General features: G+C 46.2%; 2 protein-coding genes across 3 annotated transcripts in view; one reads left to right on the forward strand and one right to left on the reverse strand.

The window, feature by feature from the left end:
* The first annotated feature begins 30,991 nt into the window (after positions 1 to 30,991).
* On the forward strand, positions 30,992 to 35,859 carry LOC136581947 (borealin-2-like). 2 transcript variants are annotated; one of them, XM_066582648.1, is made up of 9 exons: positions 30,992 to 31,418; positions 31,575 to 31,618; positions 31,697 to 31,754; positions 32,137 to 32,222; positions 33,190 to 33,257; positions 33,815 to 33,898; positions 33,985 to 34,099; positions 35,053 to 35,139; positions 35,751 to 35,859. In XM_066582648.1, exons 1-9 carry the CDS (start codon positions 31,301 to 31,303, stop codon positions 35,820 to 35,822), a joined length of 732 nt encoding a protein of 243 aa, XP_066438745.1. In that variant the 5' UTR covers positions 30,992 to 31,300; the 3' UTR covers positions 35,823 to 35,859. The 2 variants fall into 2 exon arrangements, with proteins under 2 accessions (XP_066438745.1, XP_066438744.1); XM_066582647.1 differs by having other exon boundaries at positions 31,575 to 31,754.
* A 25,083-nt stretch (positions 35,860 to 60,942) lies between these two features.
* DNAJA2 (DnaJ heat shock protein family (Hsp40) member A2) overlaps positions 60,943 to 72,089 on the reverse strand; it is a 20,846-nt gene continuing 9,699 nt past the window's right edge. The window contains exons 2-9 of the mRNA XM_066583992.1: positions 67,511 to 67,570; positions 65,530 to 65,750; positions 65,369 to 65,449; positions 64,210 to 64,343; positions 63,148 to 63,344; positions 62,852 to 62,996; positions 62,634 to 62,761; positions 60,943 to 61,406 (exon numbers count right to left, since the gene is read on the reverse strand). Of these exons, the coding sequence (XP_066440089.1) occupies positions 61,218 to 61,406; positions 62,634 to 62,761; positions 62,852 to 62,996; positions 63,148 to 63,344; positions 64,210 to 64,343; positions 65,369 to 65,449; positions 65,530 to 65,750; positions 67,511 to 67,570 (1,155 nt within the window). The 3' untranslated portion in view covers positions 60,943 to 61,217. The remainder of the gene's footprint in view (positions 61,407 to 62,633; positions 62,762 to 62,851; positions 62,997 to 63,147; positions 63,345 to 64,209; positions 64,344 to 65,368; positions 65,450 to 65,529; positions 65,751 to 67,510; positions 67,571 to 72,089) is intronic.

A 72,089-nucleotide genomic window follows, 5' to 3' on the forward strand; every position in this document is an offset into this window, starting at 1 on the left:
TTAGGCAATGTATGGTTATACACCAGATAGAATGCGCATTATTACTCAAGCTTTTAACCCTTTCCAATCCACTGTCTGATGTCTTCAGACATTCTGATTGAAGGCTGTACAGCTCAGATGGCAGAAGACATCCGGCAGGGTATTCTTACTGTAGATTACTGGCTGCTCTTTTGTCGGGGGCCTCTCCAGCATGTCACATACCGCAGTACTGGCTCTAGCCAGCAGATGGCGCCGTTGTATAATGGCAGAAATAGAAAACCCCCTAGGAAACCCTGAATTAAAATTGGATTGCAAAGGGTTAAATGATTTTGGTAGCTTTAAGTGTATTTTATATTAAGATATTTATATAGAAGGAAAAGCAATGTTGTTGTAATTACTGTATGTCATGAAGCCTAAAGGAGACAATGTCGTACATTATATGGCCTCTGAGAGAGAGAGAGCCTTATTATATTATACCAATAATTTTTAATAAATGTGAGATATATATATATATATATATATATATATATATATATCTATGTGATTTTGTGACGGTGTGGTAAAGCATTCTAAGAATATGGAGACCGTTTGTAATATGACACTTGAGATAACGTCGCCATATAACATCATGCGACTTTAAAGACCGCACCAATATCAGTACGCTATGGGATTCTCCTGTAGGCGTGGGGAGCGGACATTATTAACTCCGCCCCCACAATGACACGGTGCGCTGGGAAGACGTGCCTACGTCACCAGCCATACCTCTAGGATGAATCTGTCACTGACTCCCTCTCCATGGGGACATGGTGCGCTCACGTCACTATCCACACTCCTAAGATGACGCGGCGCGTTGAAACGACGCACCGACGTCATGAACTCCGCCTCTAAGATGACGCAATGTCATCGGTCCCGAATCCAAGATGGTGTTACCCACAATGTAATGTGATGTATTAACTTCCTTGTGAAGTATTTGTATGTGTGATTTCATGTTGGCTTGATAAACGTTGCCTGGACTGTTACGTACTTATTAAAGTTCTGGACTGTACCTCAGTAGACTAGAGCAGGGGTCCCCAACTCCAGTCCTCAGGGACCACCAACAGGCCATGTTTTCAGGATATCCTATGGTAAGAACACCTGTGGCAATGTCTGAGGCACCGACAATAATTACATCACCTGTGCAACACTGAAGAAATCCTGAAAACATGACCTGTTGGCGGTCCTGAAGACTGGAGTTGGGGAACACTGGACTAGAGTATACTTATCTTTGATGCTGGAATCTACACTTCAAGGAGGGGGGTTTTGAACATCATACTCCCCTCCTACCCAGTAAGTGTCTTTTCTTTGCAAATCTTTTATTGGGACAAATATTTCCCTCATACCACATTATCACGAAGCGCAGAGACTCTTTTCCAATAGAATATTATTTGTGTTTCTAGCAAGACATGACTGGCACTGTATTGGGCAGCCCTAGGACATCCTCCCGGTCTTCTCCGGTGGGGCGACATTTGAAGGAGCCTACATGGGGTTTCGGAAGGCCATGAACATTAGCCTGTAGCATTCTATTTACTTAACATATATTGACATTAGTTCGCTGTGGTTCGTGCGAGTTCAGAACGTACTGCGGTGCACATACCACCCCCACTAACCCCAGTTAGGTCCAAGCTATTCATGTCTGAAATAGATTTCAACCTACAACAGGCTATTTTAAAAGAACCAGCGCCTTGTTGGCTTCCTTGACTACCGTAACTATTAAAACTACATGTTGGCAGTTGCCTTTTTGGTATATAAGCTCCCCCCCCCCCCTCCCTCCCTACTAGTCATCACTCTTCTAGGCCTATCTGGAAACAAACTACTTTGCAGTCCACATTTTCCGGATTATTATGGCCAACTTTAATGCACATCCCTCAATACGAGAGGGATGAACCCTCCCCAAAAAGGCACAAAATTTTTAATATCATTTAAAACAATTATTTCTCCAGGAAACTCACTTTAGACACAACCACATCCCCAAGTTACCATTATACAATTATAACATATGGCTTCATAGCACATATACCTCGGTCTAAAAAGGCACTTCATGTGCCATAGGAGAAAATATACCCTTCCTACCCTCCCTTTTGATCTCAGACTCCGAGCGCCACTACCTATTAGTGAGAGGAACTCTCTAAAGCCTCATTTACACGCAAACATGATCGCATGTGTAATATGTTCGTATGAGCCTTTCCTAAAGGGCTACAAACTAATTTTCATGTAAAATTTTGGGGAGGGGGCCCAAGCTAAACTTTTGCACCCAGGCCCCTGAGCCTTTAGATACACCTCCAACCAAACATCTTGTACTGTATGGAGGAAAAATGAAGATAAATTCTGTATAGATGAATATATATTTATTATTAATGTATGAAAGATGTTAAAGATGTTCCCATCATGCAGTAAGTGGAAAGGAGCAGATGATGATCATTCCGCTCTTCAGGCCTCGGCTTACTTTTGCGTTGTTTTTCGAAATGCAGGTGAAGATCACACATAGGTGACACTTTCCTGGATTCCTACAACATCGGCTTACTTTTGTGTTATTTTTCGAAATGCAGGTGAAGATCACACATAGGTGACACTTTCCTGGATTCCTACAACATCGGCTTACTTGTGTGTTATTTTTCGAAATGCAGGTGAAGATCACACATAGGTGACGCTTTCCTGGATTCCTACAACATGCCATGTTCAGCCTTTGGGCCCTCTATTTGTCAAGTCCGGGGGGTGAAGGAGCTGTTTGCAATCTTAGCTGCTTCCTTCTGTCAAGTCCGATGGGTGGTGAAGCTGCTTTCTTCATTAGCAGCTTCCTTCTATGATCGTCACCACATTGTAGATGAGACGTCCAGATGGTTACATAGTAAGTTAGGTTGAAAGAAGTTCTTCAATTTCAACCTGTACCTGTATGTTGTCCCAGAGGGAGGCGAAAAACCCCTGAGGATTGTTGGTTTGTCCTCATAGTAGGGGAGAAAATTCCTCCCTGACCCCAAATATGGCGATCGGAATAAGTCCCTGGGTTGTTGAAACTCAAATCTACCTGGATATTTAGTGGTGGCTTTTCAATGGTGTTGTGAAGTCCGGTATATAGGAAAATCCTATATACCACTAAGTTGACCACTTAGTTTGCTTGTTTCTTGGATGGCCTCCTGGCAAACAGGTTGGCCATCCAAGATTTGGTTTCGATGGTGTCAATGGTGTCAATCGAATGATACTGATGAGACCACTCCGGACATATAAAGCTGAATTCTTTGAATATCCGCTGGTGTTTAGATCTTATTTTGTTCTGTTGTTCTTCATAGTGCAGGATTTGATCCATATTCATGTCAACAAAAGCTGCTGTCATGATTGCCGGTGGTACGACTCTCTTGGCTTCTACATCTTCCCAATTGATGTTGGAAAAATATGGATGTGTCCTCACGTCTCCTTGTACTCCTAGCCGCTGGTGCTGATCTTTATGCAGCAGCCCTTGTAAGAGGTTCCACGTGTCAGGAGCAAGGCACCCTGGATATTTTAGAGTTTTGCGAAGGACGGCACGCCTAACTGCCTGGTCACTATATCCTTCGAAAGGCTGCTCAGATGTGTACATCATATACATTATCACACCTATGGCAAAATAATCTACCCCTTCTCCATATTGCTGGTGCCTCAGCATTTCTGGGGCCATATACATAACTGTGCCTACACAGCTTCTTCTGTTCCTTTTATTTGCATCCATTGCAGCAAGGCCAAAGTCTGCTATTTTGACATGGCCGTCTGCGCACAGAAGGATGTTTCCTGGCTTCAGGTCCCGGTGTATGATGCCTTTCTTGTGCATGAACTGTGTACCACAGATCACTTCTGATGTGATAAATTGTATTGTGGAGTGATCAAGATGAGGGTTCTCATTCATAAAATCGAACAGGTCCCCTCTGGTGGCCAATTCCATCACATAATAGACACATTCTTCAGTGTGGAAGGCTGCCAGACCGTGAATCAGGTAAGGGCTCTCGTGCGACAGTTTTAAGATATTGCGCTCTACGAAATTGTCCGCACGCCCAATGAAATACCGTTTGTTCACCACTTTAACAGCTACGCATTCATTGCGGATGGTATCTCTTGCCAAGTAGATCTCTCCATAGCCTCCTATTCCCAATGTGTCATGGAATATAAAAGACTGTAATGTTAGGGGTACTGTGGCAGGTGTTACCTCGCCTGATTGTTCGGGTTTCTCCATACAAATGTTGCTTGGTATGGGTTCTTCATAATGGCTACTGCCACTCTGGGAGGTGTTAGTAGATTTGTAGAGCTTTTCTGATACCTCCTCTCCTAGAGAGCAGGAAATATATCTGTAGTCACTACCTCTGCTCTGAGAGGTGTTGGTAGATTTGGGGAGCTCTTCTGATGCCTCCTCTTCTAGCGAACAGAAATAATATCTGTAGTCACTACTACCGCTCTGAGAGGTGTTGGTAGATTTGTGGAGCTCCTCTTCTAGAGAAGTGCCATTGCTGCTTGACTCCACAGATCTACACTCTTCTCTCTCTGTGTTGATACTAATGACTGAATTTTCCCCTTTATCATCATCCTTTTCTTTCCCTATAGATGATTCATTGTCTGTTTATAGGAAACAAAGGAACACATGTTAATATGTATAAGAATTATTACAGTCTTCATTGCTATCCCACAGCAACACATATTCATATATAGTCAGATCACGGAACATAAAACTGACATTATATTCACTAAAGTGCAAAACCCTAAACAAAGACCTAAATATTGTTTTGTGTCTGCAGCTCTTGTGCGGATCTATGTGTTTCTATGGTTAAAGATTATAACATTTGAAAGGATTATAAACAATTCCCATGAACATTCCCAGCTACTTCCGGATATCCTACCTCTACTATTGATGTTACTGGGCCCTGGCATTTCACAGGAAGCTCTTTGGCTATCTCTTATGCTCTCTCCATCAACTTCCTTGATCTTTACTTCTTCATTATCTCCTACTTTACTTTCCAGTTCTTCTCCACTCTGTTCATCCTCTGCATTATAGTGCTGGATGTGCAAATCTACGAGGCTGTGGATTTGGTCGTTAATGCGATCATACTGTGCCAGTATTTCCAACTGAGTAGCATTGTACCCACATCTGGCACATAGATCTTCCAGGCTGTGGATCAGGTCATTAAGATGTTGGTATTGTGCTTGTATTTCCTGTTCCACAAAGCTGTCTTTCACCAAATCTGCCTCTTCATTGTAGGTCTCGATGTTTTGGTTTTCCTCTACATCGTTCTCTCTTTTCTGCTCTTCAGATGACACGTTGGCTGTAAAGAAAAAATGTATAGTTATATGATAAGGAGTCAAATCAGGAAACCTGAAGCCTGCTTTATACAGAATAAAGGAGACATAACTTAAAGGGGTTGTCCCGCGCCGAAACGTTTTTTTTTTTTTTAACCCCCCCCCCCGTTCAGCGCGAGACAACCCCGATGCAGGGGTTAAAAAAACAAACCAGGTAGTACTTACCCGAATCCCGGCGGTCCGGCGTCTTCATACTCACCTGCTGAAGATGGCCGCCGGGATCCTCTCTCTCTGTGGACCGCAGGGCTTCTGTGCGGTCCATTGCCGATTCCAGCCTCCTGATTGTCTGGAATCGGCACGTGACGGGGCGGAGCTACACGGATCCGGCATTCTGCACGAGCGGCCCCATAGAAGACAGCAGAAGACCCGGACTGCGCAAGCGCGGCTAATTTGGCCATTAGAGGCCGAAAATTAGTCGGCACCATGGAGACGAGGACGCTAGCAACGGAGCAGGTAAGTATAAAACTTTTGATAACTTCTGTATGGCTCATAATTAATGCACAATGTACATTACAAAGTGCATTAATATGGCCATACAGAAGTGTATAGACCCACTTGCTGCATCTTGGGTTGGTTATATTGTACCAAAGCACCTTAGCTTATAACTGTATCCCGGGATTGCTATGCAGCATTCCATATAGTCTATGATGTCATAATTGCTGTTTACTAACAGTGGAAACTCTTCAAAGGAAGAATGGAAGAGTTGCCCATAGCAACCAATCAGATCACATTTTTACTGTTGAGATTAGAACTAAAATCTGATGGATTGTTTTGGGCGGCTCGTCCAATTTTCCTTTGCATATTATACATTACGTTATAAAGGTTAGTGAGTAAAAGTTTCATCATAACTCCCAGAGAATCGTGAGCACTTTCCTTACTACACTTTCCCTTTGCACCCCCTGCCCCCATTATCTCTATCAGCTACTTCCTATACTATTGGCATCCTTTTGGCAGTAGTTATAACCATAACTTTTTATTATGAGAAGTTAAATGATATCCTACCTTTGGTGTCCTCCATATCAGTACCACTGGGCTCAGGGAGTTCCTCCTTATCAGTAGCACTGGTCTTTGGGAGTTCCTCCATATCTGTGCCACTGGGCTCTGGGAGTTCCTCCTCCGTGTTGGTGTTGCTCGGCCCTTTGAATTCCTCCATTACGGTACCACTGGGCTCTGAAAGTTTCACTTCCATATTGATGCAGCTGGTACCTAGTAATTCCTTCGTAGTAGTACAACTGGGCTCTGGGAGTTCCTCCTTCATGTTTATCCCACTGGATTTTGGGAGTTCCTCCTCCATGAATATCCCGCTGGATTTTGGGAGTTCCTCCTCCATGAATATCCCACTGGATTTTGGGAGTTCCTCCTCCATGAATATCCCGCTGGGACATGGGAGTCCCTCCTCCATGTTTATCTCGCTGGGGGTTGGGAGTTCTTCAGCACTTCCCTCTTTTTGGATGGAAGTGCAGCACCTCATACACCCAGTAATTCTTGCCCAGGTTTTTCGCAAGCATGCTAAGAACCGGTTTTTTCTTGGCTTCTTAGCTTTATTTGGCTTGTCCTGGCCATCACGGCCATTGTTCTTCTCTTCAGGAATGTGCTCGATCTTATCGGCTTCTTCCTGTAAATGGTTGGTCTTCTTTTTTGCCTTCATTTTATCACAAAGGCGAAAATATAGAAAATCTAGAAATCCGTTCGGATTGACGCTCTCACTTATTCTCTGCTAGCTGCAGCAAGTGAATGCAAGGATTCTAAGCCGTGCACCTGTATAAGAAGGCTTGTGCCATTGTGATGTCATAACTGCCATTGTGATGTCATCTCACCATTGTGATGTCATAACCGCTATTGTAATATCACATTCTCACCACTGTGATGTCATCTCACCATTGTGATGTCATTAACTGCCTTCAGGAACATTCTAGAACATGTATAGACATGTTTATATGTATAAGATTGATTTTACATTGGTAGATAAGATGGCAGAACCAAGAACACAAATACAGTACCAGAACTGATCTTACTACATACAGTACCAGAACTAACTTGTTTGCCTTTGTCAAAAATGTCCATTATATACTAATGTAATAAAAACAAAACCAGCAGATAGCAGACACACAATTATGTTCACGCTTTTATGAGCCCCTACCTGCAGATTTTGCTGGAGATCAACAGTTTGAATTTGTTGTGGGTTTTTTAAATTCCCATTGAACTCAATTGGGAAAATACGCAACAAATCTGCAACTAATCTGCAGTATAAGGCTGGGTTCACACAGGGCGGATTTGCTGCGGTTTTTCCGTTGCGGTTTTGCCGCAGAAGAACTGCTTCTGCGGCAAAACCGCTTCAAAGGTTAGTTTTGGCTTGCGGATTTTCGTGCGGAAAAATCCGCAAGCGTTTTTTTCCGCAGTGCATTTTTACATTTTGCAGCATATTTGGTGCGGATTTTGCTGCGTCCATAGAGGTCTATCGACAAAAAAGCGCTGCGGAAAAGACAGAAGAATGGACATGCTGCTTCTTTTAAATCTGCGCCGCAGTTGCATTTCGTCCTGTAATAACAGCTTTTTATCGAAACTCATTTGTGCTGCATTGCACTGCAAACGCAGCAGTTTTGCCGCAGTGCGGATATGCAACGACAATCCGCGGCAAAACCGCAGCAAATCTGCCCTGTGTGAACCCAGGCTAAGCGCTCCTATGCACAGGTGTATGCATATTTGCACGTGCTTCAGCTTAACGGATTTTCTCCATGAACAAGCCATTTTTGCATACGTCTGCTTATTTTCTATACTTTAAGCACCCAGAAAGCATGTTCATTTGCACGCAGCAAACAAAGACGCACCGATTGAATGACTAATTAGGATCCCTTAGTCTGAGTTCCAGATGTGTACTTTTTTCACACATCTTAGCATATTGCACGTGAATTTGCGCATCCCCATTGACTTCTATAGGGACTTTGGGTGCGCAAATATATAAGAAAATAGTGTGCTGTATTTTTTTTGATTTACCAAAGTGCGCAACTAAAATACACACATGTGAATTAACCCATTGAAATCAATGAGTTCTTTTCCCTCTCTACTGCACGTGGAAATACGCCCTTGTGAAGGGGGGCTCAGTGTATGTCCAATCGCAGTGCATACGCTGAACATTTTTCTATGTAGATTTGCGTCTGGTAAATAAGTAGCATATATCAGTTCCATCAATGTGGACGGCCCTTCAATTGTCTCGCGGAGCAGATTTTAACCCCTAAATACTCCAACACATGCATTTATGTCATGGAGGTTTGAAGTTTGTATTGAGGGGAACAGGAGCATGCTGTTTCTTACAGCGAACACCCAGCTGCAACGGCTGGCATCAGCACTCCTGCTGATCGCGGCTGTTAACCCTTCAAATGCTCCAATTAGAATTCAGTGGTCACTAGTGTACCCCCATGTCCCCCGCGCATGCGATGAGCTCGAGGGGTGTCATTCCGTTGTCATGGTCGCCGGGGACTTCTGAAAACCCCTAAGGCTGCCATTGCAGATTGTCTATCAAGCCATGTCTCAGATCGTGGTATGGTGCAATACCATGGTTTTACATCATGCTGCATGAGCGATCAAATAATCTCAAGTTTATGTCCCCTTTAGGGACTAAAAAATGTAAAAATTGGTTTAAAAATGTTTTATTATTTAAAAAAAAAAAGTAATAAAAGTAAAGAAAATAAAATGCCATATTTATAATAAAAAATCAAACTAAGATTTTTAGTATTGCTCACATGAGTCGGAAGCAATCCGGAAAATTCTACCGCATTTCCACATAAAAAATCCACGTCAAAATCTGCACTATAGGAATCGGCAAATGATTTTAGTAGCGATATTGCTCCCCCTCAACTTAGAGAACATGGCGCTGTCAGCACACCCTGGCACAGGCCGAACTGCTAGTCAGGTAATTCCACTTCCATATCGCCTAATCTGCGGCCTTGCACTCACTAGAGGCTGTCGGGCTGCATTGGCAGTGCCATGTATTCTCAGGCGAGGGGGAGCGATGCAGCTACTAAACTCAGCTGTGGATACCTACGGTGTGGACTTTGATGCAGGTTTGTATGCAGAAATGCTGCAGAATTTGCCGCGGATTTTTTATGCTTATGCTACGGGTAGTAAATCTATCAGTCGTGCAGATTTGAGAGTGGATTTCACCATTTGCAATGCAAGGGTGACATCTGCACCGATGGATGTGGATTTTGTAACTGCAGATTTGCGGTGGATTTTCCAATGCCTAAAATCTGCAGCAGATACATCCTGTGTGCACATACTCTTGTACATACATATACACACTATAGGAGTGCAGTGCCGAAAGTGGCCAGTAGGGCACTTGAGAGCAGGCTTTTTGGAAAAGTGTTCCCTGTCTATTCTGATTAGTCAGGGAACACCTGTGTTGGTATGTGTGGAGGAAAGACAACCCCCAGACCAACAAACTCAGTGTCCCTGGAAGCTGTCTGTTATAAACCTAGCTGCTGCTTGCTGAATACTACAAGTCTGACAGGGAAGGACGCCCCCTAGACTGACACTCTGGAGGGGTATGAGATATGGACATTGTGATGTTGTATGGAGGCACTAGGCCTATATGATAAAGAGGAAAAACTATGTTATGTAGTGGCCAGCCGGCCAGGGAATTGTGTGTTTTGTGTACACTGTGACGAATGCTAACAATGTGAAGATTGTGTTATGAGTTCTGTTGATTTATTACAATAAAGGATGGATTTATTAAGTTTGTACTAAACTTCTGGCCTGGATGTGGTTCACTGCTGTGCAACCATCCATCTGGTGGAGGAAAGATGGCGATCCGATGATCTAACAGCCCCCAAGTTATCACAACACATGCAAGCACAGTTTTTACACTGATAATTCACTTACATATACCAGGGGAAAAAACAGACATATTACATGTATACACATAGATCCATACTTCCACCACCGCCTGTGGAGAGATCATCCAACCTCAGTGTGGGGGAGTTGCAGCGGGAGGAAAGCAGAGGCATATTGATTGGTAAGGAGCCATTGCTGCTGGGCACACACAGCCCTCTATTCCCAGCTGGTATTGCAGCCTGCTACATGGCAGTGAGTGTCTGTAGCTGCTGCAGTTGGAATCTGGGTGTGCCTGCCTTGAGAGAGTCCTGGGTGGCTGTCCTAAAAAAATATGGTGCCACAGCACTCATGCTTCAAGTTGTGGTCCCAGCGTCTTCTTCGCCTGCCTCCTATTGTGCTTTCCAGCTGCTGTGATGCCCAACCGCTCTCCTCCAGGTATAACGGGGTTTGGGTATGGCCGATAAAATTGTTTCAGTAACTCGTTCATGTGAAATAGTGTACAGCACCCGATTGGCTGGTCTGGTTGCAGGTCTGTAGAGGGAAAGTGATGTTTTAGGTGGGCTGCGCAGGCCGAAGTGAGTCGGAGAAATAAGACACAAGTGTCTCTCTCGTACGTGTGGATTTCTGAACCAGGCCACCGGATGGGGGAAGTGCTTTTGGTCACTGGGAATCATTTGGGCCAGAGATGGTAGAATTTCCTGGCTCACAGCTGGCAATTGGAGAGAAATTTCTAACAGTTTCAACCCTACTTTTGGCCCGCGAAATACCACTGTCCTGCGGACTACTAAGACCAGGATAGCTACGGGGATGTAAGGGATTGAAGTTTATAAATTCGTTCTTGCTGCAGCGACTTAGTTCCTGCTACTTTCGAGAACTAAGTTTAAGGACTGTGCCCCTCGCTGCGAGATTGTTTATAAATGTATGGGTACAGGTGCAGATGCCTGTAGGCTGTATGGTTTACATATGGGTACAGGTGCAGATGCCTGCAGGCTGTGTGGTTTAGGTACGAGTACATGTGCAGATTACTGCAGACTTTGTGGTTTAGGTATGAGGACAGGTACAGATGCCTACAGGCTGTATGGTTTAGGTATGGGTACAGTTGCAGATGACTGCAGGCTGTATTGTTCAGATATGGGTACAGGTACAGATGCCTACTCATTTTACCTTGTGCTCATTGCACTTTTTTCTGGGTAATGCATTTTGTATGAGCTGAAAGGGAGAGTCTTGGAACTGAAGTGACAACTGCTCTCAGCAAACTTCTTACTTGGGTTAATGAGTGTCATTTTTTTAAACTGATTTAGCTCTTGGTAATACAGGCCTCCTTTGTACAAGAATATAACTACTATAATACTGCCCTATGTACAAGAATATAACTACTATAATACTGCCTCCTATGTATAGTAATATAACTACTATAATACTGCCCCCTGTGTACAAGAATATAACTACTATAATACAGCCCCCTATGTACAAGATTATAACTACTATAATACTGCCTCCTATGTACAAGAATATAACTACTATAATACTGCCCCCGATGTACAAGAATATAACTACTATGATACTCCCCCTATGTACAAGAATATAACTACTATAATACTGCCCCTATGTACAAGAATATAACTACTATAATACGGCCCCCTATGTACAAAAATATATAACTACTATAATACTGCCTCCTATGTACAACAATATAACCACTATAATACTGCCCCCTATGTACAAGAATATAACTACTATAATACTGCCTCCCATGTACAAGAATAGAACTACTATAATACTGCCTCCCATGTACAAGAATAGAACTACTATAATACTGCCTCCCATGTACAAGAATAGAACTACTACTATACTGCCCCCTATGTACAAGAATACAACTACTATAATACTGCTCCCTATGTACAACAATACAACTACTATAATACTCCGTGTACAAGAATACAACTACTATAATACTCCCTATGTACAAGAATATAACTACTATAATACTGCTCCCTATGTACAAGAATACAGCTACTATAATACTGCTCCCTATGTACTAGAATATAACCACTATAATACTGCCCCCTATGTACAAGAATATAACTACTATAATACTGCCCCCCTATGTACAAGAATATAACTACTATAATACTGCCCCCTATGTACAAGAATATAACTACTATAATACTGCCTCCTATGTACAAGAATATAACTACTATAATACTGCCTCCTATGTACAAGAATATAACTACTATAATACTGCCCCCTGTGTACAAGAATAGAACTACTATAATACTGCCTTCTATGTACAACAGTATAATTACTATAATACTGCCCCTTATGTATGGGACTATAAATATACTGCTCCTATAAACTAGAACTAGCTGACTGGCTTCGTTCGAGTTAATTCGTACAGAAGTTTACCTGTTTGTGTGGAAAATGTTATGAAGTCATGGTTATTTCAAAGGAACCGAGGAATAAAAATCTGTATACACATAGAGGAGCGTTAGATTCTCCTCAGACTGCATGTACCGATGTCCCTCTGCAGAATGTGCCACCCCTCCCCCTCTCCTCACTTTTTACCCTTAATGGTAACGCCCCTTTTAACTCAAATTTACCCTCAGACTGGAGGTTGCAGCCCCTTCATATCCTTAAAGGGGTTGTCCCGCGAAAGCAAGTGGGGGTATACACTTCTGTATGGCCATATTAATGCACTTTGTAATATACATCGTGCATTAAATATGAGCCATACAGAAGTTATTCACTTACCTGCTCCGTTGCTAGCGTCCTCGTCTCCATGGTGCCGTCTAATTTTCAGCGTCTAATCTCCCGATTAGACGCGCTTGCGCAGTCCGGTCTTCTGCTGTGTTGAATGGGGCGCTCGTGCCGGAGAGCGGCTCCTCGTAGCTCCGCCCCCTCACGTGTGCTGATTCCAGCCAATCAGGAGGCTGGAATCGGCAATGGACCGCACAGAAGACCTGCGGTCCACTGAGGGTGAAGATCCCGGCGGCCATCTTCACAAGGTAAGTAAGAAGTCACCGGATCGCGGGGATTCGGGTAAGTACTATCCGGTTTTTTTTTTTCTATCCCTGCATCGGGTTTGTCTCGCGCCGAACGGGGGGGCTATTGAAAAAAAACAAAACCCTGTTTCGGCGCGGGACAACCCCTTTAAAGACATGCTCCATCCCTGCAGTCCATGGCCGCTTACTTACGTAATTTACAGCTTTTCAGTATATACACATGGAGGGGAGGTAGATTCTCCTCAGTATATACACATGGAGGTGAGGTAGATTCTCCTCAGTATATACGCATGGAGGTGAGGTAGATTCTCCACAGTATATGCGCATGGAGGTGAGGTCGATTCTCCTCAGTATATACGCATGGAGGTGAGGTCGATTCCTCCCCAGTATATGCGCATGGAGGTGAGGTCGATTCTTCCCGGTATATGCGCATGGAGGTGAGGTCGATTCTTCCCAGTATATGCGCATGGAGGTGAGGTTGATTTCCCCCAGTATATGCGCATAGAGGTGAGGTTGATTCTCCTCAGTATATGCGCATAGAGGTGAGGTCGATTCTCCTCAGTATATGCGCATAGAGGTGAGGTCGATTCTCCTCAGTATATGCGCATAGAGGTGAGGTCGATTCTCCTCAGTATATGCGCATGGAGGTGAGGTCGATTCTCCTCCAGTATATACACACGGAGCTGAGGTCGATTCTCCTCGGTATACAAATCATTTCTCTAGGCTTTATGGTTTCTGAAAAAAGAGCTTTCTCATGTTTCATGGATTCTTGCAGTTTTACACACAAGAATTTGAATTGAAGTTGTGACTGCTTTATTTTTCCTATTTGCAACCTAAAGATTGGTCGTGCCAAATGTCACGTTTGTATAACACCGGGAAGTAAGAGAATTAAGACACTCATGGGCAGACAGACTCCCTCACTACTTACTCACTACTTGCTCACAGACTCACTCAGTCAGTCCTCTACTAATGTTGGTAATCTGTCCGAAAGCAATCGACTTCACCTGAAACTATTGCTACTCGAGGTAATTATTTCCATAGGAATCAATGTAAATTCAATTAATTTCTTCTAGACATTCCAAAAAAACCCACACCAAACTATCCTATTTAATGGAGAATAAATATGGTCTTTAATACCAAAAACAATAATAGAGTATAAAAGACTGTAAAGAATAAATGAACACTTACCATGTTACTGTATGTTATCGGTGGTGTTACATCGGACTGCAGGTCACATCTACTATGTCATCTGTCTTCAGCGTTATCACTGTGTTCTCTGTGCTGTTACATTGGAGTACTGTACTAGTGTATTACCCGTCGCCCATGATTGAGCAGGGTGGGTTACATTAGGAGAAGGAGATCACGGGGGTTCAGCTGCAAGGTCACGTGGGCGGCACACGCCTGTGTTGCTAGAGGCAACCAATGTTACTAGAGACAAAATTTTGGCTAAAAAATTACTTTCTCGAAATGGGCTTTAGTTGATGTCAATGCTAATGGAGGTTTAACTGTATGAATATATATAGATATTTGTACTATGACCTAGTAATACAGTTTAGGGTGGCTTCACACCTGTGTTTGGGCTCAGTTCAGGGTTTCCACCGATCTGGTCAGTTTTTGGAGGATGTAAAACTGAAATGAACTGATCAGTTTTTTCAGCCCATTGATTTCAATGGGTTTTCAAGAAAGCGGATGGCTTTCACTTTGCTTTCATTCCACTTTTGCTTCAGTTTTTTTTCGACCGCAACAAAAACGCAGTCTGCTGGGATCCTTAGGTCCCCAATGTATTGCTACGGCAAGCGGAGGCTCAAATATCCAATTCACATGTTCCACGTCCGATGTTGTGTACCTGATCAGGTGCAGTAAATGTCTTGTTGGGGGCCTTTATGTTGGAGAAACAGGACAAATACTGAAAGTAAAGATGAGGTTTTAGCGCCACACGACTAGAGACAAAAAAAAAGACCGACTTACCTGCGGCCGAGCATTGTGCTAGTCAAGGACACAACATAGAACATATAAAGGTACTATATTAAAAGGTAACTTCAAATCTCAACATCATAGAAGAGTATGGGAGCTCAAGTTTATAACCATCGTTGACACTCAAGAGAGGCACCAACATCTCAAAATGAATTGCGTATTCCGCAAGCAGAAGAAAAATGCAGCATGCTCTATTTTGCCGCGGACTCCATGCGGGCGTCCTCTATTGAAGTCAAGGGAGGCCGTCCGACCTGCAACCCATACGCCATTAACATCGGCAGTGCGGGAAATATTGGAACAAAAACTAACAGTTCTGCACATGATGGATGGTGAGCCGCCGCAGTCATCCGCATTACAGGAAATTCTGGGACGCAGGGTCGCTAGCAGGGCTCACAGCCGGAATTCCTTGTGGGCCTCCCACATGCAGAATCCGGTCTGCCCGTGTGAGCCCGGCCTTACTGAGAACAATCACATTACTGAATAACAGTCCAAAGCCTCTACAGACAGGCTGTTTCCATGTATTCGCCCCTCATCAGCATGCAGTAGCTTTGCTGGTGGGCTAGTGAGAGGCCACCACCTTCCTGACCCATGTCAAAGGCTTCTCACCAATAAGGGAAAAATAGCCCAAAACGAGGTATTTTACCACGATTTCAGGCTGCGTTTTTGAACGCGTGTCACAGTGTTTGACAGCACTTTTTAACGCATGTATAGCAGTCGTAGCGCTCATTAAAATCAATGGGAGCAGTGCCTGCAGTTACCAGCGCTGGGCACTACACAGGGGTCGGAGCAGCAGCTTCTGCTCTGTAGGGCTCTTTCACATAGCTCTTTTTTTGTTCAGAGGACACGCGTCCGGCGCATATACGTCGAGTCCGCAGTGCCGACGCCGGCTCTCTGCAAGGGGAGGAGACTGGCGGGGGCTAGTGTGCTAAGCTCCCACCCCCTCTCTGCCCCTTGTCAGCAGCCAGCAATGGGAGGGGGCATCCGATCAGCTGAGGTCCAAAGCAGCAGACCCTGGCCATTCAACTATTCATGATCTATCCTCAGGAGAGATCATCAATAGTATTTCCCTTTAAAGTGTAACTGTACTTGCAACAACCTTTAACATGTTACAGGGACATGTCACACGTTTTGATCAGTGGGGTCTGGGTGCTAAGACCCCCACCAATTACTAGAATGAAGCAACAGAAGCGTTGGGCTGAGTGCGGTCTTTGCTCGGTAGCTGATGACGGGCCGTCTATTAGTACCCTGTACCAGTATTCTCCAACCTGCGGCTCTCCAGCTGTCCCAGAACTACAACTCCAAGCATGCCTGCAAGGCTTCCTGGGGGTTGTAGTTTTGCAACAACTGGAGTGCCACAGCTTGGTAACTTCTATTCTGCATGAACCCGCTTGCAGTAAATTTGTCTCAGCGGCTCCTAATTGGCCTCCTGCACTTTTGATATGGCTACAAATGAGCAATTAGCACATGATTGACTTTGATTTGTGCAAGTAAGAAAACACAATTATTAGATTTCACAACTTCCAGATGGTCACATCACTTTCATTTTGTCTGAGGAAATGCTCCAGTACTGGTAGAACTACAAGTCCCAGCAGAGTCTACAAGGCTGTGTATGATGAGGGAGATAAGGAGGAGAAGAAGGTGCATTGTATCTGCAGATTATTAGTTACAGGCGCAGCAGGTCTAGTAGTGGCTGCACTTGTCCTGGGGTGTGCTGGTGCCCTCTAGAGGCAAATACTGTACTGCAGCCAGGAATGCCGAGAATGTTCGTCCTATTATTATCAGCAGCTGTGAATGCAAACAGAAAGACATGATGATTAGATTGGATAGAGTTTATAAGATTCAGATAGAACACATTGTGGATCAGTCATGACAAAGTATACATTTATGCTTCCTCCTGCCTGAAGCATCTTGGTCACATAGATCACTCTTCATCATTAAAATTTGTAATTTTACTGTAAAGCCCAACATTTCCAGAAAGCGGTCAGCAGCATAGAATTCTTTTTTTTTTTTTTAAACATTCTCTTTTTATTGAAAAGTATTGCAGGAAAAGCAATTTAAAACAGTTGGGTCACGCAGGACCTCAATAGAACCTGCACAATAACAGAATCATTCAGCCAATAGGACCAGAAAACAACCAAAAATAATTCTGCAAGTTATATGGATCCTCTAGCAGCATTTCTAAAAATTAAGAAAACATAGTTGAAAGAAAAAACCTTGGGGTAGGGAAGGGGGGGGGGGGTGAGCAAGGGTGAGTAAGGGGGAATAACATACAGCGAGTGCGTTTGTTTACTCTTCAAATAAAGGCAGAGAGGCGTAGGTCTAATAATTCTTGTACAATACTAGGCACTCAGAAGGTTGTTAGGGAGGGTTGTCCCTTTTACCTCGGTATCCGATCCAAGGGGCCCATGGGGTTGTAAATTCGTCTCTTGAGCGCAATTCCCAAGCCAGAACCTCCTCCAATCTGAAAATTTGTTCAACCCTTTCCAACCAATGCGAAATTTGTGGGGGTTCCTTTTCCCTCCAGCAGAGGGCAATGAGGAGCTTAGCTGCTGAGATTAAGATTGTCGTTAGGCATTTTCTTGATGGTTTGAACCGATTCGTGGGTAGCCTCAGGCGAGAAGGAAAAGGAAGTGTTGCAGATGGTACCCTCTAGAGGCCGACGAGTGCATATTATGAAACCGATGGTTGTAAAGGATGGAAGATTAGGGATCCGATTGTGGCGAAAATGTGTTTCCTGTACGAAGACTATTTCCACTTTGTACTTCTTCAGGAGCGAGAACGTTTGAGTCCTTTTCTGTGGGATATTCCTGCCTCGAACATTAAGGGAGGTCATTTTAATGTCTGCCATGAATGGATTTCAGAGGGTTGCCATCTGGTTGCAGATCTGCCGGCACCCGTCTAGCCTCATTGTATGTCATCTCGCTGTTTAAACAAATGGTAACTATTAATGCCACTCGTCGTGGCAAAGTGAGGAAATTTAATAAACATAGGGTAGGAGAGAAGCCGCCCCCGAGGGGGCCCTGAGCCTGTTTCTCAGCCAGACCCAGATTTGAGGAAAAATCCCCTTGACTCCTCCCCCCCCCCCCCTTCATGCACACAGGGGGTGGTTGGACACATTTCATCATAAGTGGGAACGACCGCCGCGACTAATCAAAAATATATAATAACAGATAAATCTTGGAAGGTGGATAACCTTGTTCTAATCAATTAGGAGGATATAAAATAAGTAACAGACAACAGTTATCTTGGTTTACAACAAAAGTATCGAAAGAGAGCACGCGTCTATATAATGGGCGCTCAGTAGGGCGTAGAACCGGGGATCAGTTTAATGCCTGAACTGGGACAATCACACAGGCATGATCGATGAACAATGAGCAGAGGCAGAGAACCTCAACATCCTGCGAAAACAGGTCAGTAGGGGATCACGTGTACAGGATAGCCCGCTGCCCTCCTAGAAGTCTCTATGGCCACACCTCTGGCACCCGTTACCTGTCTAGTAGACCGACCTAGCAGCATATAATTCTTTATTCTTGCCTGCTGCCATACTTCTCTTTATTTGATGGTTTAGGCCTTAGTCAGACGGGCGTTTTTTCTTGCGATTTGCGGATCGCATGACGGATGCGCATCCGCAAATCGCGTGACCGGTGCCTGAAAATCGCCCGAAAATCTGCTCCTAGCCGCGTTTCATTAGAAACGGGCCGGAGCTGTCCAGCGCATTGAATTCAGTGGAGCCGGCAATACAGCCCGCTCCATTGAAAGCAATGCGCTGCGGGCGAGTGTGGGATGAATTGTCGGGAAGGGCTTAAATATATAAGCCCTTCCCTGCAAATCATCCAAAAAAGTGTTAAAATAATATATATATACTTACCTGCTCCCGGCAGCCGGAGTTCCGCGCGGCCGGCCTGCAGTGGGTGTGAAGGGGGTGTGAGTCAGACCTGCCCCCTGATTGGAGCGCTGAGCCAATCAGGGGGCAGGTCTGACTCACACCCCCTTCACACCCACTGCAGGCCGGCCGCGCGGAACTCCGGCTGCCGGGAGCAGGTGAGTATATATATATTTTTTATTTTAACACTTTTCTGGATGAATGGCAGGGAAGGGCTTATATATTTAAGCCCTTCCCGACAATTCATCCCGCGCACGCCGGCAGCCCATTGCTTTCAATGGAGTCGGCTGTATTGCCGGCTCCATTGAATTCAATGGGAAAACAGCTGTGGCAGAGAAGAAGGATTTGTCTTCTATATGTTCTCAATGGGGTCGGCGCTGCTGCCGCCGGCCCCATTGAGCGCATATAGAGAACAGAACAGGAATCGCAGATCGCAGATAGGTGCGATCTGCGATTTCTGTTCTATAATTTATCGGACGAGCACATAAAAAGCGCTCATGTGTCCGATACCATTGCAAAGCAATGGTTTTATAAAATCGCCGGACGCATGCGCAAATCGCGGCAAAAAACGCCCGTCTGACTAAGGCCTTACTGTAAAACCCGTTCTGCGGTTCCATCTCAGGCAGATAAACAAATGGTGAGAGTTGTGGTGATTAGATGGACGGTCTTGTCACCGGAGGCCCTAAAATTGGTTCCCCCTTGGCCTATAAAAGGCTCTCAGAGGTCAATTTTGCACTGGACAATTTGAAGGGTTTTAAAGATAGACATCCCGCGTAAATGCGTGCAGAGACTGGAGTGACAGTCATCCAGACATTCAGTTTCAGCATGCTTGAAAACTGAACGACAAGCCATTCCGTGTACCGCTGAGCGATCGCTGTTTACAGTGAATGGAGAGGAGCAGGGGAGCGCGTTGAGCGCCTTGTCATAAGTATACACACACACACACACACACACACACACACACACACACACACACACACACACACACACACACACACACACACACACACACACACACACACACACACACACACACACACACACACACACACACACACACACACACACACACACACACACACACACACACACACACACACACACACACACACACACACACACACACACACACACACACACACACACACACACACACACACACACACACACACACACACACACACACACACACACACACACACACACACACACACACACACACACACACACACACACACACACACACACACACACACACACACACACACACACACACACACACACACACACACACACACACACACACACACACACACACACACACACACACACACACACACACACACACACACACACACACACACACACACACACACACACACACACACACACACACACACACACACACACACACACACACACACACACACACACACACACACACACACACACACACACACACACACACACACACACACACACACACACACACACACACACACACACACACACACACACACACACACACACACACACACACACACACACACACACACACACACACACACACACACACACACACACACACACACACACACACACACACACACACACACACACACACACACACACACACACACACACACACACACACACACACACACACACACACACACACACACACACACACACACACACACACACACACACACACACACACACACACACACACACACACACACACACACACACACACACACACACACACACACACACACACACACACACACACACACCCTGAGTAGGTTGGAAAGCTCGCTATAACATTATGTATTTTTGTTAGCCATTGAAAGGTATCCTATCTACAAGGTTACCTGGTTTCTCTTGCTGGGAACAATCACTCGCTCCTCTGTAACAGCACAGGAGTGAGTATACACGGGAAAGAGCGTCGGGCATCGTTTACCTGACGCTCGACCTGTGTGAATGGTCCTTAAGCCTCGCCTCTTCAGTGATGGGGTTGCAGCGACCGAGACACAAGGCACACACTGAGGAGATGGCAGGGGCTTGAGATGGCATTTGTCACGGTGGCTCTACCAATTCCTCCCTCAAGGGACATGTGCAACCTCAGCCAAGGCACCCCTGTGACAGCGGTCACCTGAATAAGTGGTGTGGTGGACCTGAAGAGTTGTCACGGGTGACGTCACCGTTCCTTTACTCCTTTAGGTGTCCGACGGGTAAATAAAGAGTCCACACACAGCTGAATTAATAACGTCAATAACTGGGAATGAGCAGTGACTGGAACTTTACTTTTCACTGCACAAATTCACACACCAGTGCAGGAAGAACAGGTTGAAGACATCAGGGAGGAGAACACAGGATGGCACCGGGCCTACAGTCCTAGTTATCTGTATTACTCCGCTTCTGGACATACACATTCCAAGACACAGAATGACACCGGGCCTACAGTCTCCATTATCTGTATGTTTCCGCTGCTGGACAAACACACTCCGGGACACAGGATGACATCAGGCCTATAGTCTAGGTTATCTGTATGACTCTGCTCCTGAACACACAAACTCCAGGACACAGGATGACACCAGGCCTACAGTCGAGTTATCTGTATGACTCCACTCCTGGGGACACACACACTCCAGGACACAGGATGACACGGGGCCTACAGTCTAGGATATCTGTATAACTCCGCTCCTGGACACAGACACTCCAGGACACAGGATGACACCGGGCCTACAGTCGAGTTATCTGTATCACTCCACTCCTGGGGACACACACACTCCAGGACACAGGATGACACCGGGTCTACAGTCTAGGATATCTGTATAACTCCGCTCCTGGACACAGACACTCCAGGACACATGATGACACCGGGCCTACAGTCGAGTTATCTGTATGACTCCACTCCTGGGGACACACACACTCCAGGACACAGGATGACACCGGGCCTACAGTCGAGTTATCTGTATGACTCCACTCCTGGGGACACACACACACTCCAGGACACAGGATGACACCGGGCCTACAGTCGAGGTTATCTGTATGACTCCGCTCCTGGACACAGACACTCCAGGACACAGGATGACACCAGGGCCTACAGTCTAGGTTATCTGTATGACTCCACTCCTGGACACACACACTCTGGGACACAGGATGACACCGGGCCTACAGTCTAGGATATCTGTATAACTCCGCTCCTGAACACACACACTCTGGTACACAGGATGACACCGGACCTACAGTCTGTTATCTGTATGACTCTGCTCCTGGACACGCACACTCCGGGACACAGGATGACATCAGGCCTACAGGCTTAGTTATCTGTATGACTCCGCTCCTGGACATACACACTCCGGGACACAGGAGGACATTAGGCCTACAGTCTCCGTTATCTGTATGACTCCACTTCTGGACACGCACACTCTGGGACACAGGGTGACACCGGGCCTACAGTCTGATATATATGTATGACTCCGCTCCTGGACACACACAATCCAGGACACAGGATGACACCGGGCCTACAGTCTCCGTTATCTGTATGACTCCGTTCCTGGACACACACACTCCAGGACACAGGATGAGACGGGGCCTACAGTCGAGTTATCTGTATGACTCCGCTCCTGGACACACACACTCCAGGACACAGGGTGACACTGGGCCTACAGTCTAGGTTATCTCTATGACTCCACTCCTGGACACACACACTCCAGGACACAGGATGACACCGGGCCTGCAGTCGTGTTATCTGTATGACTCTGCTCCTGGACACACACACTCCAGGACACAGGATGACACCAGGCCTACAGTCTCAGCTATCTGTATGACTCGCTCCTGGACACACACACACACTCCAGGACACAGGATGACACCGGGCCTACAGTCTGAGTTATCTGTATGACTCCGCTCCTGGACACACACACTCCAGGACACAGGGTGACACTGGGCCTACAGTCTAGGTTATCTCTATGACTCCACTCCTGGACACACACACTCCAGGACACAGGATGACACCGGGCCTGCAGCCGTGTTATCTGTATGACTCTGCTCCTGGACACACACACTCCAGGACACAGGATGACACCAGGCCTACAGTCTCAGCTATCTGTATGACTCGCTCCTGGACACACACACTCCAGGACACAGGATGACACCGGGCCTACAGTCTGAGTTATCTGTATGACTCCGCTCCTGGACACACACACTCCAGGACACAGGATGACACCGGGCCTGCAGCCGTGTTATCTGTATGACTCTGCTCCTGGACACACACACTCCAGGACACAGGATGACACCGGGCCTACAGTCTCAGCTATCTGTATGACTCGCTCCTGGACACACACACTCCAGGACACAGGATGACACCGGGCCTACAGTCTCAGCTATCTGTATGACTCGCTCCTGGACACACACACTCCAGGACACAGGATGACACCGGGCCTACAGTCTGAGTTATCTGTATGACTCCGCTCCTGGACACACACACTCCAGGACACAGGATGACATTGGGCCTACAGTTTAGGTTATCTCTATGACTCTACTCCTGGACACACACACTCCAGGACACAGGAGGACACCGGGCCTACAGTCTAGGTTATCTGTATGACTCCGCTCCTGGACACACACACTCTGGGACACAGGATGACACCGGGCCTACAGTCTAGTTATCTGTATGACTCCACTCCTGGACACACACACTCTGGCACACAGGATGAGACCGAGCCTACAGTCTAGGTTATCTGTATGACTCCACTCCTGGACACACAAACTCCAGGACACAGGATAACATCGGGCCTACAATCCTAGTTATCTGTATGACTCCACTCCTGGACACGCACACTCCGGGACACAGGATGACACCGGGCCTACTGTCTAGTTATCTGTATGACTCCGCTCCTGGACACACACACTCCAGGACACAGGATAACATCGGGCCTACAGTCTCAGTTATGTGTATGACTCCTCTCCTGGACACACACACCAGAGGAGGACACAACACCCCACTGACACTCACAGGTGGATGCTTTGACACTGCATGATGGACTCCTTCTCTTACTCTCACTCAGGCTAGGGGTCCTGGAGTTAGAACATCCAGGTACCGCTCCTCTTCTTCCATTCTTCACCACTTGAGGGTTAAAGCAATGGAATCCCCTCATTCTTACCTTGCACTCATATATATCTTACATACCCATGTAACATGACAATTGGTTACAATTTCCAGACATTTAAAGACATTAACCTCTTACATGCTGTAGCTGTGCAATACACATTACACACATTTAATTCCCTGCTCTGTCTCAAAGCGTATTGTGCATGAACAGTTCCTAATGCAGAACCTATACAGAACAATAGGGCTGTATGTACGTAATATGCGTTAAAATGGAACATGTTGCGTTATTTTTCAGGCGAATATTATACATTATATATATATGCAAATGTGAATGGAAAATTAATATACTTTCATTGACTACATTTATCATTTAAAATGCGGTGAAATTACGCTTGTAGGAATGAGTCTTTTCAACCAGCATGGATCATTACTCCAGCATGGTGGGATGTACTGCCAAGCTGTATACCGAGGGACCGGACCTACTTCACAGGAAGCGCCCTGCGCCCATCCAAGAGACGTGATCCTGAGGACAGCGACAACCGCTATGCAGTCAATCCCCCTACAACTATATGTGACCCTTATTAGCCCCTAATTGCTACCCTAGAAGGTAAATAAGCTGGGAAGACTGTAGCCCCATGAAATACCAAGTTTGACAAAGGTTTCCTGGTCTTTACTGACAGATGCCAAACTCCTACAGATAATAATAATAATCTTTATTTATATAGCGCCAACATATTCCACAGCGCTTACAAGACAGGGGAAATAAAATAGGACTATGGTAACAGGAAGTAATCAGTTGGTGGAGACAGTAGGGCTGAGGGTGATACAGAAGGTAAAGGGGCTGGAGATGTGCATGTTATGATGAGGTGGAGAATGAGGGATGCTATATACACAGACAATGGTCAGGCCATATAGTGGCGGAGTTGGTATGACTGCAGATGCCGGTTTATTACGGCTAGCAGGAGCTGCAGTCGGTAGGACAGGGAGCATGTTATCAGGTGGAGTTCAGAGGGGTTTGGTTTAGGGAATGCGGTATGCCTCCCTGAAGAGATGCGGTTTTAGGGCACGTCTGAAGTTTAGTGTGTCAGGGATTGCCCGGGTAGCCTTTGGTAGTGCGTTCCAGATGACTGGTGCTGCTCTGGAGAAGTCTTGGAAGCGGGAATGAGAGGTTCAAATTAGAGGGGCATTTAGTCGGATTTCAGACTAAATGCCCCTCTAATTCGTATTCTAAATTGTATTCTGTATTTGACGGACAGTCAGTGCAGTGACCGGCACAGGGCAGAGACGTCCGAGTAGCAGCTAGACAGGAAGATGAGCCTGGCTGCCTCATTTAGGATGGATTGGGGAGGGGAGTGTATGACGTGGGGGAGGCCGATCAGCAGCGAGTTGCAATAATCAAGCCGAGAGTGGATGAAGACAGCAGTGAGTGTTTTTAGCGTGTCTGCAGTGAGAAAAGAGCGGATGTTTGCGATGTTCTTGAGGTGCAGCTGACATGTTTGGGAAGAGATTAGATGTAGGGGGTGAAAGAGAGATCTTAGTCGAATATAACCCCAAGCCAGCAGGCATGCTGGGAGTTATGGTGCCACACACTGAGATGGAGATGTCAGGATGAGGTCGGTTAGTAGAGGGCGGAAACACCTGTAGGTCAGTTTTTGAGAGGTTTAGTTTTAGGTAGAGAGAGGACATGGCGTTAGAGACAGCAGACAGTCGGTGATGTTCTGGAGGAAAGGTGCAGAAATGTCACGGGAGGAGGTGTATAGCTGGGTGTTGTCAGCATAGAAATGGTACTGAAAACCAAATCTCCTGATGGTCTGTCCAATGGGGGCTGTGTAGATGGAGAAGAGGAGGGGGCCGAGGACCGAGCCCTGGGGGACACCAACAGCAAGGATGAGGCAAGGGAGCCGTGGACCGAGTCCCGGGGGACCCCAAAAGCAAGGGGAAGAGGAGGGGGCCAAGAACCCTGGGGGACCGCAACAACAAAGCGAAGAGGGGGAGGAGGTAGAGCCAGCAAAGGAGACACTACGGGAGCGGTCAGATAGGTAGGAGGAAAACCAGTAGAGAGCAGTGTCCTGTAGGCCGATGGAGCGAAGCATACTGAAGAGGAGTTTGTGGTTGGCAGTGTCAAATGCTGCAGAGAGATCGAGGAGAATCAGTAAGGAGTAGTCGCCCCTTGATTTGGCCGTCAGGAGGTCGATTGACACTTTAGTCAGGTCAGTTTCTGTCAAGTGTAGGGGGCGGAAGCCGGACTGTAGAGGGTCAAGAAGAGAGTTTTCTGTGAGATGGCTTATAAGGCGGAAGTAAACCAGGCATTCTAGTAGTTTGGGGATGAAGGGGAGGTTGGAGTTGGGTCGGTAGTTGGCAGCATCAATCAGGTCAAGAGTTGGTTTCTTTAGCAGTGGGGATATGGTAGCGTGTTTGAGGGGAAAATGCCAGAGGTCACAGAAAGATTGAATATAGTGGTGAAGAGGGAGATGACCACTGGGGAGAGGGAGCGCAGGAGGTCTGAGGGAAGAGGGTCGCTAGCGATGATGCAAAACTCCCAGTATGGCCCTAACAGCCTATACTGGGAGTTGTAAATTTCTAACATCTGAGGAGCCTCCACTTGTAGCCCCATTAAGCAGCCAGTCTAGAAGGGAAGCGGGTGGTGGGCTAATAGGTGACGCTTGCTGTCTGATGACCCTTTCCCCTATGCTCCACGTTCGCATGCGCTCGCAGAGATCTTAGACGCCATATAACTGTTAACCCTCCTTAACAACCCTTTAAGCGCTTCTCGTCTTAAGCCGATGCACACATAAAATACTCTGACATTCAACCTTCCCACATTGCTGCAAATCACGTAAAGTGTAGCGATAGGATCAACACAAAACCACCATCCAGCACATCCTTAATGCGCTGCACGGACCAACATGCAAGATTTAGCACTAATGGGAAGAGCTGCACTGTGATTGGTCGTTATATATTATACTGCTGAGGTAACATGAAAGCTGCACTGTGATTGGTTGGTATATATTATACTGCCAAGGTGGTCAGCGCACAGACAGCCGTCCGTGTGGTGTTCGGTATAAGTTGCACCCGGACTTCTCAGGTTCAGCTTATACACATGCCAGGTGTGCGCCCGGCCTCTGGGTGTATTTGCACAGGCGATTTCTCTCGCAGCAATAGTGCAAGATAGAGTAATTGCAGTATGTCCCATTTCTGTTGAAGAATCACCCATTATTTCCTATGGGAGCGCCCCCTCCCCTGGAAAAAAAAAAATCACATTGCACTCGCAGGTTTTTCTTGCAAAATGCATCACAATCACTGAAAAAACTGCAGGTTTATGAGTGCGATATCCATCCGATTTTCTCATATCGATACCGCACCCGTCTGTATAAGTACAGCCTTCGGCCTCTTTCACACGAGCATTGCGATTTTTAATCGCCAACATCGTGGCCAAAAATCGTATGAATGGGAGAAAGCCGCGACCAAGTCGTGGATAAATCTACCGTTTTGTCGTCCGTTCACACGGCCGGCCTGCGTCGTATGTACACTGCTAAGGTCTCCCCCCTCCCCTTGCCGGCTGATACGGCAGCAGAAGCTCCTATAGAAGCCTATGGGAGTTGCCGGCAAGGGCAAGAGGAGGGGGAGGGACTTTAGCAATGCGAGCCGCTGGTAAACTCCCTTCCCCTTCCTGACGTCTCTCATAGGAGTCTATGGGAACGGACGGCGTATCTTTTCCGGTGCGTAAAAAAAACCATCCAGAATCTACACCGTACGCGCTAGCTTTTCCCGACAGATGATTTTACGCTCTGGAAAATCCCTCATCTAAACAAACGCCTTGGAATCAAACACAGCGGTCATTCAGTAATAAATCGGGGCAAAATAACCATGATCACCCGCTTGTGTGAAAGACGCCTTCCTGAGGGATGAGGCGCTGTTACAGCTGACAGGTCCCCTTTAACACACAGGTGCTTTGGGGAGACTCCACCCTCACCTGTTTGAGTGACTCCGCCCCACTGCTAGCAGCCTCACTCCCTCCTTATATAAAGAGGTCGGCTTGTGTAGCTCCTTCTCAGCTTCTTGGGGTCTTGATAGCACTGCGTAATAGGCTGCATAGAGGAATAATGCCTCCAAAGAGAAGGAAGTTGGGGTCCCGGGCTCAGGGAAGTGGGGATTCTGGGCTGGGACTGGTGAACCCCCTGCAGGAGCAGAAAAACGAGAAGATCCGACTGTTCATGGAGGATTTCATGCAGCAAAGTAAGCAACACCCAAAAATGACTCTTAAAGGGTCCCTCCAACCGGACCGGGCCTGACTGTGTGTCTGGTCTGGTGTGCCACAACCAACAACTCGTCTCAGGGTGCTCGGACCCCCAGGCTATGGTGGGAGCTGTAGACCATAGCTGATGATGATCTCTCTTACTGGCTGCAGTTCAGAACCCCAACATCATAGAGGGCTTCTGTAACATGTGATCCTTGTCAGAGGCGTAACTTGAAGCTCCCGGGCCCTGATGCAAAACCTGTATCAGGGCCCCGAACTATAATGCTTTACTCATAGTACTGGGTTCCCTATATGGAGAAGAGAGGCCTTATGGGCCCCCTAAGGCTCCAGGGCCCGAGTGTAACTGCATCCCCTGCATCCTCTATAGTTACACCCCTGATCCTTGTATCAGGAGAGAACGGGGACAATCATAAGGGGGTTTATACGTGTATTTGTTTGTTTGTGCTGCCTTCTCAACTTGTGTGTATGTTTGTTGAGAGCGGGCATGGTCAGCCGGACCACCACATATATGTATAACCTGATCCAGAAACTGGCATCCCCTATAATAAAGGTATCTTCCTGGTCAGGCCTGGCATGGACTTCTGTGTAGGCGCACGGAGGTGGGAGATATGCCCAGTATATAAGGAGGTGTGCGCCCCTTTATGTATTGGGGGGAACTTCTATTAAGGGTGCGCTCACACAGGAGCGTTTCATGCATGACATCTGACAGACTGATGGGGACATCTTGCCATCAATGCGTCCGGTCACCTGAGCGATATCTCTTGGCCCGATGGTCTGGGCGGTTCTGTTTCGGAAGTGTCTATTTCCTATTTCTGCATGCAAAAAATAAAAAACCGTTCTCCCACGTGATGTGAGTGCAATAACCTTTTTCTGGTTTTCCTACTAAAACATGTTGTGTTTTTTTTTTTTTTTTTTTTCTCCATGCGCATTTCACAAAATGCCTTGCGCTTGCTGCAAAAAACTTAGGTTTGAAAGTGTGCTAACATGCTGATATCAGGCGGCATATATTGGTGCACAGCAGAAGAGCTTCTTCTTCTCCCATAACGTACAGCAAGCTTTCTGCTTCTGCTCTGCACCTCTATCTGCCGCCTGGCTTTCTCCTTTAACAAGTTCTATTTGGATACTTCTGAGGACTTGGCTTTGGATCCTCTTGCCTGGCTCTGCATAGCTGACTGCCCGACCCGGAGTGGGTGATATAGTAGTGCTGCAGGGCACTCTGCATTATACTAAATGACGATTAGTTATACAGATACATGCATGTGAATCTAAGTATCAGTCCAAAAATCAGATGAAATGGGTGACTTTCTGCACTGAGGCCTTTCTTTACTTGGAGTGATAGTCTGAGTAATAGACTGCAGCATGTCCCATTCTTGGAGCAAATACCCCAAGTCAATGCGATGCCCTGCACATCCGACAGCACACGGCCGAGATGTCCGAGGCAAGTAATGCCCAAGAAACTCGAACGCAACTTATCAGTCCATGTGTAAGTAGCCTAAAGGCCCATTTAGACACAACGGCTTTTGAGCAATAATCGTTGTCAGTTGCAGCCCAAGATGACTGCTCAAGATAAGCGATCGCCTTGTGCTGCCAGCGGAGGATGCTGAAGACAAGCCCGGTGTCCCCACTTGTCTTCTGCATCCAGCTGTTCCCCGTTCTGAGCGCCTGGCTGTTATACAGCTGAGCGCTCTGAGTGGGGGATGCAGAAGACAAGCAGGGTGTCCCTGCTTGCCTTCTGCATCCAGCTGTTTTCTACATGGAGCGGCCCGGCTGTTAAGCAGCCGAGCGCTCCGTGCCAGGTATGGAGAACAGAGCTGGACCGCTCTGTTCTTCATACCCAGCCTGTGATCAGGGAGTGGGATACAGCTGAAACAATAGTATCAGCTGTATCCTACTGTGATTCCCTGATAAGGCTGATCATCAGCACGCTGAAAGACAACGATGAGCGATGGGGTAACAAAAACTGCAGAATGTCAGTGCAGGTACACACAACGATTATCGCTCAAAAGACGGCTTTGAGCGATAATCGTGTCTAAATGGGCCTTTACACTGGTGTCTAAAATGCGGATCTTAATACATTTCCCCCTAAGTGTTATGGCGTATTTGCATGAACAGTTCCAATCACAAGTTCTAGCCGCCTTTGATATTGACAGAACTCGCACATGATAAGAACCTACTTATTACAATGGGTTAATTCACATGAGGTTTTTTTTCTCTTTTGGACCCAGAGCCCAGGATGGGACGTGCTGCCATACTTCTATTTTTGGGCTATATTGCCTATTGCAGTACTTTCTATGGGAGCAAAAAACCATATTGCATGTAGGTGTTATCTTCCTGCAACTGAGATTTTTCCTTTCATCTTTCCTATTGTCCCACAAGGCAATTTTCTTGCAAAAGACATCGCACTTGTATAAAAACCCTCCGTATTAGGAGTGCGGGGAGTCTGTTTATCGGACTAATATCGTGCTTAGAGCGTTTCTTTACTATTTTCGAGGTCTGTTTGCTGTCAATAGGATTCTTACTTGCTTCCAGAGGCTTAAAACCTATAAAGACCAAGACGTCTTCCAGGGGTTCGGCTCAGATAGGATTGTCTAGACTGGAGGCACTTCAGCTGCACACATCTCTTGCCCTGATGGTTTGCTACAATGTATCGGGCCAGAGGGGGTTGCAGAGGATTGTGTAGACTGGATACATTGGAAGCTGCTCTCGGTTTTGGGTCTCTGCAGGGTTTGTCTGCTGCTCCGTTGGACTTGTTCACCAGTGAGGCGTATGGTGTGACCGTTCACTAGTAGGGGCCCCCAGCTTGATGTCACCGTGGGGCCCTTGCTCAGATGTCATGTTTTTGCCTCGTTCACATCGCAGTCTAGATCTCATCTCTGCTCTCAATTCATCCAGAGAAGGAACGTATGATGGAGGTCAAGAAGGAACTGGAGGCTCTAGCTAGGCTTCCCGATCAGATCCTGGAGGTGGAGCTCCTGAAGATGCCGATGTCCGTGAGACAGATGAAGGTCGGGGAGTATTACAGTGAGTATGGTCTCGTGTATAGGATGGGGCCCTGTTGTACTCCAGAGCTGCACTCACTGTTCTGCTGCTGGAGTCAAATACAGGATGCAACTCTGGATCCGTACAGGATAAGTGATGATCAGAGTTGATGGACTTGACTCCTTCTTGTGTTTTCAGAGTTGATGGAAATGAACAAGGCAGAGCCTGCTCCTCTTGTGAAGGTGAGGGGTCTCCTGATATTTACCGTCCTCTGTCCCCCTGGTGTCCCATTTATGTACTGTACAGGATTTTTGTTGCAGGCTGACAGTCTGGATGAAGAGCTGCGAGAGGCCGGACTTGTAAAGAACAGCAAGAAAGGTAAGTGTGCGTCGGATGGAGGCGCTGCTTAAGGCTTGTGGGCTAATTGCCAAAGTTCAGCATGGAGGCCTGCCACAACTTTCCTCTGCATTGTTGGGTCTCTTAGGAAGCCCACCAATAGAACACTTGCAGACGGGAGCTTTACTAGCATTAAAAGAACAGGCAGAGGCTAAATGTAGGGGGCCCCAATATAAAAGCTGTAACATGGCCCCCAACCATCCATTTGCCACTTATAATACTAGTGGTATCTTATATTAGAGGGGCCTTTGGGACCCCCTAAGGCACCGGGGCCTAGTAGGGACTGTAACCTCTACGCCCCTGGTGCCAGAGTTGGATACCACTTGGCTTGTAATGAAGGGTTTACAGTAGATTCTTCTCACAGGTAAAGCAACGGCGTCTGTGGAATCCCACCGTTCTGCCGGCTCTAAAGGGATGTCAACCACACAGAAGAACAGGACCGTCCAAAAGGTGAGCTTAGGTGTGACTGCAAGACCTGGGCTACAGACCCTTAAAGGGGATATACTACTACAAGTTGGCTCCTATGCACAGAATAGGGAATAACATGCTGATCAGCAGAGGTCTGAGACCCCTGATGCTCTTGAAAATTGGGGACCTTTGTGTCCCCCATCCTCAATGCAAGGTTACTGCTCCCCTTGTAGTAAAGACACTGAATATAGTCCTGGTCACACAAGCGCTCCATTCACTTCCGATTGGATTGCTGAGATACCCAACTGGTGCCTGCTCAGGTATACTCTAAGTTTGTTTTTGTTTTAAATTTCTATGATCGCCCAGTGACCCCACAGTGACTGGCAGAACGAGACATGGGAGTCCTGATCCAGAGGTGGGTGGGGGGGTCTCACCAGTGAGACCTCCAACGATCAGCAAGTTATTCCCTCTGGACAGGAGAAACTAATTTTGGTACAATCCCCACTCACCCTACTCTAGTTGTAAGAGTGGGAGCGCAAAAAAACATGACTTGTCCTATTGCATCACTTGGAAACTACTGCAAGTCTTCAGGGCTGACTTATTAACCCTTTCAAATACTTAGCATAAACTTAGACCGGACAGTCTGAAAATGCACCAAACTTCAGCTGTCCATGCTGGATGATAAACTTGGTGCATCTTTAGGACTTTCTATTGGATGGTTGGTCTACAGCAGTAATTTGCACCAAATCATTGTGTAATTGTTGGTGTTCTCTCTAAACCACGCCCTCTTGTCAGCTGAGATCCCAAAAATTCTACAATGTAGAGGTATGGCGTATGGACTAGATTTTTGCTGCAACCGAAGCCCCAATTCTGGTGCATTTGCTTTGTTAGACCCCCAGCCCCCCACTGTGCCTACATATAGATACTGTAATATGTGACATTGGGGACCTGTGGGGAGCGGCTGTGACTTCTGCCTTGTCATACAGAATCTCATGCTTTCCCCTCATAGGTTCCCAAAAGTAAATCTCTTATATCGCTGACTAAGGATACAGGGAAGACATCTACATCTTTACCAAGGTAATACCCAATGAAAGGTCGGCACTAACCCCCGAGGTGCTGGGCTGTACAACTACAGGGCGTCTGTTCTATCAGTTCTTGCATTGGCTTTTCGCACTCTGCAATAACTCACTGATGTCCTAATATGTGTGTGGTGGAGGGATTAACTCTGAAGCTGATGGCCTAGCCTTAAGACAGGCCTTGGGTGTAGATCGGCAGGGGTCCACCACCCAGGACCCCTGTAATTAGCTGTTCACCAGGTTAATGCACTCAAACCCAGCAAACAACTGGTGAGGCAAACCGCTGCTAATCTACTGTTGATGTCCTGGCCTACAAGAAGTAAGTGCCCCCTAGTGGTAGCTGCAGACCCACTCTTAAAATGGGCTTCTATAGTCTATAATAATGCACTCCAAACTAGTATATTTTTCCTGCCCACTGCAAAGGAAATTCTTACCCAGAGTCACTGCAGTACCACGAGCCTATGGATGAGTGGTGCTGTTTCTGGAAGAAGGCAGCCATGTTTAGTCTCCTACAATCTCCGCATGACTGTAGTAACCCGTTGTCTTCTCTGTATATAGATCAATATCTGTAACTCCACTCGGTAAAGCTCCCAAAAAGATGACGTCAATGTCCACCTGGAATACTGGATCCAGACCTTCAAGGTAGCTCTGACTACATACCGGAGCGTTGCAGTTGTCCCTTGTACAACCAATGGCGCACTTCTCTTACTGTTTCTCTTATCTTTTAGAAATATGACCGGTCCGGTCACCCGGTCCACAAGAAACCGGACTGCCTCGTCGCTGAGTGATGACCCGCTAAATGAAGGCCTTCCTTTCGTACATATACCACTGGTGGATGGTCAGGTAATGGGAGTACTGCTTGTCTTAGGCTAGTGGTCTGCATAGCAGAAAGGGGGCCGGACAGGTCACAACTGGCCCCATTATGGTGCTGGGATTTGCTACCCAGATCAGAGGTTTGTTGTCCCCTCCACGTGTTTCATGACATTGGGCCAATTTCTTATCCTCCATCGTCCAACCAGGCAGTTGCTATGAAGAATCCTGCATGGATTCCTGAATATTAGTATCCAAGGGGATTATGCCAACCAGACCTGCATGTGGTGGTGGACTAGTGGTCCGCAGGCCTTGGGCTCTTCACACAACTTGGGGAAGGGGGTGGTAATAGAATAATTTCCAATAAAACCTTTAATTAGTCCCCTCTAGTAAGAGCTCCACAATCCAGACTCTCGGGGTGTGTTCACATGTGGCGGATTTGGTGCAGGTTTTCTGCAGTGGAAAATCCACAACTAAAGGTGTCGCTCTGACGGGATCCATACCAAAACCTACAGAATAACTGCAGATTTTGATGCGGATCTGCAACAGATTTCACCCTTTCAATTGAAGGGATAAAGTCTGCTGCAGATCTAACCAAATCCACTACATGTGAACGCAACCTTTATAGTAATGGTGCTCCAAACGTGGCAATAGACCGCTCTAGCCAGCAGTGCTGTTGGGGCCAAGCAATCACCTGGCAGCCTCAGAGCCCAACGCCTCCCCTGCTATGTGCTGCAGACAAAGGGGAGGAGTCAGACTCTGATTCTGCTGGTGATCACATGACTGAGTGGTGCTGTGACAGGAAGTTTGCTATGAAGATACTACTAGGTGGCCCGGGAGAATTAGAGGCAGTTTGGGTGTCAAACCCAAATGCCCATACTGCAATCTGGCTGGTTCTGTGCGCTCCACCTCTACGGACGGTCCAGCCTCATCCTGCACTCATTTATAGGTTGGGACCTCACAGAATACTTCTTCTTTCCCTACAGACTTTATCATCAGCATACGATGACCTGGAGTCCCTGAATGTGCAGCTGCTGAGACAAGACACGGTGCAGCACATCCACACGCTGGTGGTAGGTGGTCCTCATACTGACACGCATGCTGCATACATGGACTACGGTAGTAACTAAGGACTGTTAGACCTCTACATTAAAGCGGTCCCCCAGTCTTGTATTACTATAACTCACATGACAATCCCTGCAACGTTCTCATATCTAAGACCTCTGCTTGCTATAGGCAAATGGATACCTTCCTATTGCTTGGCAAACCCTCAGCTGTGAGAATGTTACATCTGGTTTGGGATACGGTGTTGGATCCTAGTCTGATACTCGTCATTACCTGCATTGTAGAAGTCAGGAGAGGTTGTGCCACTGATGGATGAGTGTAGACTAGACAGAACTGTAGCAAATCTCAGCTGTGAAGTGAGGGATCAGGAGCGGCTGCCATCCTCTGGATGTAAAGAATGTTCTCATGTACTGACGGTGAACACGCTGTTTCACATCTTCACCACTTTCATGGTCTTATAGGAAGGTGTAGAAGTTTCCATTAGTGATTAAAGGCATCTTCTAGGACTGACATACTGGCACTATTCTCTGGATAGGCCACCAGTAGTTCAGCTCTAGACGCCCCTTTAATCCTCCCATCACCTTGGTCTACATACACTATCTGCTTCCTGTCTCCTCAGGGTCAGCTCACCAACCTGTGCGCAAAAGCATCATCCACACAGAATCTTGCAGGGAGCAACGGGTCAACGTGACGCTGTAACCTAGCGTTGGTCACATGATGTCAAGTGGAGGTTGCCCGAAATCGGTTTTATAACAGTAATAAAGTATTAATGCACGCTTTGTGTCCCCAGAGCTCACTTGTGTCTCTCCACACAGGCTAGTCCTAACTTTACCATGTGGAGGGGTAAAATGGCCTAAACAGGAAACGATCAGCAGTTATGTGGCAGAAAATGATGTCCCAGTGCAGTTGTGTGATGTCACGGTTGTCATCTGGTCAGCGCTGCAGCAGTCACAAGCTTAGAAAGGTGAAAAGAGGTGGACAACCCCACACTGGTGGCCCTGACAGGTTTAAAATCTGTCTAGCAGGGCTACCGAGGGCCACATCAGCATTATGGTTGCCTTCAAAGGGCCATTTGTAATAGTTAAACTGTATTTTGAAGGCAGAGCAAGGTTCAAGTCCAGAAAAATTAGGGCACAAGTCCCCCAACTGCCACGTTGTCAGAGAAAAGGAAAATATTTTGAGGTTGGTAGAACCTAGTGAAAAGTTCCCAAAACTTCCTTAGGGCTGAGCCAGCACCCGCTGGGATAAGCCACAGTATAACATAACATAACATCCTCTCCAATCTGCACAGATCGACGTTCAGTATATGGACAGGTGAGCTGGAACAGACTGTCCTCTGCAAGATGCTAGTAAGAAACAGCAGTGCTGTACTGCAGCATAGCCTCAGCGGCTAGGGAGGAGCACACCAAAGGCCTTGCTGGGCTGCAGTAACTACAGCACTCAGTCTGCATGCATTCAACATCCGTATAGGACCAACATGGTCGCCACGATCCTGGTACACAGCAGCACGCTACAAATGAGTCCATATTGTGCTGCAGGGTCTTGCAGTCACACCGCTTAGGACCCTTTGTTCTAGAAGAGACTCCTCTGTCTCTGGCTCTCATGGGCCTTGAGTTTAACACATGCGCTAGATGGGGGTTTTCCCTGAAGGTGGATAAGTATTTGTGGAGGTGCTGCCAATTAGTTATGTCTTTAGGATACAGGCAGCGATGAAGGAGTTGGGCTACAATCTGCTGTTGGGTGCAGCTCTCTACATACAAGGTAGGAAAAGATCTAAATGAGTTTTCTATTGAATAAATCGAAAGCCGCATAAAAATGCCTTTCAAGGCCTGAACCTCCTCTGTTTTCCTGAGGTCATCTGCAACCAAGGCTGGATAGATAGGTCAGGAATACATCTGAACTATCTATCTAGCCTTAGTTATGTATGACCTCCAGCTGAGCAGACGTGGTCCAGGGTTCGAATTCTGTGTGCTGTGCAGGCTTTGAATCTTACAAAAAAAAATCTTTTAGTTTTCTATATTCTTTACCTTCCTTCCAGGCTTTTAATCCAACTCTCACCTGCCACAGAGCCAAGTTGGGATTAGAATTAGTCTTGGTGTGATTTTTTTTTTTTTTTTTTTTCTCCCCCTTTCTTTGGCGCACGCACAGTTACAGTTTGGTGTTTAATGGCACTTGGCTGATGTGATGCTTCCCTTTACACCTCAGTAGTCTTAAAACTGCTGGAGCAGCGAATCTCCTTACAATAAGTGAGTGCTATTAGCGGATGAGGCCAGTGCCATCTCCTCCAGGTATGGGATATATCTTGGTGCTCAGCGGTCTAGACAGACACGCTGTGTTAAGTAATTGCTCAATCGGTAAAGCAAGGGGACGGTTCCACTGATCTTGGATCGTCTCTGAGAACTCGGCTCACAAGATCACATTCCTTCTTGCACATTTCCTACCTGGTGGTTACATGAGCCATTAGTATCAGAGTAGCATCCTTATCCATCTACATAATGCCGCTGTAGCCTGTAATTTGGTGCGTCCTGGGAGATCTTTCACTTCTGTATGAACTATTTCTTTGGACTCCTATTAGAGAGCCACTAGCTGGTCTCATAAGATCCCACTACAGAGTCGTGACCAGTGAACATGACAGGCCTAAAAAGAAGCTGTGGCCCTCACCTGCCCGCTGCAGTGGCTTCAATCAGCCAATTGGGAGGGTTCTACAGCGGCTGAGCGCCACCGATCATATACTGGTGCCTTATCCTGAGGACAGGTCATTAAAGCAACCCTCCCTGATCAGGACAAGATTCTGATCTAGGACTGGAGGTGGTAGATTTGTAGTGTACAGATGTTGATGTGCAGAACTTTCTGAATGATCCATGTATGTCTTGTGTTTGTGTATTGTTAGTGTCTTCTATGTGAGTGAATATGATGTGTATTGCATAGTTGCAGCACTGAATGGGTTACTGTCTGGGTTATGTCTGGAAATGTATCTTTTTGTATGTCATGTGACCTTGTTCTAGATCTGTGGTTGCAAGGTGCATGCGTGAGGTCTTTTCTATCAGCCTTCTGGTTGGGATACTCAAGTCAGGAGCCTGTCTGCACACAGACACCTTTAGGGCTCCTACCCACTAGCGGTTTTTAAATGCAAATGTCAATGCAACTTTCTAATATTAAAATCGCAAAGCACAAACTTGTGATTTTTGCGTGATGCAATTTTAACATTAAAAAGTCCCATTGACACTTGCATTCAAAAAACAGTGAGGAAATACTTGAACCAATGGGCCTGGGTCATGACTGGTGCATACCATTCAGCCCTGTACAAAGTGATTCGCAGCAGTGTTGAACCTTGGGGCAAGCCAAGCAGAAGACAGAAGACACTATACCACATATTACCTCCTTGGATGGATGGGTTTGCTCATGGCTCAGGTGTGACATCTTTGGAGAAGATCATGCAGGGAAGAAACAAGTGTTTACCTTTCCTTTAGACTCCCTTCTCATCAGGTGCCACTCCTCCTTCTCACCCCTAGGGTTAGTTCTTACAAAAAGGGCAGCAAAGAGACATCCAAACCTGATTTAATTGCGACCATAGGGATGTCTGATCTAGCCAGTGCGAGTAGGACTGCTGCCTTGGCAGCTACACCTGGCCTTCAATTCCTTAGGGCCTCCACAGTCTCTTACGTGGTGCGAGCCTGGACTTTGATAATAGTCTCTTGGTTGGAAAAAACTAAAACCATGTACAACAAATACACAGCTTCTGCTTTTTGCCTTGGTTTACCCAATAATCCAATAAAATTTCCATTGTGCCACAAGGGTGTGAAATAGAATGTGATTTCAAAAGTGTACTTCAAGTCAGTGCAAACATTAGCAATCTTACCTTAAGCTAGTCTAGACCCTGTAACGAGTGCCATCAACTCCAGTTACCTGAGCAGAGTTCCAGGAAGGAAGTGGTTGTTCTACAATTACCTCGTTGTTGAATAGCCTATTTTTCTTGCCCGTTTTCACGGTAGCTAGAGGCATCTATAAAAATGCCAAATCTACATTTGCAATAAGAATTTAAACAAAATTTTCAAGACCCCCTAGTTTCACTTCCATTAATTCCAGGCAATCATGCCCTTGAATTTCATGGCCTCGCCAGGCTGCGCCTATTTCCCTTCTTTCCAAATTCAGCAGAAGGAAGGAAGCTGTATTTAGAACTATTGTGATTGTGGTATGTAAGGGTGCTAACAGAGTGGTCTCATATTTAGTGAGTCTAACAGCTGGAGGATGTTTAGTTTGTGCTCTATGCAGTATTTCCATGACTGTATGAGGGACCATGATAGTAGGGGGGCCAACAACACCTCTGGTACCTGTGTAAATATTTGTTGCAAATAGGATGAAGCATTTTCATTACAATCTGCAACCATTAGAACTGCATTTATTAAGGTCCTAATACCATGTGGGGTATATTCAAATGGTATTCGGATGGGAGGTGGTGAGTTCTCCTTCAATGGAAGTGTTCAAACAAAGGCTAGACACAACTGTCTGGGATGACTTAATGAATCCTGCACTGAGCAGGGGGTTGGACCTGATGAACCTGGAGGTCTCTTCCAACTCTACCATTCTATGATTCTAATTACTGCTTGTATTGCTGTAAGCATGTGTGCCCCTAATAAGTTGACTGGGCTGGTCTCTGACACCAAAAATCTACCCATGTTTTAAATATGACATACTTTAAACGGGTTTTCGAGGAAGAATTCTGATGGCCTAGTCACAGGATAGATCATTAATATTTGATCAGCTGAGCGGGCGCATGCTGTCAGTGCAGCAAATACAGAGATCGGAGCGGAAGCACGCCAACCTCTATGTACTGGCCAGCGCTTGCAAATACAGGCACAGCTTGCGTTGATTTCAACACGAACATTTCAATTCTCATCTTTTATATACGGACAACTTCTAAATTGGTGTGTATATACAGTAATTCACTTTCCTTGTAACCTTCATCCTACACTTGCTGGGACACTTTAATTCACTATCTTTTCTTAGCCATGATTATTTCTCCTTTTGATTCCTAGTACACCATAATCTCATGAGTATGCTTTTTCTTTTTACATTTTATGCATACATTGTAAAATACATTTAGACTGATTAACACTCATTCTTTCTGCCTTATTTATGACCTCAAGATAGAGTAGGGTGTGGTTATGGAAATAAGGTAAGAGAGTGATAGGGGGGGTCCAGAGAGAATACATATGCAACAATCAGCCACATTGTAAGGACCAAATGCCTTTGCTAATAACCCCAAAACAACAGATGTTTCTCGTTGCAATGAGAACATACCTGACAAAGAATAAGGAGACAAACACATCTCTTTTATAAGTTCAAATTGGCCTCTATTGGAAGAAGATCCCCTCTTGCGAAAATGCATACCATTGTGTATATTTAGGAAAAATAAAACCTTAAAAAACATGCTAGCACCATCATGCCCTAAAAAAGAAAAAAATAAGATATACAATACACGAAAAACACAGAAAGGTTTAACCCCTTGAGTGACGGGTTTCCTACCACCCTGTCAGACCCACCAGGGCAGGTTTTTTAAAATGGTCTAATCATTGAATTTCAACTAATTTTGCAGTTGCGGCTCAAGAGCCATAACTTTTTCATTTTTCCATTGACATGGCCATGTGAGGGCTTGTTTTTTGCGGGACAAGTTGTGATTTTTTTTAAACGGGGGAGGAAAAAAAGAAATGGGGGAAAAAAGAAAAAAAGGGGCCATGTCATTAAGGGGTTAAATAATGTATTAACTTCCTTCTCTGGGTTATTACGACGCATGGATACCACATGTGTGATTTTGGTTTTTGATTTTTTACAAAGTAAAGGGAGACAAGTGTTTTTTATAATTTTTTTTTGTTATAATTTTTTTACTTTTTGGTTTTTTTTTTTGCCCCTTTAGGGGACTTCCACAGGGACCCATCAGGACCCCCTGATCACATTCCGGGGGTCCGATAGTGACAGCCATTTACATGCTGCAGTGACAGCCCTTTACATGCTGCAGTCACATAGACTGCAGCATGTAAAGGGTTAACACAGCAGAGATCGGAGGTTTTCTCTGCTGTAAGAGCTAGTACCTATCTGTCCTCTGACAGCCAAGCACCAGCTCTCCCTGCCACAGAGACGGTCGTCTTGCTTTTGACAAGCCGATGGTCTCTATGGCAACCTGTAAACAAAGCAGGAGATTGCCGGTAGATCGGCAATATCTTCTGCTGGTTTTTCAAAGCCCTTGCTTTGTTCTCTCTGGATCTGTGCAGGCAGAGCACACTGTCACAGCTTGTGGCATTGTGCTCTGCAGCTCCCATAGTGATACATATCCCGGAAATCTTCCGGGCTACATCACTATCGGCAGTGGAGCTCGTCCCGGAAAATTTCCGGGCGGCCACTCAAGGGCTTAAAGGGTACCTATAAATGTGGTGAGAAAAAATGCAGATGCTGTTTTCACATAACTAATAGAAGAACAGAGATCAAATTAGAACAAGGGGAATCTATAATAATAAAACAACATTCAACCTGTAAAACTAAATTGGTTATTTATATGTTGGAGTGCCCTTGCAATCTGAAATATGTAGGGAGAACTATCAATGTTTTAAGAGATAGGAGTAACATAAGAAACGTTTTTTTAAAACATAGCGTGTCCCGACACTTTTTAAATTTTCATAATAAGGATTATTCAAGTCTTAGGCTGCATTCCCACAAACGTATATCGGCTCGGTTTTTATGCCGAGCCGATATACGTCGTCCTCATGTGCAGGGGGGGCAAGATGAAAGAGCCAGGAGCAGGAACTGAGCTGCAGAGGGGAGGAGAGGAGGCAGAGAGGGGGCGGGAGCTCAGTTCCTGCTCCTGGCTCTTCCATCCTGAAGGTAAAAAAGTTTATACCAGGAATTATGGAGGGATAACTGCGTTATTCTTTGCAGCATTATAAAACTTGATATCATCTTTTCCTCCTATGCCATATAGCGGATAGTTATATTCCGACGTAATCACGCTGATCACGTGGCTGTTACGCTGGTGCAAACCACATGACGATGTACTGACGTCACTGCATTGCCGGTCAGGTGAATCACACGATCCTGACGCCAGCGCGTCATGCGTCATAACGCACTGACGCCATCGGCACTCGAAATCAAGTGTAAGTTCAATGGAACAACATATCAGCCATGCGCTTTGTGGTTGAGAGAAGTCAAAAATAAGGTAATATCTAGGGAGAAGGAAGATTAACCTAATGTCAGATAGCAAACCTCTTGTTGAAGTTGTTAGTAGAACACGTAAAGGCTAGACCCAAGGAGATGGTGTTCCTGTAAAAGATTGAGACGCGAGTTGGTTGGTATTCTGGAGAAAGAAGTTGGGTAGATATGTGGTGAGGAAAGGATCCTAAAAAATTTTTGGGTGATGATGCGGAGTGTCAGGACCAGGAGTTACGCTTTTAGTAGCTTTCACACGGATGCTAGTGTTGGGGGTCTGTCAACGCAGACCAGTGCGAATGTTGCCTGAGTCCAAATTAAGAGGAAATATTATATTGAGTACTCGTAGATGAGAACCATAAGAAGCCACTACACATACACAGTCTAGTGATATCAGTATGAATTCTAGTTTATTTTTGAACATTTGCTAGTTTTTATGCAAGATGGAAAGAAGGCGTTTCCAAATGTTACCTGATACCAAGTTTCAATCTACTTTGGTGACCAAGTCTACATTCCAACAGATTACAATATGGCTGTAAATCAAAAGCCTTCTAAACAAAAGCCCTTCACAGTTTAGACAAAGTGTAACTTAAAATCAATAAACTTTATTAGATATATTTAAAACCAAATAACACAAATAGGGCACTACACACAAAGCCTCTATATTTCAAGAGGTTTACAAGTCTCTATCAGAAAAGAGACTATCACCACGATTTTTATATTTTTAGGTATCAAGGGACCCTAGTATGGGTACGCTCCTGGTAAGTGGTGAGAAGAAAAAAACGCAGGAACTAATAGGTAAAAAAATTCCTTTCTTAATTAATTTTCCCCATCTTTATGTCTTTCTTCTAAACGTGTTCATATGTAGAAATATTTTATTGGGATGGATTAATTCTCATCATCACCCCAAAATTTCTTTTGATGCGTGTTTTTAGAAAGATACAGTGTGGGAAAGTATTTGTTTCTCCTTTATTTTGGGATTATGGAATTATATAGGTGATAGCATGATAGAGGCAGCTGGTATATGATGTTAGACTGTCTCCAACTGTCTCGATACCATCACCTTATATTTTTTCGTAATGTAGAGAAGAAAGGTACAGACAGTAGCCCTCTTTTGAAAAAGATTACTCTTAGGGCAACCACTTCGTATTTTCTCATATGCTTCAGATGTCAACTAGTAGTACTATATATAATCTCAGTCTAAGTCTCAAGTCTCTCTCAAATCTCAACGCGTTTCACCGTTCATAGAACGGATCATCAGGAGATCTTATTAATTAGTACCATCTGTGTGTAATCATATCTGTTCCAGCGTTTTTAAGAACAGTAACATAAATCATGTGTCTCCCTCCTATAGCCCTTCTATTTAGAAGAGCAGAAAGACAATAGCAGGTGTCGTCAATGTGCTATTTGATTGTTTAAGCAAGTAAGCACCGACCACATGAGTAGTATTCGCTTATCAGAGCATCCTCAGTGAGCTAGAAAAGCATTTATTCAGTGCACTTTAATAACAGTTCATATATTGTGCACATGAATTTCTTTAGGCTTTCTTTTTTATATATAGCTCACAGGTTGCTCTACTACCCAGTAGAAGGATTTTCATATGTTCTACTGGTATTAAGCGTATTTTCTCTTTTTATATATTTTGCACCTAGCTAGCAAGGGTAACAAAACCCTATAATAGATGCGATTGCTGTACCATACGGGGAGTATGACCTATATCTCATTGGCATCTCCTTAGTAACTCAATCGCATCCATATTTGTTGTGAGACTGCAAAGTGTATGCAGAGGTCACGGTAAGCTAAAAAGCAAACAATATCAGAAGCTAGCGTAGTTAGGTTAGCGTTCTAAGTAAAGGTGCAATTTTCCTTGCTATAGGTTATTTAGTCTTTTTCTGCTATGCTATAGGAGTGTCCATATGTATAGGATCAGAGAGGTAGCGCCTCTGGCCTTGGTGGTAGGTCAGGGCTATCTGTGTGATATTTGATTGTTGAGCCTTATAAAGCTAGCTTATCCCCTCCCCTAGGGGAGGTGTCTCAGGTCTTGGCCAATGATTGTATAGGTGGGCGGGAATCTTTTTAAACTATTATATTTATTCACATTATACTCTTATATTCCCCCTTTATGGATATCCTTATTGTTTGTTTAGTCTTCAGGGAGAAAGGGTATATACATCGATCGTTTCGTCCTTGTTTTGATTACAAGTAATGCTATCGTCGTACTCAGTATTGTATACATATCATTCCCCAACATGAGGTTGTGCCGTATTTGCAGCCTTTCCATAGGTTGAATTGAGGGGGCGCTGCCTCTGATGCATTATAGTAGCGCCACAATGTCCTAGCTCCTCCTCACATTCATATGTGAGATATACAGACCTGGCCCCGCTCGGTAGGACAGCGCGTCATATGACGCGTCTAATGCGCGTCGCTTAGCATTGACGCGGCCGGGACCCTTTTGTCATGTGACTCAGCAGCGTTACTGACGTACTGACGTAATGACGTCATACGGACGTCGTCACGTTCGCAGCCATGATGTTCTGCATTGAGACAGCGTTTAATAAAGATACAGGATGGAACGCATAGTCACATGACTTAGCTCTAATTGGTCCATAATGCTCGGAGTGGGCTCTATGGGTAATGCAGCGTAGTAATAGTCTGGTAATCGCTCAGCAGCGCTGAAAAGGAAAAGGTATAACCTGGCACTAGTTACATAGGGAAGATCTCAAAACACGCAATGATACATTAAAGATATGCTAGGAATAAAATGTCATCATTGTTTCTAAACAAAAGGTATCAGCAAAACTGTTTGAAGTGGACATAAAACAGTTACATACAGATGACTCCATACTGTCTGAGTACATTCTTAATTACACTTCTTCCCAAACCAGAATGTAATCTTCAACAATTTACACATCAAAAGAGGGGGCATTGTTTCTAGTTTACACATAAAAACTGGTTCAGCCACCTACTTAGTATTCAGTGCCTGGTCAAGAGTTCAGACTTGTATTCAAGATGGCTGAATGAAATCTAATTAATCATACATTTAATATTTTAAAGTCATCATCCAAATAAACGCTTGAATATACCTTTTGACATGTGATTCTATATCCAAATTCTATTAGCAACTTCCGGAATGTTTTACATATTTTTCATTTCTATAATACATAACATTATACAACCAAATAACTAATGTCACATTTATTACACTGTTTCCTTATCTTTCTTATGTTAGGTTATTAAAAATATGATTGACCCCTATCAATCCCCCATTTGGACATCAGAGCCACCATTTTCTCCTGGTTCTGTCACCCGTAGGTGCCGGCTTCAGCCGGGTCCCCAGGTAGGAATGGTGCACTCTATGTCCATCTAGGATATCAAGACATTTAAATGTGGGCAGAAAAATAGGCATTCAGTACATTTAGCTACACATGAAATTATTATCTTTAATATATACACATAAGATTATACTAGTCGGACGATTGCAGAGTATTTGAGAGTAGCTGTTACTTCTGTTGCCTTAATTTGTTGGCATTTCCCGATTTCATTAGGGTCACAAGTAAAATTATAACGCTCTTCAGCCAATGCAACATTTCTCACCTAAAACCGAGTCCTATTCCTCCAATGTGTATGTTCAACGGTATCGCAATGGGGACAATGTTCAAATATATTAAGGAAGGTGTTTTCCTGAACAACATTGTCATCTACTACATCACTATCATTGTGTACTTTTGAGTATATGTCTCGAAGAGTCTCTACAGGAGTGGGGACAGATAATAGACAAGTCCGCAAAGTGTCCTCTCCACTCCTGAGGTTGGGCATACACATGTGGGAAATATTTGCCCATCCAGTCCATCGCTTCTCAATGTGGATCGTTTGTAGTGGTGTTTCCCAATAAGAAGACAGTCCAATAAGACAAAATGCAAAAGTCAAAATGTCCAGTACCCCCCCACCCAAACAACGCCGGGATCCTACCCATCACTTTTCCTCTGGCTCGGGAACTTTCTTGCAGTGGGAGGCGTGTATTCAGGTAGCTCTCCCTTCTACTTTTACTGAAGTAGGTGTTGTCAACAGAACTTGGTATGGTCCGTCAAACCTTGGTTCCAAGGCCTTTCTTACGTGTCTTTTTACAACCACCCAGTCTCCAGGCTGCAAGGAGTGAGTCCCCTCTAGGTTGTGAGGGTCTGGAATTGGAGAAAACACTAGACCGTGTGTTATTTTCAGTTTACGACATAGTTCTTGTACATATTCAATAACCTTATCACACCCCTGCTGTAGGGCCTGTGGATGGTACAGGCCTAATCTTGGCATAGAGCCAAACAACACTTCTTTTAACTTTAAGCATACCATTTTAGTTCTTTCAACTTTGTCTAAACTCTGCGGGTGGTATGGAGTGTGAAACGCTTGTTCCACCCCAAGGGCTGACATCACCTCTCGCATCACTTCACCTGTAAAATGTGTACCTCTGTCACTCTTAATTGTCTCTTGTACCCCAAATCTACATACAAGTTCTGACACACGTTTAGTCGCTGTACATTGTGCGGTGGCTTTGAACAGGTCCGCGCACACAAGGACGTACTCATACCTGCCTGATTTGGGAAGCTGGATGTAATCGATTTGTAATCTCTGAAAGGGGTACAATGGTCTGGGTGTGCACTTCACATGCCTTCACATATGCCTTCGCCAACCTGTCGAACGCTGGAGCATACCATACCTTGTCCACAACAGAAACCATGGCATTTCCGAGAGGCATGCACTTTCCCATGAGCTAGGACGGCGAGGTGGGGGTAGGCAGCCGCTGGTACATCATCTACGTCCTGTAGGACGCCAAATCCCAAATCAACAAGAGTGGTGGGACCAAGATCCAACTTACAGCACAAGGGGTCTTGCGTCCTGTCCAGGAGAGCTGCAGCCTTGGCTGCCCTATCTGCTCTATCATTTCCCTTGCTCTCCGGTGACTGCCCCTGCGTGTGTGCTTTAACCTTTACTATGGCCACCTGTTCTGGCAACATGATAGCCTGCATTTAATCTTAATGGGCTTGCCTTGTGCCGTGAGAAAGCTCCTGGACCGCCAGATGGGTCCAATATCGTGTGCAGTACCAAAGGCGTACCTGGAATCAGTGTAGATGTTAGCAGTGGTACCTTCTGCAATCATACAGGCCTCAGTTAGAGCACGGAGCTCAGCCTCCTGTGCTGACATGTATGGCGGCAGTGGTTTTTGTACAAGAATCTCATTCAGTGTGACTAATTCAAAACCTGTTACAAACCTTCCTTCGTCATTCAGGTATCTAGATCCATCCACAAACATTTCAAGGTGGGGGTTTAGGAGGGGTTTGTCAGTGACATGTGCGAACCCAGCTGTCTCCGGCTCCATGAGCGCTGCACAATCATGCTGGTGTTCTGCGTCAAAGGCCTACTCCTCATCATCAGTCAGAGAATTTGCAAAAAGCTGTTCCTCTGTACTTACTCCCCCATTTGAATCAGTGTCACCTACTGGTAATAAGGTGGCCGGATTCAAAGTGGTGCAACGTTGAAATGAGACATTGGATGAAGAGTGTACTGCAAGTTCCATTTTGATCTGTCTAGCAAAGGACAGATGTCTACGGCTTACCTGTGTCAGGATACCATGTATGTCATGTGGGGTGTAGATCACAATGGTGTGATCTAAGAAGTTTCTCTTTGCTGGCTTTGCAGCCATTCTACTCTGATGGAGGAAACACAAAAGGCTTAGTGATGCATTGAGGTAACTGTTTGTGTCAGCAGTACATAAAAGAAAATAAAAATAAATCATCAACATATTACAAGAGGGCGGTGCCCTCGGGAATTGGCCAGGCATTTAATACCAGCTTCATACATCTGGTGAACTGGTTTTGGGCTATTCTCAGCCCCTTTGTGGCAGCACTATCCAACAGTACTGCTTTCCCCTGGAAGTAAATGCAAACAAATACTGACAGTCTGCCGAGGTCCTTCTGTTTGGTAGCCCAAAGGCTCGAAGGAACGACACTAAGAACTTGTTCCTCTGCGTGCGTAAGAGTGAAGACAGGAAGAGGTGTCGCTAGGTCTACTGCCATCCGACCGAAGGTCGGGTGACTTTCAGACCTGGGGTGTTTACGAGCCTCACCGGACGGGTGAAGTTTGATACAACATCCCAAGGGTCCCATCACGTCGGTTCCCAATATGCTTTCAGGACTTTCCAGCACAAGGAAGCGCGTGAGGCATCGCAACCCTTTAAACATTACCTCTAGCGGTTCAGTTTCTGCCAGCTGAATCGGCATTCCTGAAACCCCTTGCACCAATTACTGCTGGACAATAAGGCTGGTATTCTATTTAAAATAGATCAGAACCTTGTTGCGAAAAAAAAAAAAAAAAAATTAAAAATTGCTGACCTGCAATACCTGGATCACCTATGTCAGATGTCCAGTTCCTTGGGTTAAGCAATGACCCAGGAAAACAACCTTTGTTTTGCAGAATTGGAGTTTGTCTTGGAGGTGGCTTACTATTTGTCAGGACCTGCGGAAAGCTGAGTTTCTGCAGTAGCTATCAAGACAAACACATGAGCCGGATCTACCAAGAGAGCAGTTAGTTTACAAACCTCTTCTGAACTGTCACTTGAGGTCTCAACCCGTACCGATCCATCTGGTGAGAATTTGATGGATACAGATAAGGCTTGTAAGATATCAGTACAAATAACAGTGATATAAATTACAGCAAGGCAGAATAATCCACAAACATCTAGCCACATTGGAATATTATATTCTTTAAGCAAATTCATTGTTAATCTGATCCTGCCTGCAATGTCTCATCAAATTTGAGAAAAAAACTTTTCCTAACTGCCCAAGCTCCTCACCCCCCTCCTTTGTAGACAAAAGAAGGATGAAACATTACATACTTTTACATCATCTAGCTCCACCCCTTTGATGCTGGTCGCTTGCGTGTCTCTCCTACAGAACATTCTCTCAGAGACAGTACAATACTAACAGCATTTAGCAGTGATACAGACGTCCAACCAATCACAGAACTGACATTTACACAAAAAGCAAAAATATACCTTTAAAATCCCTATATGTTTTCTATTTTTAAGACCGTATAATTCACGTAATTCATTACAAGTTTCTTATTTCATCAGCCTTTGTCTTCCTTTCTATGACACTGAATTTTATCTCTCTATGAAACAGAACAATAGCTAAGATATTAATAAGCAGCCAGAACATTCAGACTTTAAACAACATTAATCATTAGTAATTACAAGACGTATACTTCTCTGAGGATACGAATAGTTAAACACATAGAAAAGACAACATGCTAAGCGCTTCTAACAGCGCAGCATTTTCTGCATTTTTAACCCTTATATCCTTAAAAGCCCCCACAGATGTGAATGGGGTATAACTTTCTTACATTTATATGGAAAAAAAAAAAAACTAAGATGTACAACAAAGATTAGTTTACATACTTTTATCCAACCTTTTGACTATCTCTGAATCTTTCCCAAGCTTGCTGGTCTAAGACTCCCAAAATTCTAAACACCTTACTACATTCTTCCTCCCGGAGCTAACGTGCCTTCTTTGCCTTTTACTATTTCTCTAGCTGATTTCCATATAGGCATACTGCTTGCCCTGTACGTTTCCCATATTGTCTGTTCCTTTATCTAAACCGGCGTCTCTGATATCTTTCATATGCTTTTTCCCGTACTGTTACCAGAACTCATAGTTAAAGGTTCCCGCTTTTCTAAGTCCTATCTTTCTATATTTTATACGCTTGTCTGCATACGTCTCCCCCTTCCCTTTCTCACACAGCTTATGGACTTACCTCTTGATTTACCACTATCACACAGTATTGAGGATGCACACAGCTTTGCACACAGCTTTCTCTGGTAAATCTGGCGGTCACACAGACCCCTATTTGCTATTTTTTTAAAAATATTTTTTATTATTTTTTTTTCTCATCCCACGAAGGTAATTTATTTCCCACTATTCATCACTAAGTAAACAGGACCTTATATCACACAGTACACTAAGGACACTTAGTCCCTGGTCCTGGAATAGTTTTACGGACTCCTTGGGGGGGTTTAGGGGAGACCAGACCTCTCTTCTAAGGGAACTTTCGGTGATATTATAACAGATTCAGTAAAAGCAAATTATGGCTAACATGACACAGACTATCAACGTACAGATTTCAACAATTACTACAGGCAACATGGCAATATACACACAAGGGTTCTTTCGTCTAGCACGGTTACTAAGAACACCGTAAATAACAGGCAGAAGCGTCCTATATAACATGCAGCAACTCACCCCCTGTCGACACAAGACTGAATGAAGTCAGGAGAGCCCAGAGCTGAAGTGGTAAGTCAAGGGCTTACCGTACACCGGTGTTTTGTAGAACTGGGGTCCCGTGGCCTCTGGTCCGGCTGGTCGGCAGGTAGTGTCGTCAGGTATCAGCTGCAGGTAAGGAGTTAGCCTCTGCCCCACGTGTCGGGTGCCAAATAAACTGTTGGGGGTCTGTCAACGCAGACCAGTGCAAATGTTGCCTGAGTCCAAATTAAGAGGAAATATTATATTGAGTACTCGTAGATGAGAACCATAAGAAGCCACTACACATACACAGTCTAGTGATATCAGCATGAATTCTAGTTTATTTTTGAACATTTGCTAGTTTTTATGCAAGATGGAAAGAAGGCGTTTCCAAATGTTACCTGATACCAAGTTTCAATCTACTTTGGTGACCAAGTCTACATTCCAACAGATTACAATATGGCTGTAAATCAAAAGCCTTCTAAACAAAAGGTATCAGCAAAACTGTTTGAAGTGGACATAAAACAGTTACATACAGATGACTCCATACTGTCTGAGTACATTCTTAATTACACTTCTTCCCAAACCAGAATGTAATCTTCAACAATTTGCACATCAAAAGAGGGGGCATTGTTTCTAGTTTACACATAAAAACTGGTTCAGCCACCTACTTAGTATTCAGTACCTGGTCAAGAGTTCAGACTTGTATTCAAGATGGTTGAATGAAATCTAATTAATCATACATTTAGTATTTTAAAGTCATCATCCAAATAAACGCTTGAATATACCTTTTGACATATGATTCTATATCCAAGTTCTATTAGCAACTTCCGGAATGTTTTACATATTTTTCATTTCTATAATACATAACATTATACAACCAAATAACTAATGTCACATTTATTACACTGTTTCCTTATCTTTCTTATGTTAGGTTATTAAAAATATGATTGACCCCTATCACTAGACTCTAGGGCAGTGATGGGCAACCTTTTAAGCTCGGTGTGTCAAAATTCGCCAAAAAACGGAGCATAACTCGTGTGGTGTGTCACTTCGAGAAAAAAAATCCATAAATTCGGGATATTTATAGTTTAAATAACAAAAATGTATAATTGTAATGTATAACTGTATTTAATAAACCCCAAACACCCATAGCACAGGCCCTCACCTCTCGCTGCCTCCCCCTCACTTATCTCAGTAATGATGAGCCCCCAGTGGCAACAGCGCCCCCTAGCAGCGACAGCACCACCCAGAGCGGCCCCCCAGCAGCGACAACACCACCCAGAGCGGCCCCCCAGCATTACCTGCCCCCCCAGCAGTATCTGCCCCCCCCTTACAGCAGGCCCCCCCAGCATTACCTGCCCCCTTTACACGGCCCCCCAGCGGTGACTGCCCCCCACGAGACCCACGTACTTACCTCGTGGATTCTCCGCTCCTCCTGTGCCTGGCGCCCTCCAGCAGTGATGATCTCCGGCGCACACTGTGACGTCAGTGTGTTGCAGGACGCCTCTTCCCCTGGACGCTCCCGCGGAACCAACAGGTAAGAGACGTCGGGGGACAGGGGGAGGAGGATCCTGGCTGCACACTGACATCACAGTGTGCGCCGGGATCAGCGCTGTTAGTAGTGCTGGTTAGTAAATACCAGTAGGGGAGTCACAGCCCCTGCCGGTATTCATTAACGGGGGAGCGGCTGCGTGTCAGCGACTATGGCTACGCGTGTCATAGGTTCGCCATCACGGCTCTAGGCTATTATATTCCCTGTACACAATATTGGTATACATCTTCTTGCATTACACCGCTAGGTGGCAGCAAGGTCCTATCTTTTGGGAGATACTGTAAGCAGCTTGGATGCATTATTGCTCCTAGTAAAGGGGGCCAAAAAATTAGAGCGAAGCTCTGGACTATCAATAAAAGGTAAGAAAGATAGTTATCTATCTTCTTGGTAGTACAATTTAAGCGTCAGGACTCGAACCTGCAACGTCTTGTGCTCGTGGGGGATGCTTCTGCAAATTAAGCTATTCAGCTTGCTAGATTGCTCCTGTTTCCTAGTACCTTGTTCCTTGTCCCCTGTCCCCTGTTCCTGGCTCTGTGTTTCCCTGTCTAGGTCCATCCCGTGTTTTGTGCCTTCCCCAATTAGCTCCCTATATAAACCTGCCCCGTCTCTTCATTCTTTGCATGTTTATTGTGCCTACCAGCCTTTAACCAAGCTCTTCCTATTTCTTGCCTGTAATAGAAGATTGATCTCTGTATATTGACCCCTGGCTTGTCTCCTGACCACGAATCTGTTTAATCCTCTGTGCTGCATCTGGCTTGCCTGACCTCGTTGCCTGCCCGCCCGCCTGCCCACCCACCCTCGCTGGCTACCACCCAAGATTCCAACCTCGTGCCTGAACCGCTACATTTATTTCAGATAAGCGGCTGCAGTGGGGATGTTAGGCCGAAGGCTCAACAGCATCTAGTATTGATGTTGCTTGCTGCGGGTTTGCTCGGTGAAGCCTGTTCTGCGCTGCTGCAGATGGTGGGGGCACAGGAGTGTAGTTAAAGTCCTATTAGACCTGTTATTAAAGGGATCCCACAGAAACCCTGCAAGATATGACAGGTTCCATCTTCTACAGGCCAACAACGGTCACGGTCCTTTACTTGGGTGTGTTTTGAAAATTGTTTGTCAAACAATAAAGATTAGCACTTTTGTAAATGGGTCTATACAAAAGAGAAGAATAGCTGTTGTATCATAGTCAACCACTAGACGGCAGTAGAAGGCATGAAGTGCTTAGCGAATCACTATATAAGTCATTTTCTTTCTTTGGGTTATGGCAACAGAAAGAGCAGCAGAGGTCCCACCTGGTCCGTGTATAGTGGACACTTACTCTCCCATCCAGTGGTAACAGTGTGGTGGTCCAGCAACTCTACCTTCCGATCTGTCTTCAAAAATGGCAGTCTCGGCAAACCGAGCCGGCGTGAGTATCCCTCTTACCACTCAGCTCTCAGGCTTGGAGAGCACTTCAGCTCCAGGAGGTGTTGGCAGCGGATCTGAGGCTGGATCGTGTGTCTCGGCAGATGACACACGCTTCATATCAAGATCCATCATCTGCATGGAGTTTGTATGTTCTTCTCGTTGGTTTCCAACAGGTGTCCCAAGTTTCCCCCCATCCTCCAAAAACATACTATATATTATTTGTATAGTGCCAACTTATTCTGCAGCACTTTCAGGTGATTTATTACCCCCAACCAAGCTGGGTACTCATTTTACCGACCTCAGAAGGATGGAAGGCTGAGTCAACCTTCAGCCAGCTACCAGAACCATACGGGGATTGAACTCGCAACCTTCAGTAGCTATGTTGGAAGATGGCCGACAGGGAATTGAAGAGAGTTAAAATAGTCCAAGCTGACCAAGCGCAGCTCACACTCCATGGAGGGATAGAGGGACGCCTACATTACAAATAAGTCTCCAGCCGTGTGTCTTGGGCAGCAGCAATATTTTGGCCCTCATACTAGAAAAAGACCAAAAGGTGGATTAAACCCAAATTCACCTACCGATTTTGCTGAGGAGTAAAGTTATTCCACCAATGAATCCACCGAGGCTACATTCATACGGGTGAGCGCGGTATCGGGCCGAGAAACCCATCCCAATATCACGCTCATCAATGTGCATTTTAACCGCTGATGCAATCCCCCGGGGACATCCGTGTGCGCTCCGATCCAAGTTCCACCTGAGAATCTCAGGCACAACTTTTGTCTTCCCGGCCGTGTGCCCTAAGGGTGAAACCATCACTGCTGCAGTCCTTGTGGCACACAACGGATGCCACGATCTTGTTTCTTGGAACTTGCATCTTAGGAGCATCCCATGTTTTACAGCTCAGTGTTCTGTCACTACAACACCCATCACCCCAAGAGGCGCCGCCGGACGAATCCAGTCGTAACGACTCCAGCAAGGAACAGAAGTCTCTACAAGTTCAGGCGACATTCACACTTCAGGAATGGCGCAGTACTTTCTTTTTCTTTTTAAGTGCAACTAGACTTTCAAAAAACTTTTCATATCAAAACTTTAGGTCTGGTGCCTCCCCCTCCCACCCAGTCATTAAGATGCAGCTGCGGAAGTGCCGCCTCTGTTCACAATCTACAGGGCAGATTTAATATTAAGATCCAACAGTTTGCACCAGAAAATGGTCTTACACACTTTGTGCTACATTTATCATAGTATTTAGACACTTTTGAAAACTTGTCACCAGTGTCTGGCAAAGGGGTGTGGCCTAAATGTCATATTGTGCACTTAATTTGGCATACATTAAAGGGGTGGTCTCGCGAAACCAAGTGGGGTTATACACTTCCGTATGGCCATATTAATGCACTTTGTAATGTACATTGTGCATTAAATATGAGCCATACAGAAGTTATTCCACTTACCTGCTCCGTTGCTAGCGTCCTCGTCTCCATGGTTCCGTCTAAATTCGCTGGCAGCTTGCTTTTTTAGACGCGCTTGCGCAGTCCGGTCTTCTCCATTCAGCACGAGCCGCTTCAGTGTGCTCCCCGCTACAGCTCTTCTGCGCATGCGCAGACGAGCTGTCACTGCTCGGGAGCGCGCTGAAGCGGCCATTCTGCACCATCCTCTGTTAGAGGAAGGTGCAGAAACTGGAGCTGCCCAGCGGAGAAGACCAGCCCAGCCCAGCAGCCCCGAGAAGCCTCCCAGGTAAGTGATGGGTCGGGGGGGGCTGCCGCTGCGCCGGGCTGCGCCGGGGGGGGGGCTGCCGCTGCGCCGGGGGAGCTAGCGCTAGGCCGGGGGGGCTGTCGCTGCGATGGGGGGGGCTGCCGCTGCGCCGGGGGGGCTGCCGCTAGGCCGGGGGGGCTGTCGCTAGGCCGGGGGAGCTAGCGCTAGGCCGGGGGGGCTGTCGCTGCGCCGGGGGAGCTAGCGCTAGGCCGGGGGGGCTGTCGCTAGGCCGGGGGAGCTAGCGCTAGGCCGGGGGGGCTGTCGCTGCGCCGGGGGAGCTAGCGCTAGGCCGGGGGGGCTGTCGCTAGGCCGGGGGGGCTGTCGCTAGGCCGGGGGAGCTAGCGCTAGGCCGGGGGGGCTGTCGCTGCGCCGGGGGAGCTAGCGCTAGGCCGGGGGGGCTGTCGCTGCGATGGGGGGGCTGTCGCTGCGCCGGGGGAGCTAGCGCTGGGGAGCCGGGGGCTAGCGCCGGTTACCTGCTGTCTGGTCGGCGGCTGCGGGGCGTCTGGTCGGCGGCTGCGATGCGTCCGGTTGCCATGGAGACATAGCTGGCGGCGTCTCGGGAGCGCGCACGTCGGGCTGCAGCGAGCGACTGGGAAAGAGCCGGCGGCCATCTTGAGGAAACTTTTATAACTTGCTGAAACGCTGGAACGGTAAGTACGAACCAGCTAGAAATGTCATTTACAGGGGGGCTTAGTAATGTGTGTTTAATGGGGGGGACTGGGCAAAAAAAAAAATTAACTGCTTCCTCGAGACATCTCCTTTAAGCCAACTAGTTAGTATCAAGTTAGACCAGACCCTCTAGAGCTACACCAGACTGATCACCCAGCAGCGTCACGGTGATGAAGTTGGTGGATTTTTAGACTGTCTCACTCTTAGTAAATCTGCCATTATGAGCCCATCTAGCAGAGGCTGCGCTCAGAGGAACACTTTGGCTGTTTGATCCCAGCAATCAGTGGGCGTCTCATCACACGGACCCACTCCCTCTAAAGTGACCATGGCAACATTATTATTATTATTTTTTTTTTTTTTTAACCCCTTAACTGTGCAGCTTTTTCTTTATTTCATTTTCAGTTTTTCCTCCTCACTTTTATAAACATCATAACTTTTTTTCCACCCCGAGGATTCGTGAGGATTTGTTTTTTTGCGGGACGAGTTGTATTTTTCATTGTCATTTAACCCTTTCCAATCCACTGTCTGACGTCTTCCTACATTCTGATTGAAGCTTGTACCGCTCCAATCTCAGAAGACGTCCGACAGGGTATTCTTGCCGTCTATTGCCAGCCACTCCACTGTCGGAGCCTCTCTGGCGCACACACACTGGCTTTAGCCAGCAGATGGCACTGTTGTAAAACAGGAAAAAGGGAAAGCCTTCTAGGACACCCTGAATCCAAAACTGGATTGTTAATATGGTTACACATTTCAGCAAAAATGAAAACTTGACTCTGCGGGTCGGTGCGATTAGCAGGAAACCAGATTTATTTAATTTTACTTTTGCTGAACTAAGGAAAAAAAAAAAATTCTGCCGTGACTGTAGTTGGGTGAGGGTTCATTTTTTGCAGTTCCTCCCGTAGTTTCTATTGGTACCATTTTGTAATTCAGGTGACTTTTTGATCACCACTTAAATTTTTCTTGGAGACTGCGTGACGAGAAAAAAAAAAGTGCATATATAGCAGGGTTTTATTTTTCTGATGAGGCTTATCATGTGGGATAAGCGTTACTTTGATGAACTGGAGTTTTACGGATGCGGCGATACAAAAGAAGCTTTTCATTTTATAATAGGGGAAATTTTTTTTTAACCATTCCTTTATTTTTTTTCAAATGATTAAAACACCAATAAGTGTAAAAATGTTTTGTGTTTTTTTTGTAAGCCTCCCATAGGGGGACTGCAACATATGATGTTTGATCGCTCATACAGTATAATGTAATACCACAGTATTACACTGCATTTTGACAGGCAGTTGATGAAGGCGCCCTGTGATCGCATTGATTGGGGCATTTATAGGGTTCACACCCGCCTTGTAACATACATAGTAACATAGTATGTAAGGCCGAATGAAGACATTGTCCATCTAGTCCAGCCTGTCTATCCTACTGTGTTGATCCAGAGGAAGGCAAAAAACCCCAAGGCCAGAAGCCAATTAGCCCTTTTGGGGGAAAAATTCCTTCCCGACTCCCTAATGGCAATCAGACTGTTCCCTGGATCAACCCCTAATAGTTCCTACCTGCCTGTATACCAGGATTGACCCTTAACCTAATATTTATATCCTGTAATATACTTCTTCTCCAGAAAGACATCAAGTCCCCTTTTAAACTCCTCTAAGGATTTTGCCATCACCACTTCCTCCGGTAGAGAGTTCCACAGTCTAACTGCTCTTACAGTAAAGAACCCCTTTCTATGTTGGTGATGAAACCTACTTTCCTCTAATCGTAGCGGATGTCCTCTTGTTACCGTCGTGGTCCTGGGTGTAAACAGATCGCGGGAGAGATCCATGTGTTGTCCCCTCATGTACTTATACATGGTTATTTGGTCGCCTCTTAACCTTCTTTTTTCTAGAGTAAATAGTCCCAATTTGGACAGCCTCTCTGGGTATTCCAGTCCCGTCATTCCATGTATTAATTTAGTTGCCCTTCTTTGAACCCCTTCAAGTGGGAGGGAGTGGAACATTTTGCGATCCCACTCCATATAAATGCCACACCCCCAAGATGTAAATGTACACCCTACAGTGTTAGGCCTCCTTCACAGGGGCGACCAAGTCGCGTTGCTACAAATCGCATGTATGAGAAGCCTATACTTTCCTATGGGTTCCTTCACACATGCAATGTTTTGTAGCATGGGACAACCAGACACAAAAACCTCACCGGTCCGGCGATATGCCTGCAACACGCAAGGTTTTGTAGCCCATGTTTCCCTGTGGAGCCCTCCTCCCTGTTGCATCGCATGAAAATGCGATTTTCGTGTGGTGCGATGCAACTTTCACAGAAGGAAATCCTCCTGTAACAGCTATAATCTAAGCCCCGGCTGCAGGAAAAAAAAAACAAAAACAACACATCGTAGAAGCGCCCTCCGCCGCAGCTTCTCCCCGGGTCCCAGCATTGCTTCTCTTCATCATCTTCTGGCTGGGGATTGAAAAATCCCCGCCCCCTGGAAGCGCTGGCTGTGATTGGCTGGCGCTTAGCCAATCACATCAAGTGCTCAATGAATAGCAGTGATTGAACCAATCACAGCGATTCATTGAACACTGGCTGTGATTGGCGAAGCATTTGCCAATCACAGCCAGCGCTTCCAGCATCCGGGTATTATTCAGTCCCCGGCCAGAAGATGATCAGTGCCAGGACCCAGGGAGGAGCTGCTGCAGCGCCCCAGACCTCGCGGGCAAGGTGATGTATCTTTTTTTTTTTAACTTCAGGTACAGCTTATTATCGATGTAGGGCTTATATTTCAAGCCCCTCCGAAAATCCTCAAATGTGATGCTACAAAGTCACAGGACTTTGAAGCGTCACATGCGACTTTGTAGCGCAACAAAATGACGGTATTGCTGTGAGAAGACGCAGCGATATCGCACGGTGCAGCAATGCAATATTGCTGTGATTTTCTCGCGGCGATGCCATGTCGCCCGTGTAGAGGAGGCCTTAAAGTCCAGTCACACTATATTCTGGGTTGATGTTGGAAACATGTCGGCCTCTTTGTTCCGACACACATTATGAGGGTAAAGATCACTATTTTGCTGCAGTACATCGTAACCTGATGGAAGTGAATGCGATTTTAGTTACCGTGACCCAACGATGGAAAGAAAGCCAAACTCGCCGGATCTCTTGCAATTGTCGGGTCGCAGTAACGATCTCCCGCTATGCAAACACATTCACCTTACCGCTATTCACAATGGCAGAAAAAAAAAATCTGCAGCCATCTTTATCGGAGCAGGAAGTTTCTTGTAGTTTCCCACTTTAGAGGGTAAAGGGTGAAATTCTGCAGAATACTTGTCTGCCTTGTGAGGACAGGAAACCTTCGTAATACAGCTTGGATGACGATAACCTCCACTGAATATTTAAGGGATATGCCATGAATGGCAGGGGAGGGGGGGGGGGGGGTATCCCCTATTAATGGACCAAAGCCACAACAAAAGGGGTCTGTAAATACGGGACCTGATGACTTTCCACGACTCCTCATATATTACAAGGGAGACATCCTGAATCATCACTGATCCGCTGCTCCTCTTTCTCTGGCTACAGAGGGAGGGTCTGCCCACGTTTCTACTGATGACCCATCTTCAGGATAAGGTGTATTCACATGGCAGCTATTCTTGTGCAAGATGCACAGAACTACAACCCGTTATTTACAATGAATGTATTTACATGGGCTGCAGCAATGCTACAAGGTCTCACCCATTATTTTCTTTGGGACCAAAAAGAATTAAAAAAAAAAAAAAAAAAAAAAATCATTGCACTTGTATAAAGATGTGATTTTCATGCGTTTAAAATTTTTACTATTAAAAACTTGCAATTTTCCTGCACGTGACAATGGCAGGTGCAAAGGTGTGATGTGCTTTTCTTGCAAAACGCATCGTAATTGCAGGTTTACAAACGCACAATAAATCGGTCCGGGTTTCACAGACCTTGTCTGTGTGAATACAGCCTAAGTAGGCTCCTGTCCACTGACGTAGCGATATCCTGCGGCAGATCTCCACCACGGGAGCCGCCGCAGGGAAGAGCTGACGGCTCTCCGTTCTGAGCTAGATAGGCTCATCGCAGCTAATCGCAGCATGCTGCCATTTAAATCCCGCGAGCGGAGAATCGCCATGATTCTTCGCCCGTGGACAGCAGGGCTGCGCTTTCCATAGTAGTCTATGGAAAGTGTTCACTGTGTTCCCTGTGGCCGGATTATCGCTGTGGGAATCGCAGTGGAAAAAAAAAAAAAAAGGGCGCCCGTGGACAGGCAGCCTTAGTCAGTGCAGTCAGCGCATAAAGCAAGTTTCACCATCTGTAGTGCAGCGGTTTAGGTTGGCACTGGAAGCTGAGCATGCAATACCAAGCTGGGCCACCACACTATGAGCAAATGGCAGACACCCACCAATCATCCACTGACGACCTACCCTGAGGATAGGTCATCAATAGAAATAAAATGCCCGAAGTCCCCAACAACCCAGTAGGATCCCATGCTGCACTACTTGGGAAATTGCCAGACGGCACGACGGAAGCTGAATCGATCTACTTAGTCAACGGGGACCGCTTGGTGCCAATCGGTTCCATCCTAAAACAGATCCGCTCAGCAATAGGTTTCGTTTTCCTACTCCCATAACAGAGCGGGAAACCAGAACCCACAACACCAATGTGAACAGCACCCAACAGCGGACCCCCAACCATCAGATATACTACCAAGCCATAAAATCCCATTCGCCTCTCTGAGACCTCCCGCTGCCGCCACGGGGAGACAGTTATCAGCAGCGCAGATACAGACCATGAAATTGTTTATTCTATACGTAGCAGGTCATGTAAGTGCAGCCAAATACACGGATCCAGAACACGAAACACACATTTACAGGGCTGAACGCAAGAGGAATTGGAAGTTCTACAGACTGATAAAAACCAAGCAGTCGGTACAAAGAGCGGCAGATTCGGGTCTCGTCTTCCTTTTTAGGTGCATTTTATTTTTTCGCTATAGAACAGTCAGAACTGCAGGTAAAGCCTTGTGGTTAGTTTAACGGTTTAAATTATACACTCCGAAAATACTATCGAACCAATTTAAAAGTTACACGTACAGCGACAGAAGTCCGTCACATCAGAACGATTGTTTGGGCGATTCGCTGGGTCGCAGAAACCAAAAAAAACAAAAAAAATTTAACAGGCAAAAAAACTTTGAAAAGAAAAATCCTTTTGTTGTGCAATTTCTGTCTAGAAACGGTTACTGGTGCGCGCACTGCACTCCGGGGCCGTGGTGGCTGCTCTCGTCATCTGAGCTGTCGTTGTACGCCTCGCGCCTCTGTCCCCCTGCTGAGCCGCGGGTGCTGTCAAACTCTTGAAGGTCGACCTCCTCTGTTTCTCCGGTGACGTTGGTGGCTTTTGGTCTGGCTGGAAGCAGATCTTCAAGTTCCTGCGGACAGATGGATAATTCTATAACCTCTGTATGGAGAAGCCCCCGTTATGTATCGCTAAATCACTGCGCCCCCAAGTGGAGGTCAGTGGGGGAGCAACTATGGTAGATGAAACTATAGGTAAAGTGATAGAATGCAACGATCCCCATCCTGGAGGCCCCAGAAGAATCGCTGCATTTCCTATTTTAGTGCGATTCCTCACAATAGTATCAACTCCTTATTTTCTATTGGATCTTAACCCTTTCCAATCCACTGTCTGACGTCTGAAGACATTATGATTTAAAGGCTGTACAGCTCCGATGTTGGTAGACATCCGTCGGGGTTCTCTTACTGTATATTGCCAGCCTCTCTGCTGTCGGAGTCTATCCAATGTGTCACCTCATGCAGTACTGGCTTTAGCCAGCAGATAGCGCCGTTGTATAACGGCAGAAAAAGAGTAAGCCTCAGATAAAACCAGGACACAAATTGGATTGGAAAGGGTTAAATCTTGCACTCGCCCGAGAACAGACCATTTTTAATACTTTGCGTCTACCTCAGTATTTAAAAGGTCCCATTTTTTTTATCATTCTTTTCTTCTGCGCATTTATAAATGGATCGGCTAAACAGATAAAAATGGAAACCTCATTGAATCCGTCACCCACAAACGGAACGGCAAAACTAAAAACCCACGCTGATGTGAAAGAGCCCCTAACGTGGGAGCCGAAGAGATGGGTCACAGTGAAAGCCAGTTACGGTAAACCTCATTAATTTACACAGAAGTTATGAAAACAGCGTAAAAAAGCCCTGTTTGGCTGTTTCCACAATTATGACCATTGCATAGAGTTGGGTCAGTTCTGAAGCTAGATACTAGATCTTAAGATGTGGGTCCTAGAAATGGGACCCACATCTTAAGGTTTCTAGAACATAATAGCCTGTGGATAGACTATAAGAGTCTAAGATGGGAATATCCATTTACATCTGCTACATAGTCCCAACATTAAAAAGTCCAATTCAGCCACAAGGGGACGCTTACTGCATATACATGGAGGAAAAAAAAAAAAGAAGGGCCAGCCCCCTCTAGTGGTCGCTGCAAACAGCTAGATTTGTTTAACTATGTCAATACTGACAGGTTCAAGTTCTGCTATTTTGGACCTAGAAACAATATGGCGTTAGAACGCGACTCCTCACAGGTGTCTGGATAGACCGCAGTGTAAGCAGAGAAGCTGGGATCATCTCACTAGACTCACCGTGAGTTTTTCTGGGTTAATCCAATTGTTTTCTGGAAACTGGACATCAAACTTGATGAAGAGGTCGCCTTTTTCGAAGGGATTGCGGTACTGTGGCATTCCTTCACCCCGGACGACACGAACAGAGCCTGGCCAATGGAAAACAGGGAGTTAAACTCTAAATCAAGCGCACAGTGTGAGCAATGCTAGGCCTGACCAGAAGGAGGCGCCATCATTACCTGGTTCAATGACTTTCCCGGGAGGATATTTGACAACAATCTGCCGGCCATCAAGGTGCTTGAAAGTGAACTGGAAGCCGCACAGAGCCTCGACTAGGCCGATCTTGTGCATCATGTGCAGGTCGTTACCGTCTCTCTGAAAAGACTGCAGAGAACATCCGGGTTATTTCTGCATTACATCAGGGAGGACGCCACTCCATGCGAGGAGTGCAGAGTATTTCAGCAGCGGTCTATAGAACAGCAATCCATGGATAATGGAAGGAACGGGGGATCTCCTGGAAGAACGCGCTTCTTACCTCATTTTCTTTCTCCTGCAGAACCAGAACGATATCCCCCGGCTCCACTCCAGGGGCCTGATCTGCTTCCCCAGCAAATGTGATTCTCTGCCCGTGCTTCATGCCCTTATCCACATGAACCTCCAGGATTTTCACTTCTTTGATAACTTTTTTGCCTTCACATTTTTTACAGCGATCTTTTTCATTAATTACTTCCCCTGAAACGAAAAAAAACAAAAAAAAAACAAAAAAAACACACAAAATAAAGATGTGATTGGCTGCTAGAGGCAACTCTTCCACAACTAGCACCCATGTCCCCTCCATCATCTTCCTCTGAACTGACACAGGTCCAGGTCATGGCAGTGGGGGAAATATATACACAGTATATATAGATATATATCCACCTTCCCACTGTCACTCCGGTCACTTTGCTGATGTTGCTTGCAGCGGTCATGTTCTCATTTATCCTTGTGACCCCTGTAGCTACAGTAAAAGGAGCCCAGCGACGGATTGTTAGTGGCGTCCCATAAACCTGCTGGGCTTCTACATTGCAAGCCCACATTACATGTTTATGGGACATCGCCTGGCTACAAGACCTGCTGACGTTACAGGTCACTAACCACAGTGCCAAAACACCATTTTGGAGCCACGGTAAATACGTGTATTAAACGGGCCTCCCCCGCCCCAAGGTACAATAGTAGAAAAAAAAAAAGGGTAACCCCTTTAACTATTAGTGATCCATGCTGCAGGATAGGTTGTACCAGCCTAGGCCGCTGCAGTGTGGACAGACCTGTCTGCATCCAGCTCTGTCTACATTGGCAGTGGAACCGATGAGCAGATCGCTGGAGGTCCTGAGAGGTGGACCCCCACCAATCTACGACTGATAACCACTCCAGAGAATAGATCATCATTAATTAGGTCCCGGAAGACCCCTTTAATTTTCTTACACAGCAGTATACAGTGCAGGGCAGTGGGATGAAGGTCCTCAATGCCAAGCGCTACTTTCGCTGTCTTGTGCCAGAGGGGTCTTCGGACACGGCGATGGCACTCTGCACACCTGAGCTGCATTAGCAGTTTTCTTACCTTCCCCATTACAGTCGGAACAGACGGACTGCATCTGCTGTACCATGCCCGGAGCCAGCTGTCTGATCATTATACGCACGCCTCGGCCTCTGCAAGCTGAACATTTCTGAACTGCTCCTGTTTTACCGCCTTGTCTGAAGAAAGAAATGACCGTTAAGACTCTGCAGGTAAAGTCGTCATCAATCTACCATCAGCTAATACATAGTAGTAGATGTACGGAGGGAATGAACAGCTCTGTAGTTGGCCTTAATGTGATCAGGATAGTCTCTGAGGTGCTCATGTCACGTGATAGGTCATCAATACCAAATCAGTGGGTCCAACAGCACACTCGCCATTTGAGGGGGCCGCAGCATCCTCCAACAAGCAAAGTGTCCCCTACACCGTTCACATGGCTTCATCCCGCACAACACACTGCGTGGTATTTATTATAGCTTCATCCTCCTGAAGTGAATGTAGTCAGCTGCACTGTCCGGTGGTGGGGGCGCCACTGTGCAAGAAAAACTTAGAAGGGGCTGCAGCAGAAGAGATGGGAAAACACCCTTCTATACAGGCTGTAGAATACGCCTGTACAGAACTGCAGTGATCCCAATTAGATTTTGAGATGGCAGGACTGCATTGCCACCTCTGGTTGTTCGGCTCAAGTTGCCGTGTAGCCTTAAGTATCCTCTATGAGTCGACAGGTTCTGGACTGCTACAATGTTGCAAACGATTTAGGGCACAAAGACTGTATATATTAAGAGAAACCCTAAGGCTAGCTTCACTGGGGTGAGTGATATGGGGCCGTAAATACCACCCCCCATATCGCGCTCCCCACCATGCGAATTTTCCAGGGATGCGAGGCGTTTTCAAGTGAACATACACATCAACGTTGGAGGTTCCATTTAGAGTCTCCGTCGCCAATTTATGAAAAAATCCCGTCCAAAACAGCGTAGCGGCTGGTTCATCCAACCACACAGAAACCAACCTGACCCCATTATAGTCAGTGGCATCCGTTCAATCCCTTGAGTCCAGGATTACGTTTTTCTGCTCCCATAACAGAGCAAGAAAACAGAATCCATAGCGCAAATGTGAATGAGCCCTAAGAAAGCGGCAGACACTGAAAAAGCTTTATTTCCAGCACACAACATGTGATATGGAGGAGCGGACAGAAGACACTTACCCATTGCAGGAGCTACACAGAACGTTCTTGCTGAGCTGCAGTTTGGTTGTCTTCCCGTTGTATAAGTCTTCTAATGATACTCTACAGGGAAGAGGACAGCAGTTATATAACGGGGGTCCGGCTTTATAAGCTATACCCAGAACGTACATACAGACACTTACTTTAGAGGGTGCATCATGTCCTCTCCTCTCCGTCTGCCGTTACGACTTCGACTCTGTCCACCCATGAAGCCAAACAGCCCACCTCCGAAAATGTGCGAGAATATGTCATCCATGCCGCCGCCTCCACTTCCTTCCCGCAGACCCTGCTCCCCATACCGGTCGTACAGCTCGCGCTTCTCTGGGTTGGACAAGACTTCGTAAGCAAAGCTTATCTCCTTGAACTGTAAATGAAAGCCGCAGAGTTAGACTGAGATCTGTAAATCCAAAGCGAATGGTGCGATTATTACACGGCAGTTCTGTGCGTTCCAAAATACATAACACTTGCATAAAACGTTGCGGGTGTCCAAGGGCGATGCAGGTCTTTGACCGATATTACACTTGCCCATGTAGATGCACCCTGGGGGTACTTCTACACGGGACAACCGTCGGGCACTTAAACATTCGAATGCCATCCGAGCGATTATCACTCCTGTGCTTTCACACAGAAGCGACGGTTGTGATTGAATGTGGAGCTAGTCGGATCTATTCTGGCCGCCGGCCTCCATTCACAGCAACCTGGCTGTCGTTCACAGATAAAGGATTATCTGCTTAAACGGGACAACGGTCATTTTTTTTCTAAGGTGAGCTAAGAACCAAGAGACTCCAACAAGTGAGCGATGTTGGCTTACTTGCCCTGTCGGCTCCCATGTTATATGGGGCAGTAGTCCCCCATAATGACCCTCTTAAGCGATCACTTGTGACTAGAGATGAGCGAGCATACTCGAGCGAGTAGTGCCTTATTCGAGTACCTGCCCGCTCATCTCTAAAGATTCGGGTGCCGGAAGGGGGCGGGGAGCGGCGGGGGTGAGCGGAGATCTCTCTCTCCCCCCTACTCAGTGCCGCAACTCACCTCTCACCCGCGCCGGCAGCCGAATCTTTAGAGACGAGCGGGCAGGTACTTGAATACTAGTAGTTTGCCTTATCGAGTACGCTCGCTCATCTCTACTTGTGACGACTATCGGCTCATGTAAACGTACCCTAAATGTCCTGCGCTTACACAGTAAACAGAAGGCGCTCAAACACTGAGCATTTTCATGTTACGCGGCCCGAAAGTCACTTGGTTATTAGTTCTGCTAAAAAACAAACAACTCTGATGGGCGAATGACTTCTGACTGTTGGTGGCCGCGTGTACATGGGACGATTATCGCCTAAAGTACCCTTTAGAGGAAATAAAAGAAAAGTAATTTGTCATTTCCACCCTGTAGTGATCACCAGGGGACAGGATTCTTACTGATCTGCCATAATTGCTGCCCGATAATGAGCTGACTTCGGGTACAGGAGACGTGGACATTGTGGGGGTCATCTCCTTGGAGGACTCTGCCCTGAAGGGCTTCTCAGGGTCATGGAAATAAGTTTCTTATCTTTTTAAGAACTACACTTAAAGATTAAGACAAGGAACGCTGCTTAAAGAAAATGTCGTGATTACACCCCCCCAAGTCACATCTGTTTCAGGGACCATATGTCCACTTATGAAGCAGAAGAATTTGTGAAATCAATCTGCTCCTCCAGAACGGCACAATCATACGTGCCGGAGCAAGAAGATGTGCTGCGGGGCGGATCCCAGGCCGTTAGAAGGAGAGCTGGACAAGAGAAGGGCAACTGAGTATAATGGGGTCTGCTTTGTTTCAGGCGTTTCACAAGACGAAATATCACGGCATGCTGCGCTATTTCGTCTTGCTTTTCAACCAGCGATGGCGGCTCCGAACAGAGCGAGACCATAGGAAGTCGTCGAATGTAATCCCAAAGTAATGGGTGGTGGTTGAGCAAAGACAAAGAGGAACGGAGCAAGAAGATCGAGGGAGCCGAGGCCGTGACATCAGATCAGCAGCACATGACCCCCGTGTCACGGCGAGCACAATGGGAGTCCTCGGCGCTGCAGATAATTACCCGATGCATTATTTATCAGAGCGGGGAACTTCTCCGACGTGAACGGCGCACTTACTTTGTCTCCGGCATTTGGGTTCTTGTCTGGGTGATATTCCTTGGCCAGCTTACGATACGCCTGGAGAAAGAAAAATATGGATTATTCCACAACGGAGCAGATTTACTAATCCGGTCTAACAGACGGAGCAAACTTAGATTAGACAGTCCTAATATGCGCCATATGTTTCGTGTCCGCTGAACTATAAACTGGTGGAATATTTAGATTTTCCAGTCTAACTTTACTCTACCAATTAAGCCGGCTTTGCTTAAAACAAAAAATTGTACCAAACTTTCCCGCAATTTCTGGCATGGTCACATTTAGGCCTCGTCTCCTTTCATTAAGCCAATCTTAACTGTTGGGGAGTCAAAGTTTCCAAAAACCACACCCCATAAGGCTCTGTCCCCATCCAGCGGTCCCATCACAGTATGTGTTTAAAGGGAATCACCTGGAGAATAGTTTGCAAGTTGCCGCAAGAATGTTAATCGGCGCAAAACAAGCAGCATTTATTTTGCATTGGCATGAAATCTAACTTTGAAGGTTGCAGGATGATTTTGCAGAATGCGCCGCCTCAAGTCAAGGAAGCGGCACCACGAGCGGCGTCTGCATGCCTAACCCCGGCCTCTCGCTCACAACCCCCACTGGTAATACTGAAATCTCCCGCACGTTCGGCGCACCCCTCTAGCAGCACTTATCCTGCACATGTGCCGTGAAGAGAGCTGTATACACCTCACCTGCGTACTGTGAATTCTCCAAAAGACGCCGCCGGAGGGGTGAGCCGACCGTGCGCGAGATTTTAGCTGCGCTGACGCTTAGGGGTGGCAGCAAGCGAGGAGAGAGGCCAGTTTTAAGCAACGCCTTGCTGACTCGAGAGCACCCCCTTCAGCTCAAGGCGGCGCAGTTGCCTCATAGTTGCGCAACTTTCAAAGTAAGATTTCCAACAAATGGCAAAACTTTTTTTTTCCTCTACAAATCGTGTCTTCCCCGCTTGTAGAAAAGGGTATCATCTTTCCTGAAGGAGACACCGAGGAGGTGAGTGAGGAGACGTATGCTGCTCTGGGAAATATGCAAATGAGACAGATGGAACAATCCCTCTGCAGCGCCACCTATTGGATGGCAGCATTCATGCACATCAATGTCCGACCCTTTATAAAGGTCTTTCGTACCAGGTAACGGTACAGCGGCAGATTGAAGACGACTTGTCAGTTAACAGCTTCCCCTTAAAACGCTGAAGACAGAACCCGGCCGGACTCTGTAGAGCGTTCTGGAAAGCTTCACGTTTCCGTTCATTCGCACTATTCTGCGCCAGAAAGAAAAGCGTCGTAATATTGGTAGACTACAGTTACTTTCTGGCACAGAGTAGCGCAAATGAACGAAAACCTGACGAAATTGAGAATTCTCGGCCCCCGTTCCAGGATAAGTAATGCATGTACGCAGTGACTCATCAGAATAGGGAGCGCAGCTCTGGAGATTAATAAAGGAGTCATGCGATAAGTAAGGTTGTGCTTGTAAACAGTGACTCAGCGGGAGGCTGTATGACGTCACCCTGGGATGAGTTTGCACTTTACAGCATCGCTGTCTCTTCCTCCCGGTACGGAGTCCATAGGGAATCCTCCAGCCTGAATCCCTGCTGGCTCATATACGTGGCGTCCAGTGTATAGGCGACACATCCCAGAGCTCCATCATCCGGATGTTACACCTATAGGTCTCCCAGCAGCTCGGATTAGGTTACCTAATTGCAGCGGTGAGATCACCCAACCAACTCGTTACAGGAATGCAGACCGGCTAGGAGCTATTAATTAGTCAGGCTCATTTGCATAGGATCCACCCTATATTTTACCACTTCCCCCTTGGATAGGCCTTCCGCAGGTGCAGCTATAAAAGGACAGCATCCCCATAGTGATGGCCAACACACCTTTACTGGCCTCACTAATGGCCTGTAAACTCGCACCTACATTGTTTAAGGGGATGGCTTAGCCGACTACTGAAACCTTAAACCCTGGCAGTTTAAGGAAGGAGGGGGAGGGGAGGGGGGGGGGATCGGATCCTTCTGTCATCCATCGGCAGCCCGCAGTGTGATTACAAGGTAGCAATAGGTTCCCATGGCAGCTGGAAGCCTGACACAGTCCTTCATGTCTGCCATGTAACTCTGCTCATTAGGCTCCGCCTCCAGCAGTCTCTAATAGGCTGCTGTCATGGGCTTAGTAGAATGCACTACATAAGTAATGCAGTGTACTATTCTAGTGATCGAGCTATCGCAACTTCAAGTCTCCTTAAGGGACTAAAAAAAATAAAAAATTGCGTCCAAAAAATTTCAAAGTTTGATTTAAGATTTTTTACAAATCCAGTTTAAAAAAAACAAAAAAACAAAACCCCCCAAAAAACAGCTTTTCACTGGAAAAAAAAAGCGGCACATAGATCGGTCTAACCGCGTTTATCGCACACGGTGAACCCTGGAAAAAGAATTTTAAAACCCAACGCCAGAATTGCTATTTTTCTTTTGTCTCCCAAACACAAAAAAGCGATCCAACAGTCACATCTACCCCAAAACGGTGCCAAGAGAAAAAATATATAACTCTTCCCGCAAAAAACAAGCCCTCAGAGGTCGGGAAAAACAACAACTACGGATTTTAGAACGCGGCAATGCAGATTCAATTTGTTTTTCAATCGTTTGTGTAGATCCAGATTTACCGAATGGCTGTAAGAACGGAGCCCAGAAACAATGGAGGAATTTCTGAGGGGCTTTTCCCATCTCCCCCCCCCCCCCCCCCCCTCCAAAAAAAAAAGTTATACAACGCAGTTATCCCCACAGTGCGGCCGTTAGAAAATACAACTTGTCCTGAAGAACCCGCCAAGAGTCCCGACTCTTACAATGTGACGATGACAATCGCTTGGTCCTTAAAGAAAACATAGGCCTGTCACCAAGGAGTTAAAGAGGTTCTCCAGAACTTTGGAATTTTATATTTTCTATTGACATCCTCAGAGAGGATTGGTGGGGGGCCGCCATAACGGTCAGCACTGCAGCGACGCGGGGCGGTATTGTATTGATAGGAGCTGCGCCTGCACCACCAAACTGGGCTGTTCTGGTACGGACGACCCGACAGCGATGCTGGGAATCAGCTGATTGTGTAATTGATTGCGCGGAATCCCCAATCAACACTGGGGGGGGGGGGGACACTTACTACTGGGGCTCATTCCCATGGATGTAAGCACATTCAGTCGTGCAAATGCGATGTGTTTGAAAGACCAAAAACCGCTGACGTCCGCCTTTTTTTTTTGCCCGCTCTGGCGCGTTTAAGTGCAAATACACGGCATATATGCGCATGCAAAAAAAAAAACGCCAACAGCCTCTCTGAAAAAGTGCGCAAATCAGTGGGTTTCCAATCTGATGGGCGACTCTTGCGGGTTCTTACAGAAGGAAGTCAAGATCCAAGCGTCATCTTCCACCAAAAACAGTTGAATAGTAATATTACGGCGCGTCCGAACTATCATCTTAAATAAAGGAATCGGATCGTTACCTGAAAGTGAGACGCGCCGCGAGTATTCATTGCTACCCGTGGAATCGGCGGGGTTTTACAGAAACGTATCAATTACTTTGCTGCGCAATCACCCAGCGACACTGTAACCCTGGGGGAAGCCAAGCTGCCGCGCACAGCGCCTCTAGGGCCCCACCAGACACTTTCCCAGCGGAAATCTCGTGGTTTTGCCGCAGCGAAAACCCGCTAAATTTATGCAGGATAAGAGCAGCTTTAAAACCTGCGGCCCTTAGCCGTGGGTTTTGGAGCGGCTTCGCCGTATGTTTTTCCGTTGCAGACGGCTCTCCCATAAAGAGGGTGGTGTCCGCAACAGAAAAAAAAATAAATCAACATACTGCGCCCCGGGAATCTGCACTGCAGCGCCGGCTTTGCCGCAACGGATTGTTCGCCCCTTGTGGACAAGATTTTTAACACATGGCCGGCTAATCCCGGGATTAGGGGCCGCAGCGAAATTCCGCAGCAAATCTGCCCCGTGTGAATCCAGCCTAACAGCACCCCGACACGCCGCAGTATCACACGCAGCACTTAGTGGCGGCATCAGCCGACTCCAACGTACCTGCTGGGTGACTCAGAGGACGACGCGTCCGACACCAATGTCACAATGTTCCCACATAAAACCAGAAAGTTATAATTACACGTTTCATCGGATGCCGGAAAATGACGAATCTGGTATAATCTCCAGCTCTCCATACTGCGCCAGCGCGTATTTTCATATTGTACCCGTCCGCCGCTTTACTTTAGTTTCAGGGGATGGGGCTTCGTCTTAAATGGCGCACCGCATTTATAAACATTTGCACACTTTGGCGCCGCCGCTCCGGCTGAAAAAAGTTCCTTTTCCGATATTAGATGCACAAAACGGTGAAGAACTGCGGCCGCACGCCCGGACACCATGTGAATGCCAAAGGTACAAGCGGAGTATAATTAGGATACGACAGATGCAACTAAATCCCCGGCGGAGCTCGCAGCCAACGCTGACATCATGGATTTTCCTTCCTGCTGTGACATCATTGTTATTTGCAGGTGAGTGATGGGAAAGTTACAGCATCAGGAGTGACAATCAGGGA

Source organism: Eleutherodactylus coqui, chromosome 11 (genome assembly GCF_035609145.1).
Source record: "Eleutherodactylus coqui strain aEleCoq1 chromosome 11, aEleCoq1.hap1, whole genome shotgun sequence".
NCBI classification, from domain to species: Eukaryota; Metazoa; Chordata; class Amphibia; order Anura; family Eleutherodactylidae; genus Eleutherodactylus; species Eleutherodactylus coqui.

Coding starts and splice junctions, on each gene's coding strand:
- LOC136581947 (XM_066582647.1), top strand. CDS start 31,301: ATGATGGAGGTCAAGAAGGAACTGGAGGCTCTAGCTAGGCTTCCCGAT. Junction 31,419..31,574: donor GAAGGTCGGGGAGTATTACA/GTGAGTATGGTC, acceptor TTGTGTTTTCAG/AGTTGATGGAAATGAACAAG. Junction 33,899..33,984: donor ACTGGATCCAGACCTTCAAG/GTAGCTCTGACT, acceptor CTTATCTTTTAG/AAATATGACCGGTCCGGTCA.